Source organism: Sylvia atricapilla, chromosome 1, assembly GCF_009819655.1.
Source record: "Sylvia atricapilla isolate bSylAtr1 chromosome 1, bSylAtr1.pri, whole genome shotgun sequence".
Classification (NCBI taxonomy): Eukaryota; Metazoa; Chordata; class Aves; order Passeriformes; family Sylviidae; genus Sylvia; species Sylvia atricapilla.
Window position 1 is genome coordinate 113,076,653 of NC_089140.1, and position 72,089 is coordinate 113,148,741.

Here is a 72,089-nt window from a genome sequence, read left to right on the forward strand (position 1 = left end):
TATGAAGTTTTCCTGGGGTCAGTTTTGCAGCTGCTGCTGAAAGACTTCTGGTAACTTTGCATGACTCCATGGCATGCCATGATTCATTTGTTACCAGAGGGGCCAATACGTCTCATTGTGAATGTACATATGCTGCTGAACACCATTTCTTCATAGTGGGTCTTAAACCTGGAGGTCAAATGTCTAAAAAACAGATTATGACCATTGTCTTTAAAGAGAGAAGAAATACCTGTTTTCACACAAAATAGCACTGCCTTCCTACAGTTTTTCTTTGATAGTTTCTGATCATAGACCTCTAAGATGCACTTGGACTTCTTTTCACCCCGAAAGAAATAAAATCTTTTAAATGTTCAGTTAGGAAGAGCTGGTAAGAATAAAAGAATAGCAGCGTGACTATTATCAGTGATTAGGCAGCTCTTGTGGGAAAAGGCAAGCCACATTTTCTGTCCTTTCAAAGTCTGTTTCTGGCCTTGTGTCACTCCGTCATTAGCTCAGTCATTAGTCATTAACATGCAGTCCTTGGAGTAACAGCACACCTAAAGCATCTCCACTGAATAGTTTACTGCTTCTTGCCTTGAACTTGAGAGTTTCAGACTTCTCAGGCAATGACAAAACAAAAAATGGGGTACACCACATTATATGTAGAAGAGGGATAAAAGTATTTCAAGTCTTTTCTTAAAATCAATCGATGTGGACTTTTACCAAATGTTTACTGAAGGGGCCATATGACTCCATGGCACCAAGGTTCACCTACTTATTCCCAGCATCAAAGGATTGTCTCATGGCTGGTTTTCCCTACTCTGCTTTCCACACCCAGCATAATGTGCAAGTACTCACTATAGGATTTAGATTTTGTGAAAGGTCTGTGCTGCCTTTTCCTAAGAATGAACAAAGGTCTCATGCAGTGACTCTGACTAAAAGACCTTCTCCTAGAAAGACTCAGTATGTTCTAAATCTTTCCCAATGTCAGTTTTATGGCTGAGATCAAATTTAGGCTTGCTGAGGTAGACTTCCATGCTATTGCAAAGGTGCTGAATGACTTAAGTCCAGACCATAGCTTAATAAAAAGTCATAATGAGCACTGACCAGATGGTGTTTCATCTTATTATATCAAATCATGTGACATTTGATATCACAGAGAGCAGACAATGAATGTAAATGCACACAGAAATAGAAATATATCCTTCTTTGGGACCAACGTCTTAAATCTGCTCATATCAGCCCTCAAAGGTTTTTAATTCAATTTTTTCAATACACCGTAATTAAGCCTGGCTATGTATCATCTGAGAAAAAAAACATCATGGTCAATTGTTTAAGATCTCAGCTTCTGTTCCAATATTAAAGAAAGAACAGCATTTGTGAATGACAGCAAGCTTTTAACGCTGCTGAGAACACAGTGTACTAAACACTAGATGTAAAGAAGGGTTTTTTGTGGTTTTTTTAATAAGCAGAATTGTTCATAATGGGTTTTTATAACACTAATGCACTTACAGGTTTTCAGGCAGTGTGGGCGAAACCTGGATGCCCCCAGCTGACGGTCAGCAGCAGCCTCTCCAGCTCGGCACCCTGTCTGCCTCAGAACCAGTGCCGCAGGGCCAGTGCTGGGTTTTCACAACCAAAAGGAGCTCCCAAAAGTCCCTGAATCTGAGTTGCCCTGTTCAAAGCCCACAGAACCTAGTAACAATGCTCACAGAGCTTGGAGCAAAAAATACACTTTGCTTTTCCAAAAGATCTTCCAGAAAGGAAATGCAAAATGCTTTTTCACTTGGACTTTCAAGACATGTTTCCCTTAGAAAGAAAGGAGTGAAGAAATTCTTGTTTCTTATCACAGATCCAGTGTTCAACAAATCCTATAAAATTTACAACCTTCTGACAGCTTTAATAACTAAGCAAGAAGAAACCACACGCTACAGCAGACATCAAAGAGTACACAGAGTAGCTGGACGTCTCTAATGAAATGTTACAATCTTAGAAGAAAAAAAAAAAAAAAAAAGAAGAAGAACATAAGACATAAGTCTGTATACTGAGTCACAATAGTGTCCAATTGCCCACATCAAATTTTTTGACATGTTACTGCATATTTACTTCACTCCTGTCTATGGCAAGCCTTTTTACAATTTTCATGCATTACTCTATTATACCACTGCTTCATTTTGCATGTTTATTTTCATCCACAAGCCCTTCCACAAGCCGTCTTGTTCTCCCACCTCACCTCTGTACCTTTGTTTTACAGTTATTTTTATTGAGGGAATGATCAAGCCTAGTTTTGTATTATGATAAGAGAGCGTTTCAGATTGTAATGAAAAACTTCATATATGTCTGTAAATGCTGATAGTCAGGACTGAACAAACAGCTGCTATACTTAGATCTTTGTTCCAGAGATGCACTTGGAAAAATTGATATGTACTTGGATAAAGGATCAACAAGGAGTCTGATCTGAAAGCAACTGAACCTATGGGAAGACTTCTATTGATTTTAAAAGTTTTGAGATATAGTCCTTCATATGTTGTTCTGTCAGGTTTTAAAGCATATTCTGAGGAAATTGCCATTTTACTATTACAGAAACCTAAAATTTCTCCATCTAAAGTAAGCTACAATTCATAACTCATTTTAAAAACTTCAGAAACTTTATTCAGCAGGAGAAAAGCTAGGAAAAATGAAAAACAACAGATCTGTGCTTGGAAATTCATGCTTCTTTGAAGGCTGAGGACAAAAATTAAAACAAAGCAAATAACTTGTACAAAAGGAAGGTATAAAATTAATAAATTCTAATTAAATTTAATTAATGCAAGTATGATCCTAAAAATCACTAGAAGTAAATTTTTATGAGAAGAAGCCCACAGTCTCAAACTATAGTCATAACACAGCATGACAAATCAACAAATCAACTGAACATCATCCAGATCTTGGAGAACTTGATAGCCAAGAGACATGACAGATGGCTGGATAGCAAACACAGAGGCATCTTTCTACTTTTGTAAAGCAAAGTTTTTTCCAAAATTTTGCAAAGTGTAGGGGTTTAATTTACTGGATTAATTTACCTCCTACATTTCGAACATTCATTGCAAAGAAGAAAGGAAAGTTTGCCAATTTCAGAGCACTGAGATATTTTAAAACAAGACCCAGAATCTCAAAGAGGTTTTATTCCAGCTCTGCCAATGGAGAAGCTGAGGAACAGATGGATTGAGAGGGCTTCTTGTGCACTGAGAAACTCCCCTTGAAATCAGTAAGTGGTGAACACAGAGGTGGTGAAAACAAGATTTCACAGTGAAGCTGAATACTGGAATTAGAAATGAGATCTTGCAGTTCCTTAGCTCTCATGCTTCACAATCCAGATAAAACCAAATCTCTTTTCTCAAAATGAGAATCTGATATCTTTTCAGAGTCCATTCTCTTAATCATTACATGAAGTTTTCCATCCCAGATAAACACACACCAATCTGTTTCTTAAAACTTACAATTTTATCACTTGCCTTTGCCCTAGAAACTTGGGATGGACCCAATTTTGAAAAGGGAGGGCTAATGAATTGCACTTTAATGAGATTTATATGCAATAAGATGTCACGCTAACCTTTTTCAGCCTTCTGGTGTTTGCATTTTTGTGGTAGAGTTTCTCACAGATTTTCATGTAAACAAAATTATTGTTTTTCATACCTCTCTCAAGGAGGAAAAATTGATAGACTTCTAGTTTGACCAGTGGGATAGGAGAGGTCTCAACCTTCATCCTCCAATCCCTGGTCATTGTCCAAAATCTATATAAATTTAAGTAAGAAAATAAACCTCCCTCTTTTTGCCCTGACGACCTGAGGATGCGCATGTCGTTCCTTTCATGTCCTGTAGCAACAATAAGATGTGGTTTATTGGAGGACACCTGGTGGTTGCTGGCATCTTTGGAAGGATTTTTACAGACCTGGCACATCCCTTCTCAGCTGCTCAAATTTTTCGCATTTCCTGTGATTTTGTTCCTTTCAACAACAGTGTCAATAAAAAAGAAATCCATATATACCTGCAACCATAACTGCAGTGGTTAAGCTCCCCATGCAGCCAACACTGTGGGATGTCAAACACTTGAATCAAACATGCTATTTAGCTACTTTAATTGTATCCACTCAATTTCTATTTACATTTGAAATAATCTAAATAAAATATTTCCTGTTGCGTTTGGCTAAGGATTTTTTAGTAGGCGACTTTGGGATTTTTTTCTATAGGTTAGAAATAGCAACTAAGTCTTAGATCATTTATTTTAACCATGTAAAAGATAGACTGTTTTCAGAAATTCATGCTTGAGAAAGTGACTTATCCCACAGTTCTCAGATGCTGATTGCAAGCTAGAATAAATACCTACTTGAAGGTCTACTCCACTGTTTACTGAAGAATCTTAGAAGTAGATTTGAAAATTTGAATTTGAAAAGTAATATTTAAATAAATACAACCAGGAAAGATGAACCAAGGTGCATATTTTTGTAATAAAAAGCCATTTTATTCCCAAATATATTTAATTTTTAAAAATTTGAAATAAAATATGTAATAATTTTATTACTCAAAAAGAAAGAAGTGTAAATTCTTCAATTTACAAAAAAAATGTCCTTTTCTATAAACAGTTTTGAACTAAACTAACTGGCATTTTGGAACTAAATATTCATGCTTTAGTATATACATATCTTGGACTTCACTCTAACTTAATCAAGCAATTTATGGTCATGCCTGACCTAGCATCAACAAAAATGTCAATTATATGAGAAATTAATAATTCTGCTACAGAAGAAAACTTTTAACCCTTCTAGACTCCCACTTTGCACTATGATCTTTTTGTATACTCACAACAAATAATTTTTTCTACTCTGAAAAATGTATTTTTCTGAGTTAACATTATTATTTTTTAAATTATCTGTACTGAATAAGCTTATATGTGCATGTCACAAATAGTATAACACCTTTTTAGCTCTGTAGGGAGTGCTGAAGGAGTATCACTGAGCCTCTCTGTTCTGCTCTATTTGATGTGAAATGTATAGAGGGAGAGCATAAGTTCTGTTTCCTATAGCCACTTTCTTCACCTTGAAATGGTGAGTGCAAGCTCAAAGCAAACTTTTCTGTCCAGGGCAGGCAGGGAGACCTGAGTGACAAGGTTTACAGATGCCAAAACAATTTGAAAATACTGAAGACTTCTGGAGGATCATGGAGGAAAAGGAACTGGTGATATTTAGGACAAGCTCATGTGCAAGCCCTGAAGTTTATCTGTAATTTGAAAATGCAAACAAAGGTGAGCTCATGAACAAATAACAATTCTGTCAGAGCTGTTCCAATGAGAGTCTGTTCTCTTTAGATCCATACCAATGTAAATATGAATAAGTTAGGCTGGAAGTTACAGGCACTACTCTGATCTTAATCAGGCTATTCAGAGGGCATTTTGAAGTCATGAGGCCTGTTGATGGATCTGGAGTTTTGTGCCCAGTATAGGGCACAAAATAAAGGTGGAGATCTGAGTGTATGATATTCTGCTATGGGCAAGATGGAACAATGACAGTCAGGAAAAAAGTGTCTACAGGAACTAACAATTAAGGTAACTGAAATAAGTGTATAGAAGACTAACAGGCTCTAAATTAGATGGATGTTGATTTTGCTACAAGTCACTGACTCTACAAAGGAGGTTAAGGACTATGGAAAATGCTTTGTTACACCTTATAATAACATAGTACATTGGCAATAAAGTTCATAATTTACATTCATGTCAAGATTAATTATATTCGTAGTAGGGAAAAGGAACAAAGCTGACAAACTGCAGTTTGCAAATATCACAATATGTATCAGAAATTTAAAAAAAAAATCCAAAGTAATCCAAGAACTTATATGAATATGCATTTTATGTAGTAATTTAGGCAGAAAACACTGCTGACTTTCCACAATCAGCTTTAAAAAAAAAAAGAACTGGCCTACATATTCCTAGTAAGGAAATTTCGTTTGAATCAATTAGCTACAAATTTAAATACATTTATTAAACAGAATTAAGTCTCTAAGTGATCAGTTTCATTCAAAATTAAATAACATCAATATGATATGACATAATTTTCAAAGTGAATTAAGCAAATCAAAATTAAGGCTGTCTTAATACTAAGAAAAATTAATCCCTGTAGGTTCTCACTTTAATCTAAACAGTTATTTTCACAAGTCACTTTCAAAATGTTATGTAGTTTATTCTCTGGGCTTCTTTGAATTAATCCAGAAAGAATTTTAATAATATATGAAAGATCTCAAGTCAGATCTAATATTCTTTATACAGAGCAAACTCCCAGAAACTTAATAAATCACAAGGAATATTTAACTTATGACATTTGTTTTTCAGAGGAGAACAAATTAGCTACAACTACACTTCAGCTTAAGAAATAAAAGAAAGGTTAATAACAAAGAAATGTACTGGATTAAAAACAGAAGTTTAAGTTTATGCAGCAGTTCTAGCAAATATTTGTTTATACATTATCAGTTAAAATCATGTGGGATCAATTTTTTCTATTATGAGATATTTACACCGATCCTTCATCTGAATTTGCTCTATGGTATTATGCTTGGAGATTAATGTATCTGTTGCTTTAATATCAACTACACTTTTTTTTTTTGTGGCAATTCCTTGTAAAAACACAGATTAACTTCTTTCCCTAGAAAATTTTACCTTCCTTTTATTTACTCTTTTCTTTAGATTAGAGCATTTTAACAGTCTCATCTAATACACAAAACTATCCAAGTGGCCTCTTCAAGGAAGATTGTTTTTTATTTCTCTTAAATTACTGCAGAACTAAAATGGCCGGTTTACATCACTTTATGTGAGATCAGAATCAGAATGACTTGTAAATAAAGAAGCAGTGTTGTTGCAAGTCAAAAGGTTTGAATGAACAACATACTCACAAATGTGTCCCTAAAGTGAGACTTGAGAGAAAACTTTCAAACTTGACTTGTAAATAAATTTAACGGCAGTTACATTTCTTCTGTGTGTCATGAATAAGTAATGAACAGAGCCCAGGGCATCACTGCCAAACACTGCAAATTCATGATCTAGTCTAGTCTTGCACTGCTTAATCAACTTCCTATCATAAAATAGTTGAATTAAATATTAAGTCATATTTTTAAAGCAAAATTCCTTAGATAATGTCCTCATGGAATTCTTTACAACTCTGCTGTGCATCCATTTTTAAAAGCTACGGATATATGCAGCCTTTCAGTAAACTCAGAAAGGTAATTTAAAAACTCCACCATGTCTCCCTCAGGCATCCCATAGCAACTTCTAAACCCCCTTTACAGTTACAAAATTCATATACTATTTTTCATTTTCTCTTTGAAGTGCACTCACACAAATAATATCTTCTAAATTTCTCAATGTCTCTTCTCTAATGTGGGGAAACCAAATTAATTCAATAAATTTATTTTGCAGAACTTCTACTTATAAATATTCCCTGGGCTTTCTAACATAACTGAGTGAAATGCTGTTGAAATTTGTTGTAACTGTAGAATTTTTCTTTAGCTAAAATGCTTAGGGAGTTGTTTTCAGTCTACATTTAATTAATCATGTGTTCTATATAGAAAATGCTTCTGTATGTAAGTGTTTCATTTTGGTACACAAGTTCAAAAAGATTCCGTTTAAAGTATGTCCTTTTTTTCTTGTTTAAAGTGTCTTCATATTTTAATACTTTATGAATAACATTATAATGGTTCTGAAAATGTAACCCTTTTTTCAGGCAAAATATGAGCTTATTTGCATCCTCAGTGACACAGGATTTTTTTTTTTTCTAATACAACAGCAAAGATAGATATAGAGTCATAGAATCAACCATAGAATCATAGAATTATAGAATCATAGAATAGTTTTGGTTGGAAAGGATCTTCAAGACCATCTAGTCCTAACCTTCCCATCATAGGCAGGTGACTTTCCCTACAGGTTCTCAGAGCCCCATCCAGTCTGCTCTTGAGCACTTCCAGGAATGAGTCATCCACAACTTCTCTGGGCAAGCTGTTCCAGCGCCTCACCACCCCTACAGTACAGAATTTCTTCCTATTGTCTACTCTAAGCCTACTTTCTTTGAGTTTAAAGCCATTCCCTCCTGTTATATGGCATAATGCCATTACCTGCCCTCGTAAAAAGCCACTTCCCAGCTCTCCCCTAAGCCCCCCTTCTCCAAGCTGAACAACCCCAACTGTCTCAGCCTGTCTTCACAGGAGACAATTGTAAAATTGAAAAATCTAATGTCTCCTCCCAGCAAAACTCACTGCATTCATGTCTATTAGATTTCAGTAAACAAATTTCTAGTGTGAAAGTCAAATTTTCTAGACTCTATCGTGACCAGTGCAGCAGTACCTCAGCAATTCAGTCACAGCCGCATCGATATCACCACTGCTGGTATGAGAGGGATCAATAAATCATTAGCACTTCTATTAAAGGCCTTTTAATCAGAATCCTGTCTTGACATACCTGCAGGAGCATGTGTCAGCCCTAGAAGTTAAGCCATGGTATTTTAACAACCTAGCAGCTGGAAGTTTTCAGAGTTATCTGGTACTCAGATAAGGTCTGCCTTATCTTAAGAGAGGAAAGCTTTTTGGCTTGTTACACTCTCCTCCTCCAAGTTCTTCGTTGCCAAACCCACAAAAACATATTGTTAAGTCCTTTGGCTGAGAAAGGTATGCTCAGATTTTTCTCTCTCATGTATTTTTTTCATATCATATTTTTACTTAGATCTTCAAAAATGAATGTTTTCTCACCCATGATTTCATGGTATTAATAAAAAGAACCACACAATTTGAACCAGAACATTTTATTTCATTGAAGTGCCAGCTGTTCTTACATATTTAATAATTGCAAATTGCCTAGGCAACCTGCATAACTACACTAGACATGAGAAATCCTCTGCCTCTTACAGCTTGCATATAATCACTTTCCTCCTTAGGCGTGAGCAGCAGAGATTCTTGCGTCTGCATGGCACCCTGTCCTCACTTCAGCTTTGGTACACAAGGCTGATGCTGGCCTTGGGAGCTGTGCCTCTGCAGATTGCTCTTGCAGGCAAAGGGAGGATAGGCATGCCTCCCAGGGATAGGTGAGAGTGGCTCTGCCTCTGTTGCGCCCTGAGGAAACCTGACCCAGTGATCCCAAACAGACTGAGTCTGGCCCAGCTTCCACTCCAACAAATTACCGTGAGTCCATTACACGTGTCTCTTACTTCAGTGGCTTGTTCAGTATGGAGGAATTATTTTGAAGTTTTCCTTTCCAGATAAAGCCCTTCCCCAGGTCCATTCTGGGGGAAACTGCTGGTAAGAAAACCAACTGGCAAATTTGTTTGTATTACCTTAAATTGCATATTTCTTTCTGAAAACTGACAGTACTGTGTGGCAATATTTTTCATATTGATGAGATTAGTTGACAAGTAATATACCTCTGATTTTTAGCCCTATGTGTTAGCACCAACAAGTCAACTTGATTTGTTTTCTTCTCATTTTTAACAAAATTTTAAATTCTACCCAAAAGTAAATCCTCGCGATAGTCATGAGGGTGACAAAACCAAATAGTCACCCAAGCAAGCTGAATCAAGTTGAATTGAAGACAGCATATGTATGGTCAGCTGGAGGCAGATTTGAGCAGTGGTTGATTTGCCACACCCTCGTACCAATTTTAACTATAAAACATCTTGGTCTTCAGTGTGGCATTGACTTACAAAGTCTCTTACCTTTTTAGTTGTACAGTTATGACCATTTTTAAGCAGTAATATACATTTGTACATAAATGTACAAAAATACATTTATGTATTTAGAGTTTTTCTGGAAGAAAAAGTAGAATCCCAATATTTTCAGTGTTGTATTAAGAAAAGCAAGAGATAAGTATAGAAAACAAACTCCAGTATAAGTAGTTATGTTTGCCTTTAGCATTCATTGCCCAAAGCCAAGATAAATTCAACACAAATCAAAATTAGCAACTTAACAGTACTGAATTACAGGAATATAAAATGAACTTCCCAGTAGAAGAGAGATTAAATTTAACTATCCTTGAGAAATCATAAATTTATCTAGATTCCATATTTTATTGAGGGAAAAAAATTGGCAAAATTTTCAAATCCTGGATAAAAATTTTAGAGGTTGAATTATATTGGAAATATTCTGACAAGTCTGTGAATTGGTTTTCTTTTCAGCCCAGGACTTCAAATATGTTAATCATATTGCTCTCTGATATTCCACTCCATCTGCCTATTTGGAGGTCTCATTTTGGCTTTGGTGAGGTTTTACGTTTATTCTTGGTAGAGTAGGAAATTTATAATTGTAAAGCATGAAAGGGTTAAGAGAAACTTAACTATTGCCTCCCTCAAAGCAGTATCCCAAGAACACTGATGGTGTGAATCATGGATGAAAGTGCCCAAGGAACAAGGAAGAGGCAGAAAAGGCTGTAGGCAAAAGTGCCAAGCCTTAGCAGAAAAAAGTCCTACATATAAGTATAAATAAATGTTTGAGCAAGAAATACTTGTTAGGAGATAGAGATTATCATAATGGGTAAAAATGAAAAAAAAAAAAAAAACTTTCTGGCATAGAAGCTGAATAAAGGAATGAGTCAATGTCATTACAGTTATAATACCTACAATTCAGCACGAAATACCATTTGAAAGACATAAGCCTGGAAAAAAAAATTAACAGGATAATTTTTTTCTAGTGTTCTGGGTAAGTTGTAGGTAAATGTAAAATCTGGGTGGCAAACTTAAAACAATAAACAATCATTTTGTCACTAAATATCAGCTTCTGGAGGTCACTTTTGATGTGAACTTTGGTACATCTCAGCAATCCATAAAAAATCCAGCACAAAAAAAGTCAAGCAGGTTAAAAGTGGTTTTGAATTACTTTATTAACATATCATATACTACTTTAACATAGTTTCATGACTGGAGATTCATGATGGTTTAGATGGGTACAGAAGAAATTGAAGATCCTCGGTCTCAATATCTCTGTTCTGGTACTGAACTACGGATTTGTTTTTAAGGTGTTTCTTAGTAATTGTTTCTTACTAGCTCTTGTCTTTGCTACACTTAGCTCCTGAGAGTTTGCCACTCATAGTTTGATAATCCTTTGGTTCCCCAGTCAGGTAAATTTTTTAAGAGCAAATAATCATAGAATCATAGAATATGCTGAGTTGGAAAGCACCCAACAGGATCATTGAGTCCAACTCCCTGCCCTGCACAAGGCATCCCCAAGAGTCACACCATGTGCCTGAGAGCATTGTCCAAACTCTTCTTGAACCCTGTCAGGCGTGGGTCTGTGACCACTTCCCTGGGGAGCCTGTCCCAGTGCCCAAACACCCCCTGGGTGAAAATCCTTTCCCTGATATCCAGCCTAAACCTCCCCTGACTCAGCTTCAGACCATTTCCCTGAGTCCTGTCACTGCCCACAAGAGCAGAGATCAGCATAACAGATGGCAGAGTAGCTTCTGTATGAGGCAGCTTCTGTATAAGCTTCAAAGAAGTACTTGGAACTGCTCACTACAAACCTCAGTATTTTCAATATAGTCTCAGCATGCTGGTTCAAAAGCATCTCCCATTTTTAAAAAGCCTTCATCCATGTCTTCTTAGTGAAGTTTCAGTAGAGTCTACAGAACCTACAGAGACTATTCTTCTAAAAAATAAGACATTCAAATACAAGTGTTTCTGTGATTTTCAATTATCTCCAATAGATAAAAACCATTATTTCTAACAGCTTACCTATATCCTTGTCTCCACATTTGCATCTGCCCATCTGACAGTGAGGTAAGGAGTACAAGATATGTTTTAAATCCTGCATTCCTAAGGAAGTTTTCTCAAAAAACTGACCAATATCTAACATTCTAATTTTTAATACTTACCTCATAATTCTCATATACTGGATTAAGGGAAAGCCACATGTGAAATATGATATCAAACTAAACAATGAAGGTCCACGGCATATCAATGGAAGGTTTCAGGGTTATTCAATATATTTCTCCAGCCACTTCAATGCTCAAAGGTCAATGCTGACACATATGGCCCTTCTGAACTGTTGCATGCACCTACAACATACAGCAGAAATGCCTGCAGAGGAGCCAAATATTTCAAAAGAATTATGCAGTTTTGAAGTTCTTAAAAAAAAAAAATGGAGAATGGCAAAGTAAATAACTCATCAGCATTTGGAAGCATAAACACCAGAAGGAGCCCTGAAGGAGATGTGTCTTACTGCATTTTAAACAAATATCAAGGTAGGCAGTTTGCATGGTAAACACACAGCAATTTGATTTCAGTAATTTATTAAATTAACAAAGCCATATTTGTTTATCTCAATTACCAAAACAATAATTTGCCATGTTATTTTCTAGCACCATTTCAGTCTCAAACATGAATTATAGAGGTGAATTTCAGTTGTTTTTTCAAATGTTTTTGTACCAGACTCCAACACAGAGAATATATGCTCCAAAAGTTTTCTGAGCAGAATTAAGGTTATACAAACACATCATGCACCATATTTTCTGCCATCATATGATAGATATATCCTTACACTTCTAGTACTAACAAAAGTACTTACTTGGATTGCTTACAAAAAACCATCAGATTTTAAATCATCAGATCTGTGTTCTAGGAACCTCCTCATTGTAGTACCTAAATCACACACAATCTTCATGTGTAGAGAGGGGCTTTAACAACATGCTTTTTCTCTACATGTCTCTCATGTTAGGTCCTGGTTCACACTTCTGACCAGTAACCATATACCCCAGGCAGAGAGTTCCTGCTTCAACCTGCTCAGACCTATACTGAGGCATTTTCTTCAGCCACAATTACAGCTGTGAAATTACTTAAGTCCTATAGGCCATCTTTGTAAAGGCATCTGAAAAAACAGATATGCCTCCAGTTCTGCTTTTAAAACATACTGGCACCCAACTCCTTCAGGGGGTCAGCTTCCTTAGCATTTCCAAATTAATCTTGCTTGAAACTACCTTGCAAATTTTGCCAACCTGATCTCTTTGATCTCACAACAAATACCTGGGACGGTTTTGGGAGCAAGCTCCAGTTTCCCAAATGCTGGTTCAGGATACCTGCAGGACCATCTTTCACTCTTAGAGCTGTTAATTGAAGAGTTACACTGTAAGCTTTCCAAGGGAGAAAATATTACCAGCTTTTTATTCTTTTTTTTTTTTTCCCTTGTAAGTGCTACAAGTGTATTAATAGATTCTGCTAAAGGTAATTTGGAATTCACAGCCAGTTTCCACCAATGTAAGTTTCCCGTGGATACTATTTATCTTCACTTGTTCAAAGCAAATTAACAATATGGTGTGGAACACAGCTAGCATCTGCACATTCACTTATGCCAAACACCCTGAACTTTGACATATGATACGTTGAAACACGAATTCTTACACCAAGCCTCAGATCTATCAAAATATTGCCGACATGAACTCTTATTAACAAAGCAGAGAGTAAGGAAATGAAGAACTGTACAAAGAGGATAGCTCTTTTCAGCTGAAAGCAGCTGCTCAGGCTGCCTGAAACACAATAATTCAACTTGCAGCAACAAAAACGAGACCACTTGAAAATGTTCAGGGAGGTACAGAAAAATCTTCAAACACAAACCTGAAGAGCCTCCCATGCTTGGAGAGACACTCATCCAGCTGGTTCCCTACTTGAATTCCTTCTCCAGCAGAGCTGTAACCTGCTTTTTTGCAGTGCTGTCATGGCCTCTCTCCTGCTTCACATCATTCATGGCCTTGGTACTGGGTGTAACAGAGCAGGTCTGACACTGCCTGGGCAGGGCCCACATTCTGAGGAATCCAACTAAGAGGCTGTCCTGTCTTCACAGCCTCGTGCAATAATATATCTTGCCTCAAGCCCTCCATGCAGATCATCTCTACCAGGCAGGAGCCATTCCTGGGTCTCACATCTATCCAGAAGTGAGGTCTGTACAACTCAAAAGTGAGTTCCAAAATGTTTTGTTTCAACCAGAGATGAAGCCACTATCTAGAGAGATCCACATTACAGTCCATGAACACCTCTTTCCACCCATATTAAACTCTCCCTCCTCCTCCTCCTCTTACTCATCCCTGGTAAGCACCTAAACTGAAACCCTTCTGAAGGTTGCTGTGTTTGTTTTCACTAAAAGTTCACCTGAAGAAACATCCCCTGGAAAAAGTTTTATTGGAGAAAAGTCATCAAAAAAGAATTTCAGTTTTGACAAAACAATACTTCCCAGTCATGAGTGCAATTCTCACATCCTAGCATCCTAGGGCATCATTGTATGCTAATTACTGGGATGTGATGAGCTCTGTTTGCTGTTTACAAAAATAAAAAAGCATGGGCAGGAACTTTCTCTGTCAGCTGTCAAAATTAGCAATAAGCTAGTTTTCAGGGAAGAAAGTTTCTGGCAAGCTGTCAACCAGAAAATTGAAAATCAGAAAGAGAACATTTATCAGATGTGAAAAACAAGTGTAACATTTAGGTACATGCTTAATGGAAGGCTTGGTTTCACTGCATACAGCTCATCTGTGTAGAGTGGAAACAAACAGAAATGTGTATCTGCTTGGGAGAGAAGGAAGGGAAGAGATTAGCTGACAAGGGGGAAGGTGCTCAGGGAATTTGCAAGAAGGTCTAATGCATTCAGTTTAACTTGTTTATTAAACTGGGAAATTTTGGATATAGTTCCCAGTCAAAGCCCTTTTTTATCTGCCATTTTTTTGCATATCTTACAAGGAAATTCACCTTACACATGCTACACAAATGTATTTGATTCCACTGAGGACAATGAAGAATGTTGAACTGGAAAAGATTTCATCAAAACCCACAAATGTCTGTAGTATTCCATGTTGAATTGGAGTGTTGCTCTGGCAAAACCAATGTCTTTCTACCACAGAGGCAGTGACTCAGCAGATGGAAAATCATCACACTTATGAACCCATCATACCTATCAAACAGCCCATTTAACCTCCTAATTTCTCATTGACTTTCAACACCAGGTGCATTTTGAAGCACGACATCAGATAATAGTTTTTTAGAACTCATAACTAGCAAGAACATGTACTGAGGAAAACAGATATAAAGAGCCTTCACACTGAAAGCACAGAACCTGTTGGAAATATATGCAAGGTTTACAAATGACAGTGCAGATTAAAGTAATCTCAGACCACTTAAGGAAAAATTCCTTTATTGTCATATGAATCCTTCTTAATGCCATGGAAACACAGAATCTTAAAGTGGTCTGGGTTGGAAGATCATCTAGATCCAACCCTTCTGCCATGGGCACAGACACCTTCTACTACACCAGGTTGCTCATCCAACCTGGCCTTGAACACACCCAGGGATGGGGAATTCACAGTTTCTCTGGACAACCTGTTCCGAGGCCTCACCACCCCCACAGAGAACTTCTTCCCAATACCTAATATAAACCTACTCTCTTTCAGTAGCCATTCCCCATGTCCTTGTAAAACATCTCTCCTCAGCTCTCTGTAGGCTCACTTTAGGTACTGGAGGGCTGCCCCAGAGCCTTCTTTTCCCCAGGCTGAAAAGCCCCAGCTCTCTCAGTCTGTCCTCATAGGAGAGGTGCTCCAGCCTTCGGATCATAAGTCATAACCTTCCTCTGGAGTTGCTCCAGCAGGTCCACATCCTTCTCATGTTGGGGACTCCAGGTGGTGGGGAGGGGTTAGAATCACTCTCCAGAGGAGAAGAATCACCTCCCTCAATCTGCTGACCCCTCTCCTTCTGATGCAGCCCTGGACACAGTAGCTTTCTGGGCTGCAAGTGCAGCCAGAAGGTAAGGAGGGAGCCATCTGTCAAATTCATGCCAGACTAACACCATAAAGCAGAAATTTCCTGAGTAGTGCATTCAGTTTTCAGTTTGGGTGCTATTTGTGGAAAACACCAACAGGGAAAAGACTGGTTATCTCACCCTGCCAATACATGTGCTCTTCTCTGTGCTTGCAAATAATACTGTGATTCCTCAGAAGCTAGAGATTGAATGGTTTTCAGATATATCTTTTAAGAGACAGCTAATATTGGGGCTTCCAAAGGCACATCAAGGATGGATTCCTCCTCTCAGAGGCTGGGTGCCAGTATGTCAGGCCACCAGCAAGATGCCATTTTCCCCTAAAAAGTAAGAAAAAAAGACTGTGTTTTCCTATCCTCTTTTTTTCCACTCCATCCATCATAATGCTTTTCTGAAAGGAAATCCATATTCAGATCACCTCCGTTAATAAACAAGGCAACTTTCCCCAGCTCTCTACTCCTTCCCTGCTAATAGCAAATTTCCATTCCTTTCCTCCATTTATTAAAGCAATGATTCAGAGGGTTCTTGCAAGGCTGAAACACTCCGGATGTGTGAAATATTCATATCAAATCGAGACACAAGACAGCTCACTAATTCATAAAAAGCTGCTAATATCATAATAAACCATAAATATTTTTCTCTGACAGATTTTGACCCCTGTTTCTGTTTGTAGGGGAGAGGAAATTCATTCTGCAATGCTCATCTCATGGACACCTCCTTCCTCAAATAATCACTTTAAAAAAATTACTCTCCAGGCCCTGCATGAGTTTTTTCCAATTTAACAGCAATAGAAGTAGGTGGTAAAGCTAAAATAAAATGTATTTTGTGATTTATTCTTAAAAAAAAAAATCTAGTGAATAGTGGCTCTACATCAACAAAAGAGGTATGCAAAATCCATTGCCTGTTCCAAACTTTCCTATAGCATCTTCTGGTATGGCATATGCTCCCAAACAAGAGCAAACAGCCGAGTCTCCTCCTGTGGTGGGTTGACCCCAGCAGGACACCAGGTGCCCATCAAAGCTGCTCTATCATCCTCCTCCACTATTGAGCAGGGCAGATAAAATATTACAAAAAGCTTGTGGGCCAACATAGGGACAGAGAGAGATCACTCAGCAGTTACTGGCAAGGGCAAAACAGACTTGACTTGGGGGAATTACTTCTATTTCCATTCAATCAGAGCAAGATAATGAGAAATGCTTACCGAAGTAATGCTGGCTTGTGCAATTTTTTTAAGCCACATAAATGAGAAATATCACTCTATAAAACCTTTCTATCTTTTCCTATACAAATTAACACACCAACAAAAAAGTTGTAAATGTTGTACAGTGGTTTGATGAGGGAACCTACTCTGGTATATTACATATGTATCATATATATGTAGGATTCCAAACTTGTTTGCTTCTGTCCAGAACTGATAAGAGTTAAGCAGGTGAGTTCATAAAAAGAGCTCTATATTACTTGTCTGATCCTAATGGGATTTGGGTTGCAGCTGTGATCTTCATGGGGTTATCATTAAGTCTGTGTGACAAGTGTATTTTATTCTCTGCTTAAAATTCATCTACCAGACTAAAATCAGAAATGTGGTTTCTGTCACACATAGGGCAATTACTCTCAGTACGAACCTGTGGAGAGAAAGGTCGACTCTTCTTTGAAGAATGGGTAGAATTTAACAGAAGTTTTTACAGCAGTAGCATGTTTTCTGTGTTTTTCCCAGCTGCCATTTAGTACTACAGAAACCTATGGGTCTATACATGTCCAAATTTTGGGGTTTTTTTATGCCAAGCCTATGCCAAACCCAAACAACTCCTTGCTTAGCTCATCCTTTTGCCTGAGAGTTGTGGTCTGGAAACCTCTCCTACAAGCTTCTTGGGCTTCAACATCAAGTACAGTTGCAGCTGCTACCATTTGGTGTTCACATAGATGAAAATAACATTGTAGTGAAAGCGTTGATTTGGGGACACAGTACACATAGCGCATACTCAAACCCTGATCTGAGTCCTATCACAAAAGGTTCAAATTTGTATCAAATGCTCAGCTGAAAGCACTGTGAAAATGCACATGGAAAATCCTCTGTGTTGCAGAAGGTTTGTTGAATATGAAAATTGCAGTTTTTAAATGGAAAAGTTTTTGTTTTCCACTGTATAAAACCAAATAAAGCCCATGCCTGTAACTGAAGTGTTCTTCTGGGATGAGAAGGCTTCTGTTCTCCCGCTGATCCCAGACACAGTACCTGCTTTTGTTTTCATTAAGTGAATGAAATGACACTAAAACCTTGTTTTGTGAAGAAAAATATTATTTTCATAACATTCTATGTGATCCTATTATTATTATCATAATCACTTCTCATTTTTATGGCTTCCACTCTGAGGAATCAATTTGTATGTAGATCTGGGTTATGGCACTATCAGCAACAAAGCACTTTTAAAATGCACAAACACAATTAAGAACCAACTACAAAGTGTAGTAGAGTGACTAAATGTCACTTTGCCCTGCCAGACAAGAAAAGAGAAACTCAATACCAATGATCACTGTATGTGCATGCTTTCATAGAGGGCAGAACTGTAACTCAAGAGGGAGTTGAAAGAAGAGGGGGAAGGACACACTAAGTAAGCCTGATTTCTATGTAGGAGCTGTCCACTCCAGACATTTCAAGCACCATGACATAAAATAGAGGTAAGAAATATCAGACTGAGGAAAAAAGTGCTCCAAGAGCACAAAATACCATGTTACCTGCTACAAATGGCAGCATATTAATGCTAGTTTTCAGCTGAATAAAGGCATTTTTCAATTAGGGCAATTTTGGCCGTGAAAAACTCTTCTTCAGGGAAAGTAGAAGCAGGTACATAACCCTAAAATGCACCCTGCCATTCCCAAGGCTAGCTAACAGTGGTTTTGCCAAGGACATTACAACTTCACAGTACAAGGGTGTTTTCACTGATCAATCAAGTATTTGTTCAACAGATGAAGACTTTGAAAGCTGTGTTTCAGATATCTGGAAATAGAAGATAAATATAGCCAACAGATTTTTTTTTTTCCCCCCCATACTAAGCACTTAGTGAAGAGCAAGATTTAGTTGCAAGTCTACCATTAGACTACCTTCATGACTCCTTTCTGGTCTTGCTTTCTGAAAAGCTTCTTTTACAGGAAAGTATTTTTAAAATGATAAAATTATTTAAAAATGTGGCTGTTTTGGAGACAGACAGCTAAGTATTTACTTTAATGAGAGACAGTTTGAGTGGAAACACATCAGCAGTAATAAGTACTTTTCTTCCAGGACATGATGGCCCCTATCAAGAAAGTCTGCAGTATTTCACTGTAATTTCCAAACTCTCCTTTTACCTTCCACTGTTCTCCCACTCTGCCAAATATTTTGTACTTCAGTACTGGTGTTGTTTACTTTATCTCCATACATTGAGGCCCTCTGAATTGTGTTTTCAAAACTTTTAGAACCCATTTCAGCTAATTTGAAGAGAAATTTTAATATGTACTTATAATATATATAAGTATAAATATATAAAATCAGAGTTTATAAATAAAAAGCAAAAAGAAATCTTGTACATCCATATATAGATACACATGTGCTCACAAACTCTTTTTTATGTCTCCTAGCTTCTATACACTCTTCTTATGCAACTGATGTCACTGTCAATAAAATTTTCTCATGCTGTGTACCCACTATCAAGTCTTCACACCATTAAATCACAAATAGACAATAACACCTCCAGGAGGTTTACTACAAGGTTTGCTGCAACTTTGCACAAAAAAGTACAAAGCTGTAGGCATTTATCTGATATTCCTTTTAGCAGGGAAGTAGCAACCTAGATTCCCACAGCCATCAGTCTGCCCCAGGGCTTGTTTATTTATGAAGTAGATGGATATTTTCCTTCTGTAGATCCCTAAGCCCATCTGAGATGTTGCCATTGGTATTTACCAGAATTGGAAACTGAATAAGGAAAATTTTATTTGCTGCCAAACAAAAATCAACATTGGACAGAAAGCAGACTGAACAAGCTGGTAACTTCCATGATTATTTTCCAGAAATCGCTGTCCTGATTTCAACTGGGTTATCATTAATTTTCTTCCAAGCAGCAGGTGCAGTGCTGTGTTTTGGATTTTGTAAGATAGTATGTTGATAACACACAGATGTTTTAGTTGTAGTTAAGCAGGGCTTACCCTGAGTCAAGGATTTTCCAGTTTCCCATGCTTTGCCAGCAGGCAGGTCCATAAGAAGACAGGAGTGAGCACAGCCAGACCAACTGACCCCATGTTGACAAAAGAAATATTCCACATCGCAGGATTTCATGCTCAGTGTATAAACTGAGAAGAGTTGCCCAAGAGGAGCCAGGCACTGTGTGGGATGGGATGAGCATCGGCCAGCGGGTGGTGAACAATTGTATTGGGCATCAGGTGTCTGTCTTGGGTTTTATTTTTCTGTCTCCTTTTTATTACTAATAGTATTAGCATTAGTATGAATATTAGTATATTTTACTTTGTTTCCATTATTAAACAGTTTTTACCCCAACCCACAAATTTTTTGCAGGGGTAGGAATGAACGCCCAGTGAGAAAGCAACTCTGTTGTTCTTTGTTGCCAGCTGGGGCTAAGCCACAGTGGTGAAGCCTAAATTTGAGCAGTCCTTGCACACTGTGTGTAACAGGTTTTACCCAACGCAGCAGGAGAAGCAGCTCCTGCTCCCAGCTGCTTCCCTCCAGCAAGCAGCTCCCAGTGCTTGCAACTCTCTTGCATCAGCCACACAGTTGGACATCAAAACACTTTTGACTAAGTGATCAAAATCTGCAGTCTGAGATCATTCCACCTTGCATGGCAGGGCTTTATACAGTAATAGTTCCCAAGCCATATGCAGTCCAACAAAAAAAAAAAAAAACCCAAGGCAAATTACTTTGATTCAGTCAGTTGAAATATCTTTCAGTCTATCACTCTGGAATTGAGTAGATGTACTCACTATATTGTATTGCACACCTGTAAGACGAGGTTAAAAATTGTCCAGGCACAATTAAATTTTTTATTTGACATTTTAGATTACATAAGTTATCACAAATACAATCAATTTTCCTCAATCCACATTTTTTTCTGAAGAAAAAACTTAAATGGGAAGAAAACAGCCATGATTGTACATTACACATTACAATGAATATGTTTGATTAAGAATTGATAAGCAATTAAGAAAAAAATAATCCCAGCACAATCTCCCTGTCTCCTTTGTATTAATTTACCCGAACCAAGGGATATTCTGGCTCAAATCAATGTGTTTTCCCTTTGTCTTTCACAGGACAAAAATTGCATTTTCAGTTTTCCTCTGAATTTCTTGTCATGTTGAGATATTGCTCATTAACTAAACTTGGGGTTTCTCAGCACCTGAGCATCATTTCTGTGCCATCTATTGGTCTGTCCTGAACCAGAACACCAAGTATATTTTCCAAATAAAAGATTTCTCAGCTAAAAGAAGCAGAAAACACAGAAAGTGACATATTAACTATCCACATTAGTAGAGTGATTGGAATTTAGCCCCACAAGCAGGCCCATGGCTATGCTTTTGCAGTATTGAATTCTTGGAACCTCCAAAAAGAAAGGGAGGTACGAGTGGTTACAGTAAGTACAACTAATTCCCAGGCTGCCTGCGGGTGTCTGCCCACATTGGCTTCCTCCAGGGCTCATGGGACAGCACAGCCTGTCCCTGCTGCCCCATTCTCCACCCAGACCTTCTCCTGAGCCAGGCAGCTCCTACCCTGCCTTCACCTCTTGCTGCCTCCTGGAGCCAGCACAAGAGAGAAGGTGAGTCATTGGCCTGCAGTTGCAATGGAAGTGAAGTGCTTTGCAATGGGAATTTAATCATCTAGAGGCAGATCCTGTGAGCAAAACCATAGTATCATTTTTTAATGTGCTTTCTCGTGTGATAAAGATATCTTGGCCAGTTTTCTGCTGTTGTTCAGCGAGGTGTAGTAAGCTGTTCAATTTGACAAGAAAACTTCCGAGGCACATTTCTACTGCATTCAGACTAATTTGGCTGTAAATATTCCATTATAGAAATAAACCTTTAGGACACAATCCTATAACATTTTGCAAGTTTAATTGTTAGGAAGTTATACTTCCCTTTCACTGTGATAGAAATTATGATCTCCTTAAAAACAAAAACCTCAAAAAGTATTATTAGAAGCCTCCTTTTTGCAAATTAAGAACATTGATTTTTCATTACAATGAAGAGCATTTCACATAATGTGTAGAACAAAAACTCTATTCAAGCACAGACATACATATGCAAATGGTAAGTCATGAACAAGAACGCAGGTTATTTTGAATGAAAATTGTTCATTAGATTCTAGTTCTTTCCCATTTTTCTTGCTCCTAACTTGATAAATACCTTGGATTTTCAGCTTTTACTCTAAACACTCTCTTTTTGTGGCCGTTTAAAGGTCAGGAGTGAATTTTGAAAGGAGGATGCATGTTAAAAAAAAAAAAAGAATTAATGACAGAATAGGAGGTGAGACTCATTCAGCAGTTGTATGAGCATCAGCCATTTCCCCAGGCAATGCAAGCACCCTGAGGTCATTTCATTCTTCATGTAGAAACAGTCAGAAAGTGCTAGGCCTTCCAGAGAAAGTCCAGAAAGTGTTATCTTGAAAATTTCAATGGCAACAGTGTTTATCAACCTCACATCAAAAATATTTGACATCCATAATTGTATTAACAATAAAGTACATGGAAGTCTTACAGAAGGCTGAATTTCTACCACACTTCCATAGGAACTGGACTGCCAGCTATTCCAAGAAAAAACTCATTACTTATACTGCTGTGCGTAAAGCATTTTTGGTCTGATAGGACCAAATCAGATTGTGTTTCTGAGAAAATTTGCCATGAAATGAAGGCACCCACCTTATTTTTAGTTTTGTATAAAGAACAAAATTAACAAGAAGATGCATGGTGTATCTGTTCAGGGGGAAGATAATGAGAGTATTCCTCTAAATTTCAACAACAGAAGTAGTGGGAATCGTAATATATAATGTCAGGAAGACAAAAGTCTACAGACTGGAAGTTAGGCTCAGTCTTACCATAAACCTACCTTCATCATGCTAGTAACTTATTTATCTGTGCCTTGAACACCTCCGCCTTCACAGGAAGTAAGAGAAAATTACTGAATTTATCGGACTGTATCAAAGAAAATATATCAGCATCAATAAATCAGGAACTTTTTGTCAAATGCCATTAAAGCATCCAGTAATATTTAATTTTCTTTCTATCAATCCAGTTAGTTTGTGTGCTACTTTACTTGTTTCTAATTTTTCCAATATTTATTTCAGTCTGCTTACATATTATCCAGGAAAACAAGTTACACATGAGAGTGTTTCCTCCATGTAATGAAAAATAACACAGCTTTTCATGAATTCTGTAACCAGTGAAGCATTTGACGTTTTCTAGCCTCTTGTTCAATATACACTCTGAAAATGCATATTATATTATTCAGAATCAATAAAGAAACATCCACCTTGAAAAATCACACGTACAAAACATTACACACAGGTGATTAAACATGTGATAACAATTATCATTAAATTCCAATATTTTTGAATGCCAAAAGGCTTCACCAACACAGACACAATAAAATCACTTTGGTGTGTAGGTAGATCATGCTTAAATTGGATTTTCACAGCACAAACAAAGGTTACAGATATATTAATTGAGGACAATATTGATTATAGCTCTGTCATTGTTCACAGAAACCTAACACTTTTCACTGTTAAAGAGGATCAAGTTGTCAAACTCCAGACTTTAGAAGCAATCACTGTTGGGGCAAATGCTTCTGTTATAGCTCAGTTTTATGAGCAAATGTTGGTTATTATAATGTTACATACTGTAAAGAGAAGAACCAGAATTATTCTTATCCAGAATCACCTGATGCAATGCTATCTTTTCACTCTGCAAAAGTGTGTTTTAGTGCTGGCTCAAGTACAACAGACACGGAACCAAAACCTGACCATCATCCAGGTCCTTTTCATTTGAGCTTATTTTCTGGAGGTTCTTGCTTATCAATAATAAACTTACATTAGTTCAAACTGCTGGGATTTCTGAAATATTCTAGAAATGTCTGTCTGGGTGAGTCGATTTCAAACTGCAGTGGTAATCTGCGTCAGTCCTAGGTCATTGGACTCCTCCCTCTCCTGAGGACAGTAAGATGACATTTCCACGACTAGTCATACAGGTTTGTTCGCCCCATCTGCTTCCCTCATGTAAGCTGGGTCTTGCACAGTGTTTCTGACTCTGCTGGTGGTCTGCCTGTCCATCCTCATCTTGAAGGGGAAGCAGAAGTCCTTGAAGCACCTCTTAAAGTTTTCATCCAAAAACGCATAAAGGATTGGATTGAGGCTGCTGTTGGTGTAACCCAAAGCAATGCAGAAGTAATAGCTGGATATGGCAGCAGTACTGTGGGACACGTCCCCTAAGGCCTCCACCAGCACGAAGATGTGAATGGGAGTCCAGCAGATAATGAAAACTGCCACGACCACAAGAACCAACCTGGTGATGCGACGCAGGTTTCGGTCTTTTTCTCGAGACCCGGAGAGAAGCCGTACGCTTTTCAGGCGCAGGATCATCAGAGTATAGCAAACAATTATAATGAGAACTGGAATAACGAACGCAAAGACAAAGACACAGATTTTCATGAAGATGTCCCACCACACATAGTCTCTGTCTGGAAACTGCAGGGAGCATTCAGTGCTAGCAGTATCTAAAAATGAAGGAAGCAAGAAAATCATTTTGTTATTAGATATTCTAAACAATGTCATTATCATAGCATAACCTAGGAAAAGTGATTAGCATGTACTGGGATATTAATAAATGGAGTTATCACTAAATCACTCCAAGGAAGCTTTCAGTTATCATTGAAACTGGTTTTATGCAGCTGTCTCTAGAAATTACTGAGTTTTGAGCTTTTTTAAATGCAAAATATTGTATGAAACTTCTTTCCCATGGGAGGATCTAAAAAAGCAGAGCACAAAAACAAAATCTGTAAAGTTGTTTCTATTTGAATCTCACTGAGATTTAAAACCAGACTGAGTACCATGTTCAGTGAAGTAGAAATCTCATCATTATTATCAAACTGCATATCTTTTTGTCTGTGGGTGGAGAAAGATTTTTGATAGCATGAATGGTAGAAGCTGAAGGAGGTTTTGATAGTAAGAAAATTTTGCCAATATATGATAATTGTGTAATAATCTTTTCCCATGTGCTTTTTACAGCATAAATAGGGTACACACAAATGCTTACATTCAGAAAAACTCCTGGAAACATCTTTTTTTCTGTCAAGTAGAAGCAAATAAAATACATGTCTGCATGCAGTCAAATGGGAGCTACTCTTTTTTTAGATCATGCCATTGAAAATGCAGCCTGTGCAGAGACTGCAGGATCTGGGCCACAGAGATCAGCCCACTCCCTCTCCCACTGCCCCTGCCAGGATTCAGAGTCACAGGCTGCCACTTGAATGTATTTAACATTCAATATTTTAGAAATATTTCATCTGACAGTAGGCAGCTAAGGAATGAAATATTTGAGGTTTCATTTTCTGACCTCATCAGAGCCTTCCAGCCTATAAAACACATGGAAAAATAAGTAGTAAGATAAATGAAAAGGCAAGAGAGGGGGTAAATTTACAACTGCTATGAGTAGTTCAATTCTACTGAAGAAAATTCAGGGTAACACAGGGATTTTTCACTCTGGATTGTAGCTTAGATTTTATCCTGTGAAGTTCTTTGGATTTTTTATCATTATCCCTACTGAGTTTGTCATTCCTCTACAAATCATTATGTATTGTTTTTCATTGATTCAGATCTAAGAGTGGAATGATTCAGTGTACTCCTTCACATCACTTTGTCATATCTGTCTCCATCAGGACACGTCAGAAAAAAAAAAAATCAAGCCATATTTCCCTGCTATGAAAATGCTTCCCAAACCAAAAAAATATTGCCGAGAATTTGTTTTGAAAAACAATTAGGGGAGGAAGTTATCATTACAGTGCCATACACACATTTCCACAGTTAGATATCAGAAAGGTGCTACTGGACAATATTGAATACAGAAACATTTTAATAGAAAACATTTACAGCTAAAAAAAGTTAAATTTTTTGAGGTTTAATTTCAATAATATGTATGAATCTGCAAGCTGAAAATGGAAAAGATATATTTTTCAAGGCTGATGCAGCATACTCAGATGACTGCACAAATAGGACTTGACAATCAGTGAACTTATCTAAATCCTTTCTGATGTAGGTTTTCATAAGCCTAGTTGCTTTTACTTAATTTCATTCTAGAAATGCCAACAATCATCTTCAAAGTAGTTTCCCTGTCAATTATTATTGTTATTTGTAGTAGATCATGGCTTAGCAGCAGACGTAAAATCAGGGTGCAACCGTATTATCTGAATTAGTGAAGCTGCCTCCAGATGTGGAGGATGAAAATGGAGTGAGATCAGAGATGGCTGCTGGGAACCACATCCAGCTACTCACTGAAGCTCAGTCCCAGAACAAATGGCCTCTTCAGATCTGCTGACATAATTTCACACATTGATCAAAATTATGAGGTCATCCTCACTATATTTTGCTATAATTTGTGGTTGACAATGTTATTTTAGAATTCCAAATTATCAAATGCAAACTTAATTATTATCTTGCATCTCGTTGCAGTTTAATTTCTATGGAAAATCTTATTTTAAATTCATTAATATTTATGTATTGCACTTGATATATGTAATGCCATAACAAAGTACTTTATGGAATCCATTTACATTTTCCTAGTTTAGAACTTGGAAACAGTCAATAGAAATTCTGGTCATAATGCACAATACCATATCAATTTTCTGAAACTTTGGAAGTGGAACATAATAAAATCCAATTTATATTTTATTTTTACTGCCTGAAAAGTTGCAGAACTATGAATAGTGTCATAAACTTCAGATTTTATACTGACATTTTCCACTTTGAAAGCCAAATGTTCCAAATATATTGATTTATTTAAGGAAAAACACTGAATTCTATATGATATTTGGTGTAAATATATTTTATAATGTGCTTGATAAACTACCATTTAAGATTAATCTTAATCTTGACCTAGGAAATGTACATATTTGATACATATTATTGATTGTGTCACTTTCATACCCTTCATAGCCTTACTGGCAATATGAATAATTAATTTTATACCTTTATTTTTTTTTTGATGGCTGAACAATTCTTCAGCAAGAAAAGCTTCATTAAGGCCAGAGCAGGAAAAGTTACACAGATGCAAAATTTATTTTGCAGGAAAAATGTATTTTGCAGGAAAAAGGACACACGTGGGAACAATTCTGAGCTGTGAGAACGAAATGGATTAACTGAGTGAGCACAGTGAGGAAACCTCAAGTATAATCACTTTCCATTTGCTGTTCAGTTGTTGCTTAAATGTGAATCCAACAGAGGCCCTGAAGCATATAAACAACTGTTTTAACCAACATAACATAAAGTTTCAGGCCTGAGCTCCAGCTGTCAGGCACAGGCAGCGTCCTCGCCTTTCCACTTCAGCATTTATCAGCACAATTCACGGGCACACCAGACAAAGTAATTGACACTAAATGCTCAAGAGAGACCTTAGATCAGACAAGCAGGGAGGAATAGTAGCAGCTGACAAGCAGCTGCCAGTATTTCCAACCTCATTTAGCCCAGCTGCGGTCTGTATCACCAGCCTCTGTTCCATAAGTTAAAAAGAAGGGCTGACTTCTACGTGGCGTGGAAAAGGCATTTAATCATTGCTGGCCTCAGAGGACCCCCTTGATCTAAACGAGCTGCTGACATTGAATGACAGGAATATTCTTAGTTGAGCATGCTCCAACAAATCACCTGTCTGAGCCAATGTCCCATGGCCTTCAAGATCTCGTATGTAGCAAGACATTCTTCCCAATTATACCTGAGGTTAATATTTACCCAGCTCAACCTTGTTTTATACAGCCTGTCAAAACTTTACTGGGGAGAAGAGTTACAGAACTGCAGACTAGGACACGTGATTCCCCAAAGCACTGAAAGAAGAACTTCCAGAGGACTTTTCTTCCACCTATGTAACAGAAGACTAACAGCAGGAACAAAATCTATATATCTTCAGCCAAATCCATTGGCCCTTGAGTAGGTGTTACTGAAATGACTTTTCACACTGGTCTATGTCAAACAGCTTAACATATGACATTTATTGTCTCTGCCAGATGAAACAGTGTCCTTAGGTAAACATTTGTCTCAAGAGGAGTGAAACCATTCTAAATAGAAAAAACTGATACTGCAGAAAATTATGAATAACTTTTCAAAAGATTTTTTACATCTCAAACAAGACTCCTACCAAATAAATGCCTAGTATTTTATCCAGACATCCAGTAATGGAGTGACCCTAACCCAAGGATACCATTAGAAGTGTCCAGCCTTTGAAGACACTGAGATGCCCCTGCACTGCAATTATACCTGTGGGTATGGAGCTCATGTGTGTGAAAATGCTTGTCCCCCTTCCTTCTCAAGGCAGATGTCAAAATCAGATTAACCCCACAGAAGGGTAATGAGTCAGGGGCTAGAGGGGTTAAATCCAAACCTACACATGGTCTGCATACATAGACTGTCTTTCATAGACGTTGTGTTCTTGTAGCTGTTTCCCTGCCATAGCCTGAATTTCCATTTCCTATGACAATCCTTATTCTCAGCCTCTCCAGGTTTCTGTATAAATTCCCATCCTTTTTGAAATATGATCTTGAGGTAATATATAATTTATCTTAATTTTCTCTCTCCAGCTACTGACTTTTCCTTTCTTCACCACGCCTTCAAGTTCTGTGAAATGGCTAGTCATAATAAACCCCCAAACATTCTAGTTTCTGCTTCTGGGACTTCATTGGAACTACATCCTACAACAAGAACATTAAGCCCACATTTCAAGTTTCAACATAAACTGGTCCTGTATTTGCCCATTGTAATTAAACTCCTGATAATTTTCCCCTGCTGTCTGCTTGTAGTTTTTGTTGGTCTCATCATAACACAGGCAGTGCTCCAAAGTGCATTTTGTTATTTTATTTGGCATGGACATCTGAGCTTAAACGAGTTATATGTTGCACTGTGATGTGCCACTATATGTTTCAAAATGTCAGAATTTATATGTACTTTTGAAGAAGGATTAAATAAGGTTTGATCAATATTTGAACCTACAATTTATTGAGAAATAAAAAGACTGAATTTTGAATGCTCACACTCACCTTCCCTGACTTTGGTGCCTCCAAGAACTATTGCTGATATACCAACAGATGAGGACAGCAGCCAGATACAGATGTTGATTATCTTTGCTTTGAGAGGTGTACGGAAGTCCAAAGCCTTCACGGGATGACATACAGCAATGTATCGATCAACACTCATCATGGTGAGTGTGAAAATGCTGGTAAACATGTTATAATAGTCGATAGAAATCACTATTTTGCACAACACATCACCAAAAGGCCAGGAGTTCATCAGGTACTCAGTGCTTTGGAAGGGCATGGTGGTGGTAACCAGGGCATCTGCCATAGCCAGGTTGAAGATGTAGATGTTGGTCGCTGTCTTCATCTTTGTGTACCTGCAGAACCAAAAAGTAAAGTTTTATTACTACAAGATATGATAATGTCCATTCAGATATGTAAAATTTTTCATCAGGCTTTGCCATAGCTGGGGTTTTTATGTCTTTTCTCATGTGTGATAGAAATGTGCACAAATGCCAGACGTTTGGGATAAAAGTGAACACATTTTATTCAATCTCTCAACATGTGTATTATCAGCTAGAGTTATTTGCCACAGGAAGACCAAGTAATCTAATTAATCCACTTAATCTAATTAGACAAATTTCGATTCTCTTTTCTCAAATCCCGCTACAAGAAAATATCACCGTTAAATTTGGAAGTGATCAAAATGGTTTTTGTTTCCTTTTCTTACAGCTATCTGTCAGTGATTGTGAGATTTCTGGGTTTGGTTTGTGGAAGAAACTGTTATCCCATTTTCCAGTAAGAAAACAAGTTAATTGCTATGTCTTCTGGGCCAGATTGCTTCTTATATTTGTCTTGCTTGAATTCACTACAGTGCCAGCTGATACACATTTTAGTCATTTACCATCCTTTTTCCCTCCTTGCCAATATTTTCTCCTTTCTTATCATCGGCTTTTCCCAGTCCTTTCTTTTATGACTGTTAAGGTAAAAGATCACTATTGTTCAAATAGGATACTACAGTTGGGAGAAAACTGTCATAGCAGTATTTTTTTCTGCATTCTTTAATTTCATCAAAAGTAAACTCTTGTTTTGTCCAGTTGGCAGGAACTTCAGCCTACACAGAAAAATAGGATCTGTTTTTTGAGATGACACCCTGCTTTGTTTGGCCCCAATGACAGTTTTGGGAGACAGCTTGTGGAGAACTGCTTCCCTCTCTGTGATAGACACAAAGGGTGATGGAGAGCCTGCTAACATGGTAACTCACCTATCACTCTTTTCTGAAGGGCTTCTCCTTGTGTTTGCTCATTGCTCTTAATTTATCATTGGATTTAATGAGATTTTCTTTCTCAAAACTGCTTCAGTCCCATATTTTGAGTGTGTGTCCAAACTAGAACATGCACACGTAACATACGTGCATAAACACACTTTCTGTAAGATTCAGTCACTTTAGTCAATCAATACATAGGACAATGTGTCTCTTTGCCTTTAAAACCTTGACTTGTAGAATAAAAAATTGGTTAAAAAAGAAATTGAGCAGTGCTGTCAAACTGTGCCCAATATGTAACTTAGCTATCAAATAAAATGTGGGAAGGAATTTCATTTTATGACCAATTTGAAATGTTAAAAAATAGCATTGTTTTTTTCTAAAATATTCTAATTAAGACTTATCAAGGAAATAAAGCCAAATGGTGGTTTGAAGCAAATGGAAAAAAATCTGCAAGGGAAGAGAAAATACATCCTTCTCACCCATGTACCAACCCATCAGTCAGACATGGGCTTCTGTCCCCCACTAGATCAATCTCCTCAACAGACCCTTCAGGAGAGGAGGCATTCTGTCCTGCAGGTCACATTATAACCCTTAAGGGACTGTTCAAACACAAATATGAGTCCTCATGTCTAGAAAAAAGCAAATATAAGACATGTTAATGGACAAAAAACTTCCCTCCTGGAGGAGAGGAGAGGAGAGGAGAGGAGAGGAGAGGAGAGGAGAGGAGAGGAGAGGAGAGGAGAGGAGAGGAGAGGAGAGGAGAGGAGAGGAGAGGAGAGGAGAGGAGAGGAGAGGAGAGGAGAGGAGAGGAGAGGAGAGGAGAGGAGAGGAGAGGAGAGGAGAGGAGAGGAGAGGAGAGGAGAGGAGAGGAGAGGAGAGGAGAGGAGAGGAGAGGAGAGGAGAGGAGAGGAGAGGAGAGGAGAGGAGAGGAGAGGAGAGGAGAGGAGAGGAGAGGAGAGGAGAGGAGAGGAGAGGAGAGGAGAGGAGAGGAGAGGAGAAGAGAGGAGAAGAGAGGAGAAGAGAGGAGAAGAGAGGAGAAGAGAGGAGAAGAGAGGAGAAGAGAGAAGAAGAGAGGAGAAGAGAGGAGAAGAGAGAAGAAGCACTATCTTCAAGTGTATCTCAGCTTTAAGACTAAACAAAAGTTCACTAAAAACTCAAAATTCGCTGCTAAAATGCACTAATTTCCATTAAATAAATAGAATAGTAGAAGGACACTTTATTTCTGCAGACATCACTGATGATATTTGGAATTGCTATCTTGTTCATATTGCAAAAAAAAACTGTGGAAAGCTGGAATGATTGCATAAAAAGAGCTAAAAATAAGAGAATGGACTGAAGAATATTCTTTGACTAACTTTAAGAGCTGAGCACATTTAGTTTATCAAAAAGAGGACCAAGAGGTGACTTGATTACAGTGTCTGAAGATCTTCACAGGGAGAAAATAGCAGGTACTGAAGAGTTCTTTCAGACTACACAGAAAAGCATAAGAAGAACAAATACATAAACCCCTTGAGACAAATTCAGCTTAGAAATGACGACAGCTGTTTCCTAACAGCTAAAGTGATTATAATGGGGAAAGAGAAAGGGACAATTTTTCCATCCACTGATGCCTGCAAATCAAGGTCTGCTGCTTTACAAAGGGTTTGCTTCAGTCAAATATGAGTTACATTCAGAAGAAATGAAATGACCTTTGATATGCAGAGGTGACACAAGTAATCATTCCCCTGAATCATTATTTCTGTAGATCTTTAAAAACTTCTCCAAGGGTTTGGATAGGGAAAGTTTGCTTTCAAAGTATAGAAGAATTAGCTTGACCTTTTTTCCTTCAAGAAAATCAGAAAACTGGGGAAAAATATCTAAGACTATTTTATTAGCCTTGAAAAAGCAAATATCAGAAAGTCTTTATATCTCATATTTTCCATTCCTTGCAACCTTAATTCAATTCTTTTATGTGTGTGCTATTACAGCTCTATACACCATATTCTTCAAGCACCCCTTTCCTTTCTTCTCCTCCCTGGTCTTTCAGTGGAAGAATAGCAAAGAAGTGCTGTAGAATAGGATTAGTAAAGATCTTGCTTGCTTTTGCCTAGAAATATTGGCCTGTTTATAAATGAGGTATTGACCTTTAAAGTTATTAGGCAGTATAGATAAAGTCATACATTCATTTAGAGGTTTATAAAATTCAAAAATGTCTTTGAGAATCTATATCAAATCATCCAAACTCCTTTGTATGTTTTTAAACGCCTAAAAATTATTAAATTCCTACACGCCTTTGAAGGTATGTGCTTGCAGGTTTAATCAGAAGTCCAGATAAAGTAATGGAGTGACTGCTGTTGCTGTCAGATCCTTTCAAGCAGACCCTGATAAAGTCAGCAAGAAGAGGGATTTCCCTGCTTGCCTGCAACTCATTGCACCAAAACACAGAAGGATTTTTTTTTTTTTTTTTTTTTTTTTTAGCCTGGGGTTTTCTCACTCCATTCACTTGAACAAGATCAAAACACTGAATGTATAAGGGAATCTTGTCTTCCTTTGCAAAATTATTATTCTTGATCAAATATCTAAATTCATTTAAGTTAAAAATATTTCTATCTGCTTTAATTAGTTTAGTAGGACAGACAGGGTAAACCTGGATATAATTGCAGCATAGGTGGCACAGTAGCAATTATTGACATTTTCTTAGTGCCTGAGGTGCAAGTTTTAAAGACTATTATCATTTTATCAACCATGGCTGCATAAGCTGCTCATGGGAAATCCTATGTCTAAAAAATGGTTTCTTAAATACTGGGACTTCTTAAGAGATAATGGCAACATTTCTAATACCACATAGGAATAGAAGGTCCCTCTTTTAAACCAGGTGCTAGAATCTAATTTCAAGCAGCAGAAAAAACTCTGATCACTTAAGCTGGTGAATCCCAAGACTGCTTGTAAAGCTACAAGCAGGCCTCAAGCCTCTGTAGACTAAAAACTGGAAGATGCAACAAAATCGCAGAAAAATAGTCAAGATGAAACACAACACTTTCATATGGATTTTTTTAATGGGTATATTATGAAAGTTTTTAAGGAACAAGTTTTAAATTATGTCTACTTATGTGTCAAAAGTAAAATTCTCAAAACTATTAGGCACTGTTCACCTCCCAAAAATGGAAAGTTCTTTGAGACTGACCCTTAGAAATTTTCCCCCATTTCTCAGTTGACTCATCGTTACTGTTCTTTTCCCTCTGGAGCAGAACATGCTTTTAAGACAAGCTTTTAAGACAGTAAATATGAAGAAATCATACCTCCAATCTACACTATCACTGAAATTGAGGTAACAGAGGAGGGAAGCATGCTACTAAGGATGTGGTGTGCTTTCAGAAAAAAAAATCTGCTAGTAGAGCCCCTTAAAGTTATTATCTGAAACAGGAAAGCAGTGTGATTCTAAAGTAGGCTGTAACATTAGAAAAGCTGATAAAAGGCGAGAAATAGGCTCTGGTCAAACTTTTCCATGTAACTGTAATAGGATGAAGTAATAAAATGTTCCCTGCAGTGCAAAATGAGGGATGGGGAAGGGAGCAAAACTAACAAATACACAACATTCTCCAGTTGCAGAGGGAAAGCACAAAAGCATAAAATACAATTAGAAGCAGCAAACACAGATTTTTCACAGATATCTGGGTAAGTGAGTGAAAATTAAAGCGAAAGCACGTCTAGAGCGAATTGCAAAAACATCTATCAGCAGGATGCAGGCTCTGTTCCACTAGGTTCCTCTGAATGAAGTATATGGAGATCAAGCAGCTGAAAAGCTTAGTCAGGAAAGCTCTAAATCTCAAGGCTATATTCCGAGTACGCTCACTATAATACTGCGTCAGAATACGAAGAAAAACCAAAAAAACAATCCAAGGATATCTATTCCAAACACATACCATGTTGAAAGAGTGGCTCAGCTCTCTCTTGGATATTTGTAATACAATATAAAAGCTCATGCCAATATGAAATGAAGTCTAAGGTTATTTAAAGAATATAAAAATTAATATGTTGTAATTTTCATGTTTGTGTTGGGTTACATGATATTATCACATTTTGAATTTCCACATTTTAGCAGTAGAGGACCTCAGATGACACTTTAAATAAAGGAAAACATTGCTACTGCACATATTTATTGGTTGTCTTTCCTAATCTTTTAGGACACGACAAAAAAATGTTGTCTACAAAATTATATCATAAAGTGGAATTCTCTTTACTAATAAGAATCTAAAGGTACCAATTTTAAAGCTGCTCAAAATAGAAAAGCATAATTTTGTCCTTTATTTTCTCCCCAGAGAGCATAATCTATGTGAATGCCAAAATGTATAGTTAAAGTTCTTACAATTTTCCACTATCGTTTCTTCCCTGAACCAGCCGTAAACTGAGCCTGAACAAGATCTTGTGGATTGAGACTGGATGTGGAAGGTTTTTTCCTGAGCTAAAGATCCAGGCTCTGAATTAGTTCAAGCCTACCTATATCATGGTCAATGTGGAAGAAAATCCACACTACTTAACAAAAATGATCTAATTTTTCTCCTTCTATGGCAAAGACTTGTAATATTTCTGTGTGAGCTCCAGAGCCTCTCTTTGAAAAAACTATAAAATGGTAGGAAAGAAATACTGTGAAATTTTTGCTTCCATGACTTTGATAGGAGAGGTCAGAGATCAAGGAGTTGTGATTCATTGTGGCTTAAAATCAATCAGTGAGAATGCAGAATTTTACTAAATTGGGACTTTATCTAAAACCATTATGTCTAATAATACTATGAAAGAGCCTGGACAATTAGCTTAGACTATGCACCAGATTTTTTTGCTCTCTCGTGGTAAGTAGAGATGAATACTGACCTTGTCAGGCAACTTATCCTATCTCTTGAAAAACTTCATGCTGCTGCAGATGTTTCCAGCGACCAGTAATGCCATGGGGAGTTCCCAAGTGTTATACAGACCATTCTAATCCTTTTTACTTGTCACAAGTATATTGCCCTAGTGACCATTGAATCTCTGTCTCTGGTAACATCCACTTTTCCTGTTACTCTTGTGTTCTTGGTAGTTTTTTGGGGGTTTTTTGTTTTGTTTTGTTTTGGGGTTTGTTGTTGTTTTGGTTTTTTTTTTTTGGTGGGTTTTTTGTTGTTTGTTTGTTTGGTTTTGGTTTTTGTTTTTTGTGGGGTTTTTGTAGGTTTTTTTGTTTGGTTGGTTGTTGTTGTTGTTGTTGTTGTTGTAATAAAAAAAGGACATCAGCTCCCTTGGCAAAAAGCATCCCATGGGTTTGGGGGAGATGGAATTGAGTAGAACAGAGATTGCCTGGCAAGGAGAACAAATCTCATTGCTCAAGGAAACAGGGATAAATAGCTTCAGGAAAAGATTTCTCAGAATCTTTCTTTCCTTGTTGGAAGCAGACAACGGTCACTGAATGTTTGCTCCCCCTGGATGTTTCTGCAGGACAGAAAAAAGGAAAGAACTGAGAAACCAGTCTCTTGGGGTCTTGGGGTATGGGTATCACTCTTCTTCCCAAAACAATGCATCTGGTCTCCATTTTGCCACAGGGATGAATAACAACTGACACAGCTGGGAGTGTTTTATAGGCCAACTACACACTTGTAAATGTGGAGACCCAAATCTCTGGTCAACACTCCTGTAATAAAGTTTAATGGGAGACGAGGGACTTCTCTCTATAGCGAGTATAGGATTGTGTGGTAAGACAGCAAATGCACATATCAGCAGTGAGCCAGCTGAGGGAGAGGTCATCTGTCCCTCTTGGGAGGCAGCTTGGAGGCTTTCTCTGGACTCCTCCCATTTATCTGTTTTCCTCTCCTCCCTCAGGAAGCCCACAGCACGGACCAGCTGAACACATTCCCAAAGGTGATGATTCAAGTGAAATGTAGAAAACTTTAAGTCACAGTCAACAGAAGAGCACAGCTTGTAGCTTCCATGGTGAAAATGTTCTTCTCCTGCACATTTAAACAAACCAGGCATTCTGAAAGGTGAGTCTAACAGTAAGTCCTGATGCAGTCCATCACCCAGCAGCATGTTAAATAAAACTTTTCTGAGTGTGAACACTAAATGGACATTGAATAGATTGTTGAACTAATCCTACCATGCAGCTTCTCATCTGTGTCTGCTCAAGGAGGCTTTTGCCAATTGCCCAACAGTAGTCACACTGGCTGGGCTACCAACCCTGCAGTGGGAAGTGCATTTAACAAATATAAAATCCTTTGTGTTCCATATACAGTATAGCTGAATTTGGGACCTCTAGACATTCACTCTTAATGCATTTAGGAGCAGAGATGAGCAGCTGCATGTTACAAAAGTGGATTGATATAAGAAATGGAGAAAACATGAAGCTGCTGCCCATTTTCTTAGCATGAATTTGCAGAAATTCAAACACTGAAGAAAATTGTCTTCTCATACTCATGCAGAGAACACAGAAATTTTATTGAAAATAATGTCTCAAAACTGAAAACAGCAAACTGCCCAAAATTAATTTTAACTTTCATGGGGGTTAGAAAGTGAATCTAATGAGAGCTGAACCCTCTGGCTTTGGGAGAAATAAATATTCCAAAGGTAATTCACAGCCTGGCATGACAACTTCCCAATAGAACCATGTCAATTTAAAGCAAATTAACAAGTAATATTTTGATGTTATCAAAATCTAGTATTAATTTCAACTAATATCTTAAATCAATTTCATTTTTGTGTACTTTTTATAAAAAGTGCAGTGCACCTTTACATATCCTTTATTTATATCGTTTTTACATTCTGTGGAATGCCAGCATGGTCAGACATCCTTCTTCCAGTATCCTTGTTGCATCTGTGCACACACTTTCCCCACAACTAATCCAGTTTGTGTACTCATGCTTGTCTGTAGACAAAATGATATTCCAACTGCCTTTTCCTCACATCTCTCTAAATTCATGAAAGAAGATAGCAATAATCAAAGCACAAAGTCTTCATTAAGGAGAAGAGCACAGTTCCTCCCTCCCTTTGTGAGAATTATCTGATATTCAGAGATGGGAGGACCAAAGTGGAGATCTGAAGTATAGCTCTTGGAAAGTAAGTGGAGCTGGATGCTTTTTCTTCAGAAAGAAATATGTAACTGGAACCAAAACTCTTCTTGGAAACGCATTTGTTTCAGAGAATTTAACTTAAAGGGACAAATAAATCACAGTTTAGACAGCGAGAGTGGGCAAGACAGGAAGATTATCTTCCCTTGTCCTTAATGTGTCCCAGAAACCCAAATCATCCAGTTAAGAATTTCATTTTATAACACCCTTTCAGCAAATTCAAAATCCTCTCTCAGAAAAAAAAACCTAAATGAAAGGTCTCTACTCTTCCCTTATTTTGTCCTCTTCCCCAGAAGGGCTTAGTCTGCCCTCCCCAACATCATCTCCTCACCATGCACCTTCCCTATGCTTCATCCAAGATCACAATCATACCCACCACTCTCCCATCTGACAACAGCAAAGTTATCTCAAGCTTTCTGCCTTGCAAGCAGCCAAACTGAAAAGTTCTCGTAAGTTTTCACTTTCTTCCAATTCAAAAAGATTTTCTGTAATTCATCTTGCTTCCAGACACTGATTCCAGTCATGCTTTTCTCTGAACTAAATGATTACCTGGCTGTTAGCCCAGCGGAAATGTCTGGATGGGTACCAAATTACTTTTCAGAAGCCAAACACATTGCTCACTGTAAGCTATAGCCTCTCCTTAATACTGTCTGTAGTAAATATTCCTTTCAAGCCTTTCCTCTGCTCTCCCTGCCTATTTTCAGTATCAGCTCTTCTTATCACAGCATGACCATGAGTTGGGTTTCTTGTCAGCTTATAAATCACAGGTGTCACTTAGTCATTGTCTAACTGGGTTTTAAAAGTATTAGAAATAGTAGCATTTTGTTTAAATGGTCTATCGATACTCTTTTATATGCCTGTCCTCTTTCATGTTTCCTGTTGCCTTGTCCTTTGTGCCGTCTGTAAAAGCTTTAAGTAATGATCAGTCTTCAAAGTCGTGATGGAAATTATGTCACGTTTGAACTAATGCTGGAGAACTGATCAAAATTACCTCCATTCAGTGAGGTAAGGCTCTTTGAAATCTTTGATGAATTGCTATCAATCCATTTGATGCCCCTCTGCTGACAGTAGTAAGCTGTCAGATTTTTGATTAGCAAAGGAAAGGTTAAAAGTCATAAACTTCACAAAGTATAGTATAGTTCACCCTTTGCCTTTTGCAGCCAAACACTTGATTTCATAAAAGAATGAAATCATACAAACTGCCTGCAATAGGGAACAGGTAATTCAGTTAGGTCGACTCTTCTGGAGATTAAATTTTCAGTTCAGGACAATATTCTTTCCAAATACAGTTTAATAAAATTAGGAAAATAATTTAAACCAATCTAACAAGTGATCTTTTGATGGTATCAAAATCTTATATTAATTTAAACTGATGCATTGAATCAATTAATTTTTTTTTTAGAAAATATTTTCATTCTTGTTTGGAATGAATGATGAAGAAATTTTAAAAACAGTCTAGAAAGGAGTCAGTTTTATATGACATTCCTTAATATACTCAGTCTGTTATGTAAGATGCTGTTCAGTTCAATGAATATAAGAAAAAAATGTATTAGTGGTGAAATGTTTTCTTCAACATTAGACTAAGCAGAAGATCATAAGGTTTCTCTTTTCCCTTAGGAATCAATCTACATATCTGTAACATAACCTCTTCTTAAAAATTCTTAAATATAGAAAATTATTCAGTTCACTGGAAGCTTGAAACATAATTTTAAAAGGAATACAAGATTGGCTCTTTGGGACCCTGTTGATATCAGTTGGCCTCCTAAATTACTTCAGGAACACTGAGAGTAAAATAAACACATAGAAAAAGCCCATCTGGAGAGGGTAAGAGGGAGCATCTCCCAGAGTTTTATCAGAGTATTTTTATGGTTTTGACAAGTGCAAATCCATGTAACTTTAGTCAGGGTATTTTCTTCCCTGCAGCAGTCACAAGGAACTACCATTTTGCTTACAGCCAGAACTAAATTTTAAAGAAAAAAAGTCATGAGGGAAGAGCAATGGAGAAAAAAAAGCCTTTTTGCTTCCAGGGAAAAACAGGGGTTTTATCCCTTTCAGCCAACTATTTTACCTCCAGAAATATCTTCTGAGACCTCAGAGGAAAAGCTAATCTCAAAAGAAAAGGTTTGGGGTTGAGGTAGATTCTGGTAATGCCAAGAACCACACAGCTGTAGGACTTTTCCCAGGCGAGGTCAGATAACTTTACCTGGTAACTGCAAACCCATTTCATGCTTCCCCTCCTCCACCATAGGGGATGACTGTGCTTCCCACACAGTGCCTGTATTTCCCACCAGTACAAGAGGCAATGTGATGCCCTCCTTCTCTCTTATTCTCTCCCCAGGAAAAACAGCAGCCACAGGACAGCATCACATCCATGTGCCATGGCTCAGTATGGACTGTCCATCCACCCAGCTGACAGCAGAGCCCTTTGGGATGGTGCACATGCTGCACAGATGAGCCAAACACAGGGACAGCTCCTGCGAACCACCCACACTGGGAGAGCCAAGTGCCATGGGCAGGAACAGAGTGCCAGCCCCCTGTATACTCAACACAGAGCTTTTCCTGCACATTGAAAATGACCACTCTACACGTCTCTGAGGAGCCCAGGTGTTTACAATAGACCTGGTATCACTCTGTTATAAGCTTTCCAGGTTAGACATTGGCTTTTAAATTTAACTGTTGCTGTGTGTTTAAAGACAGTGAAAGCCAGCATCTCCATTTTAACAGGTGAGGAAACCATGAAGTCACCTCATCAGCACAGGGAAAAGTGTTGAAGCCCGATAGTAAAACCAAGAGAAGAATCCAGGTCTCCTGATAAATAGTTTAAGAGATCGTGCTGTCGACACTGTGCTAAATCCCAATCAGACTTCAACACAAATCTCTCCTGTATCAAACTCAGCTACTTTTCTGTCAAGAGTCTCTACATGTGATTGAAGTGGCATTCTCCTGTTATTTTGTCCTCTGAGGAAACTCTGAGTTTTCCCTCTCAGCAGAAAAGCACTCCACCAGACCTGTAAGAGATTTAATTCACCCAGCACTCTATGTACAAGCTGCTGAGATGCTGACTCACTGGTGTCCATGAGCTTCTTTAGTAGCCCATATGCAGTACTAACAAAAGCAGTCCTGTAGTGGTCTTAAAGCAGGAAATTGGCCAAGACCTGCCTATACCACAGGCTGTGGCTGAATTTGAGCCTCCTTCTGGGGCATCTCAAGATTCTGGAATCTCCTAAATCTACCACAGCACTGACACTTCAACACTTTGACTGAAAGTCTCAGAACACAAGGGGCCTTTTTTTCTTTTTTTTTTGACACCCAAAAAGTGACCTGGTGTCAGGCCTGGAGTGTCAGGCAGTTTAGACAGATGATTATTGTAATAATTCCAATTGAACTATTCTAACAATATTAGATGTGTAAATAACCAAAGGGAGAAGGAGCTGTGCCTGCCTAGCCTGCCTGCCCAGAGGGGGTCAGGAGGAGGAGAGCAGATCTGGAATTCAGAGTTGAGAAATGGCAGCAAAGGGCCTCAGACAAAGCCTGTACTCATATGGAAGGTAAAAAAACCCCACAGTATATCCCCATCCCACTTTAGAGTTGTGGCAGCTGGAAGGGGGGATATTGTGGGATCGTTGGGGGCCAGGATCTGTCTCCCCCTTTTCATCTTCTCTCACAAACTTCCCATAGACTTTGTCTTTCCTCACAAAAGGACATCACTGCAGGGTACATTGTTCATATGTCATTAAAATCCATCCCAAGACACAATCAGGCAGAGAGTATATGTGAGGAAAAAAATGGAAGGAGATGAGAGGTTTGCACAAAATGAAGAAAATTAACCTCTCACATGAACATTTGAAATATTTCAAGACCATAAGAAAAGTTTAAAACTGTAGGCTAATATATGCCTGCACTTTAGCTAATGATTCTATCAGTATTTAAGGCATTTGCCACATAGAAAACCTAGGAGAGAAGGATAATGAAAGAAAAAAAAAAAAAAAAAAAAAAAAGAAGAAGAAGAAAAAACACCAATGGGTACTTTGTGATATTTATTTATTTTGTACTATGTAATCGAGATATGGGCCAAGAGAAAATTAATGGAATGATTAATGCAAGAACTAAAAGGAAAGTGAGCAATAGCTATCTAGATCCTTAAAAAAAAAGTCTTAGCAGGGTAGCAGAAGAAGATAAAAAAGCAAATATATATGCACCAGTATAATCCATACATGCTAACTTCTAGGGCTAAGTTTGGATTTATTTCTGCTGCCCAGGCCAGTTAATCAGCTTTCTTTGTTACTGACTGATGGGTTAGAAAATCTCTGCCTTTGCAGCTGTGTGACTGTTAAGTATGGAGTCTCTTTTCCTGAAGGAGAAATACAAAAATAAATTAAATCTCTACCCTGAATGGAGGGCAAAAGGGCGTGCAGGGGTATAAAAATCACAACATCACAAAACCGCAGCCAACCACATTTTCTAAACTGACCACAGGCGTCTTTCTTTATTGCACTGACTAGTAAATGGAATTTTATTTTCATTATTCAAGAGTATTCACCTGATTATAACTCAGCTTCTTGGAATACCTTATCAACAACTTTAGTGGTTCTCATAACTTCTCCTTACATCAAGTCTGACAGTTACTTCATCATTCTGCAGTTGCTTGGCCCTTATCATGCATGATTTACAAAAGAGAATCCCTTCCAATACCCCCATTTTTTCCATGTACAAGCAAATTCATTGGGGCAATGAATACTACAGAGTTCTGGGATTTTTATTTTTTTTTCACAGAAACTTTATCAGAATTCAAATGGGCTGTGGAGAAAGGGTCTGAAAAGTTGCAGGATTTCGGTGCCCTGGAATGCTAACTATCACCCTGCTGAACAGCACTGTCTAATCGTGCCTACAGATTGCCAAAGAAAAGGACAAAAAGAAAGAGGAAGCACAGTGCAAGCTAAAATATGCACCAATTCACAAGTGTAAGTGCAAGCATAAGTATCCGTGCATTTCACTAAGTGCTTTAATTTGAAACCTTCGCTAACACAGACACAGAGCTTTCTCCTCTTTCCTGAAATACAATGGAAAAGGTATTTCAGCACCTTCTCTGCTTTCTTCAATCCAACACCAACAACTGGAGTTAAACATTGCTAAACAAAGATAAAACATCCCTTGTTTTACATTAAGCCATTCCTCCTCTCTTTATCATTTCCTGGCTTTCCCTCCTTGTTAAACAAATCATTAGGTGCCAAGGCAGCGATGTATCAGTGTCCACATGACTGGACACATAAGCTGTCCCTCGGGGTCTCCTCACAGTGGAAATAAAAGCTGCCTTGTAGAAGTTTCCTTCTTTCACTGGAGCGTTTTTCCTCGGATGCCAGCAGCGTCCCATCCCTAGAGGGCAGCCAATGAACACAGCTCCAGGCACAAGGAGCTTTCCCTCAGACTGCAGGATTTATCACATTTAACCAGCTTGTCCCTTCCAACACAAGTCCAGGTAAAACACTGTGACTGACAAGGTTTGGGTCATTTCAGTTGCTTTTCTCCAGTTCCTCAGGGTAGAACTTCCACAATCCACCCGCTCTGCCCACCTTGGAGACAGCCTTTTGCACCTCCTCCAACCCCAAAACCCGAACCCTCTTACCTTACGATGACAAACATGACCAGGGAGTTCCCCACCAAGCCGACAACGAAGACCACGGAGTAGACAGCGGTGATGATGATGGGAATGGCGGGGGAGATGCTGGTGTGGTTGTGCTGGCCGTCCCCAAAGACCCCGGTGGCATTGCTGTCATAGTCTGCCCAGCCTGGGAACCAGCTGCTGCTGGTGCTGGGGGGCCGGCAGGGCCCCGGGGAGCAGCTGGAGTCCGGCTCCTCACGGAAAATCTGTATGGGGGCATCCATAGGGGTGCAGTCCCCACAGGCAGGAGGGAGACCAGGAGGAGAGTGCACACAGCAGGAGGCAGGGATGCTAGAAAGAGGGGAGAGAGAGAAACAGAAGTATTTTCACAGCCAGGGAACATCAAGACCTCTGAAACTTGTATGTGTTAAGGGGAGCTCTGCTGTCATGAGAACTGTAATTTGCCAGGCAGAAATCTAAGCAAATCACATTCATATTAAATGATTGCAAGTTTTACATCTTACTGTGTAATGCCGTTTCTCCGAGTGCACAAGGAAAGTTTTCCTCCACTTTCAAAGGCTGCACGGTAAAGGAAGCCAGATGGGAACAGCTCAGATCCACCCCCACACTTTAACCCTGTCTTTCCCATCTTTCATATTTTAAGTCAAACTCTATCCCAACAGGGGCTCCTCATTGCCTAAGCTCTGCTATAAAGGGGAAGGAGACAGAGAAACCCACCACCTCTCTGCACATCTGCTTTAACATCCTGCCCCGAGTTATTTTTTTCCTGATCCCATACCTGCTTTCATAGAAAAGACACATTAATGACAAAAAATACCTTTCAGTCGCGGAAAAGAAGCGGAGTCCTCGAACAGATGCTTTTGCAGGTAAAGAAAAGAATAAAGCAGCTGTGCCTGGCCCCTGGAAGTGCCACTGACCACTAGGACTTTTGAATGTGAGGCATCTGCGCCCTCAGAGAGGCGTGCTGGCAGCAGAGCCGGCTCCCAGGCATGAGCTGCACCGTGCAGCAGCAGCTGCTGCTGTTCCAGCTCCCACCACTTCGCCTTTTCTCTCTCCGGCTCCCTCTGCCTCCCTCTCGCTCTGCCAGGGCTCCAGCAGCACTCTGCACTGATGCACACGTTCTCCACTGTCTCTGTCCCCGCAGCTCAGGAGCTCACATGACTTCTTTCTGAGCACTGAGATGCAGATAAACTAAAAAGGAAAGCAAGAAATAAGTTCTGTTATGAATGAATGCTTATTTTAATACACTTTTCCAAGTTGTCTTGCCTCAATTTCCCTGCACTCCCAGGCCTCAACAAATAATCCTCTTTGCCTCGTTGAATCCCACAGGATTTCAGACAAGTAGACACTGAACCAAAGTGGAATTTTAAGTTCAGATGCCTTGCCTGGTCCATGAGCTCTTAAATGCCTGAACTCCACTACTGTGTCCAAAATATTTCTCACTGTTGTCCCCCTGTTTCTTTTCACCTGCAACTCCAAAGTCATAAGCTGGCTACTAAAAAAAAAAAAAAAAAAAAGAGGGGCACCCTAATTTCCATACAGATTTTTCAAGCTGTCCCACAGCATTTGAGAAGCCCAGAATTCCCCGTAGCACTCCATTCTCCCAGCTGCAGCCAGAAACAGGGAGGTGGTGTGTATAGAAATCACATCCCTCAGAGTTTATCCCTAATATTGTCCCTCAAGCAGGAGCTGGCCAAGGCACCACTATGTGTGTTCAAGTGTCCTTTAACTTGCACACAGACCTTGAAATCCCCACCAGAACTCTCTCTAAATGGCAGACTGGGAGAGAAAAGGCAAACCCCTGAGTTATTCCTAGTCCTTCAGAAGAGGGTGGGAACAGCCAGACTGGCTGCATCTCAAAGTGTGCAGCAGGAAAATCAGTCTCTGGAGAAAGAGAGAGGCTGTGAGTTTCCTTCAAGCTTTTCCAATCTCAAAACTTTACTTCATGCTCCTCTTTTTGAGTGTCTGTGATACTACTGGGTTTTCTATCCTAAACCAATTTTTTCTAAACCTATAATCAAGAGACTAAATCGTATCAGCTCTGAGTGAGAAGTCCTTTAGGAGGCTTAAAAGTTACAGAACCCCCTCTCTTAGAGGAAAAGGTTTGTTCAAATTTGATAGTGGCTTTGACTCTGGTCACTGTTTTTCTCCAGAACCTCAGTAACTGCTCATGATTATGTGAATAGAGCTGTCTAAAAGTTTCACATTTCATGACAATGAATAAAAACAAAATAACAAATGTGTGACAGAAATGTCCTTGACACAGGGACACAAACCTGAGAAGTAATAATTTCTTTGAAGATGAAGTATATCCTAATATAAAATGTACTCCAATTCTGCTTTTATCCTCTGCAATCCATGGTCTTCTGTCCATGGACTAAAGGGAACTACTGTTGCTGTATCTTCCCATAAATAATTTTACTGGAGATTTTCAGCTTCTTATTAGCATCTTCCTCAGAATTTTCAACACTCTGCAATTAAAATATACAGGACAGACTTAAGATAGTAATGTTTCAGCACTCATTGATAAATTAGCTCTTATGAGCAATCATTTTGTCACTCTGCAATTGCTACAGGTGGATCCAAAACTTCTATATGGGGAAGAAAACCTATTATTGCTCTGAATAAATCTACAGCACAGATGATACAAAAAAGTAAGATAAACAGCAGATGCCCAGCTTTTTCAAGCACCAATGGTTGGACAGTAAACTGCTCATCCTCTAGCTGTGCTGAAACTGTCCACGGACCTTAGAGTTAGCACAAAACAAAGATGTGCTCACAGTTGTAGTCACTGGCCCTTCATGGAGTTTGCACTGTAACTACATGGGACTGGAATGAGGTGGAGTTTGACCACAACACTACAAATTACAGGTTGAGACAGAAGCAATATTTAAGTTGCCTGGTGCTTTTTTTTTTTTTTTTATGTTGGAGGCCCAGATTTGGCTCTTGGCTCCTGTAGGACTTCGTGATACAGTAGAAAGAAAGCACTTGGCTAAGGGAAATGGGTTGTCTTCTGAAAGTCAAATCAGGATAATATACACTGTTAAAAAATAATCATATTTTCCTTTCTTGCAGTGGCCTTGCTAATGAAAACCTGAATATCAGGATTATCAGCAGCAATTGGTCTCACTGCAGATACCAGAAATCACCATGATATTGAAAAAAGAACTAAAGGCAGAGGGAGAACCAGTGTGCATCACCATCTTCCTCTCCTTTGACACCTATCTGCACACTGCCTCTGCGCCCTTCCCAAGAGTCCTGTGGAAAAGGAGGGAGTCTCCTGGAGTCATGAGGGCAGAGAAAGATAGGATTTGCAGGTGACCTAACCCAGACTGCCCACACACCAAAGCCATAAACCTCTGTTCCCTCTAAGGATTTACATCAGACAGAAGGCCTGCTTTCAAAGGAAATATTTAGAGAGGAAAGACAGCATAAGAAACCCATCATCTCACCACTCAGCTGCAATTTTCCTCCAGGAATGTTCTTACAAATATGTGGCTTGCATGCTCCCCAACTTTTTGATGTAATGCTTTAGATCAAATAGTGTTCACCTCACTGGACTTTGGGAAACACAACAGAAACCATTTGGACTTTTTAAATTAAGAGTACAAAACTATGTATCAAATTCTATAATTACACAAAATTGTTTAAGTTGTAAATTCCCACCCTCAAAAGTGAAAAAATACCACATTCAACTGCCTGATACCTAGGAACTACAAAATCAGCTACACAATATTGCTAAATATAAGTGGAAGGGCAATCATAAACTGGGAATTTTGTATCTGTAAAGTGTTTTCTTTTGCAACCCTAGTGATATTCTTTGAATTAATAAGACACATGACGAGAGGCAAATATATTATATTTAACAATAGCAGGCAGGAAGGGCTTTAGCACTGTCTTTTTTCTTACCAAAAGCTAAAGAGCTGCCCACATGAGCACAGTGTTTTAAAACCTTAAAGATGTGGTGGGACATTAATTCAGCCCTGACTCAGAGGTAAGAATGAAGTCCTTTGAATCACTGACATGACTCTGTGCAGCACCGTGCCATCTGCTCACCGCACTGCTGCACAGACCCACCTCCATCACCTCAGCACACTCAGGCTTTGAGTGAAAGCTGTTTAGTTGCTGACATTGTTTTCTAGAAAAACATGGCACTTTATGGGTTTCACTCATATGTGCATGATAGGGCAGACCTTGAGGTTCAGCCATGAACTGTAGCACTGGACACCTTGGCACAGGATCATTTCCAGAGATCACCTTCTATTCTAGAAGCTGGAAAGGAGATCACATGAGTTAAGCAGAGCACACCATCAAGATGCTTTTTCAGCTAATATTTGTTCTTACTACATGATTGACCAAAGGCTATGATGATAGTGAGCCTGTGTAAAGGTAGGAGATGCTGGAAAGACTTTCTGGTGACTCCAGTTGCCAAGGAAACAAAGTTCTCTTGTCTCTCTGCATCCAGAATTGTTAGCTCTCTGTGTGAACATAGCTCTCAAATGATGTGTTTTATACTCTTCAAAAGACCTGCAAGGGAGAGGAGGGGGGAAAGGTAAATGAGAAAGTATATGCAATGCTACTCAAGCAGCTTTTGTACGCATATTTTGCTCACAGCAGACTAAATATTCAGTGTGAGATTTGTGCTTTGCTTTTACTTGTCAACAACAGAAGTTCATGTTACATACTGAAAAAAAATTACTGATACAGACCTCCACTGTGACCTTCAGAAACCAACCCAATAAAATGCTGAGCACTGGGATAGCTTCTGTCCCAAGACATGTTGTCCTTCCACAGAAAAATCCCTGGGTAGTTATGAAGAGACCAGCCACCCTCAAACTGCCAGCTGCTGGAAGAGACTGGGGCAGGCGTTGAAAGGTTTCTAACCCTAGGACTTCAAAAATGAGAGGAGTTATACAGAGAAGGGCTAATTGGCAGTGAGGAGGTCAGTGGCTGGGATTAAGGAGTTCAGAGGATCCAAGCAGGAGGCCATCTGCATTGCTCTGTTGTCAGCTTGCCTCCCCCCAGCAGCATTTCTGTCCACAGCTGGTCATGGTACACATGCCAGGACCCTGCAGCAGAGGCAGAGCTGTCAAAACAGGTCACCACTTTGCATCTTCCCTTGATGCCTAGAGAGGCTGAACTGGAGCAGAGGCTAGACAGAGTTAAAGGAATAAAGCAGGTATTTATTAAAAGGCCTTCGAAGGATTCACCTTGGGCAGTACAAGAGCCCAGCCATGGCTCTACCAAAATGGACCCAAAATGGACCCAAGATGGACTCAAGATGGATGACCGGTCATGAGTTTTCACACTTTTGTAAGTTTTGGTCCATTTACATATTGGGGCCAATTGTCCAATTACAGCTCCAGGTTATGAAGTCCCATCCTCCCAGTTTGCTCTCCTCAATCCACTGTGGTTTATACTTTTTGGGCCCTGAAGATGCAATGGTGTCCTTGGTTCTCAGACTGGAAAAGGATTGTTTTGTTGAACAAATTGTGAAGAGAACTTTGCAATACTTTATATGAAGTTCAGATTCACACACCAAGGCAATACAGAATCTAAAATACACTAAAGCTAAAACTTAAGGCATCACCCTGCATTCCATTTCATCAAGATCCTTAGACAGAAGTTTTATAATTTCTCATTTTTTTGGGGCAGGCTAGAGCTGTGACTCCAGAAGAAACAAAAGAATGCTTAAACCAGATAAATGTGAGCTACACAGCAACTTTTAAGACTTCTCTTTAGAAGATAAAATTGTAGTATTCTTCAGATATCTGTATAAGGATACAGATATCTGATCTACAGACCAACTTGTCTGATACAATCTTTTTAAAACAAAAAATATTCAACTAAGCAAACAAAAAAAATCACACAAACCAACCAAAAAAAAGAAGCAATGACAGAACAAAACAATTGCATCTCTCTAATTATTATTTCCAAATACTTCTCCTGTGGTCATTATCAGTTAATCATCTTTCACAGCAAGTTGGCTTCCCAGTACGTGGAAGCACAGTTCTGCTGGGAAGTGGTTACACTGTTCCAGGGAGGGAATCAGGAACTTCCACTCAACTTTGGTTCTGAGGCAGGAGATGATGATCATGCCATTCAAAAGTTTTACGGGAATAAATAAAAGCCACTTTAAGATTAGCCTGGTCGTTTCTTTTTAGGATGATCCCAGTGGATTGTGTGGGATAAGTACTGATTTTCCCCAAAGAGCTCAAGATCCTGCAGAGTCTTCTCTTTTCCTTTTTAACAAGAAAAGAAGGATGATTCATTTCCAAGAAAGGTAAGAATTCAGTTGATTATATGCCAATGATACCTAAATATTAATCTTCTTTACTTCATACTTAAGATTGTGTGTTGACTTGTTCTAGTGCCTGGCAGAAGTAAGAGTGAAAAATGATGTATCTGAAACTAGAAAAAAGTGATTTTTTCATACAGCCCCTAAACCTTGCCGGTCCCACCTCCTCTGTCTTCTGTTTGTGGCACCTTCATTCATAGGTAATTAATGGCTTAAAGACAAGTGCTGTGATGAAAGAGGGGTGCATTTAGCTCTCTGAATAAGGGTTGTGCCTGGACCAGCTGACAAAACCATTCTCTGCTGACTCCGGGACAGAGTGGCTGCTGACTCCAAGATGGAGTGGAAAAGGCTAAACCCACTTCGTGTTCCCCCTTCCCTGTTCATAGCTAATCAAGTCCTATTAGTCACTCACTGAACACTACAGAGAACCTGGAGCTACAGAACAGTGCAGTAACAGTGATGCTAAGAGTGGGGAGTATCAAGTAAAACAAGGTGTGGATTGCCAGAGTTTTCCTCAGCGCAGGAGGGATGACCTTACTTAAACGTGTACCAGTAAAGCTCATGAAACAAACCCTCAATTACTTGAAGTTATTTGAGTTTATTTAAGTCTCACTAACAAAGGGCTAAAAACTGGAAAGCTCAAATTCTAACTCAAGGGTCAGGGTGAAGTCCAAAATTGTCAAACTGCCCAGAAAGCCTGTTTAGCCAGAGCACACCTGGAAAGAACACATGTGGCCTGTATGTGAGGGGTGGATGAGCCCCAGTGGGGGTTCTGGCAGTGGGGTTCGGGGTTGAGGTGAACCTTCACAGCCATCTCTCCCCCTACTCTGCCTGGTTATATTTCATAGAATCACAAAAGGCTTCATTAAGGTTGGGAAAGACCTGTAAGATCATGTATTCCTACAGTTAACCCAGCTTTGCAAAGTCTACCATTAAAATGTGTCCCCAGGTTCCACAGCTATACAGTCTTATAAAAAAATTCCAGGGATAGTGACCCCTCCACTTCTCTGTGCAGTCTGTTCCAGTGTTTGATAACCCTTTAGAAATTTTTCCTAATATCTAATCTCAGCCTCCCCTTGTGCAGCTTGAGGACATTCCCTTAGGTTCTGCACTTGTTACCTGGGAGAAGATACTGACTCCCACATGGCTACAATCTCATTTTGGGTAGTAGTAGAGAGTGATAAGATCTACTGTGAGCCTTCTTTTCTCCAGGCTTAATAACCCCAGCTCCCTCAGGCTCTTCACCACCTCCACTGCCCTTCTCTGGACATTCTCTAGCAGCTCAATGTCTTTATTGTAGTAAGGAGCCCAAAACTGGACACAGGATTCCAGGTGTCGCCTCACCATCACTGAGTGGGACAATCACTTCCCTGGTCCTGCTGGGCACACCAGTGCTGATCCAAGCCAGGATGCCATTGGCCTTCTTGGCCACCTGGGCACACGTGGGCTCATGTTCAGCTGGCTGTCAACCAGCATCCCCAGGTCATTTTCTGCTGGGCAGCTTCACAGGCACTTGTCCCCAAGCCTTTAGCTTTGAGATTGTTCTGACCCAAGTGCAGAATCCAGCACTTCACTTTCTTGAACCTCAGGCAATTGGCCTCAGCTCATGGATCCAGCCTGTTCAGATCCCTCTGCAGAGCCTTCCTGCCCTCCAGCAGATCAACACTCCTGTCTACTTCGGTCTCAGCTGAAAACTGACAGAGGGTGGGCTTAATGTATTAAACATTTATTTTAGTTAATATATGTTATATAACTAATATAATATATTATATAACTAATATTATATATTAGTTCCCAAAACTAAGCCCTGGGAAAGATCACTTGTGACCAGCCACCAACTTGATGCAACTCCATTCACCACCACCCTCTGGGCCTGGCCATCCAGCCAGGTTTTACTCAGAAAAGAGTAGATTCATCCAAGCTGTGAGCAGCCATACTCACAAGTACTTAGCAGTGTCAAGCAACAGCAGGGTAGATATTTTAAGTCTTTTGCAGTCATTTGTTTCAGCATGTTTGATAAAGTGAAAAATAACACTTAAGCTTATGTATAAATGTAAAAAAGGGGACAAATGGCCATTTTATGCTGCCTTGTTTGATGTCAACTAAACCATAGATTATAACGTGTGAAAATGAATCTTAAAACTCTTGCCAATGTTTGGCAGTATATGGAAGTGATTCTTTTGAGCCATTTGTTTTAAATAAGCAATGCAAGAATAAAATTAGCCTGGGATCAATTTGTCAATTGCTTAAAGCCAAGCTGAGTATAAAGCTGGAAAACTCAGGCTCCACTTAGCATAAAATACTAAGTCAAATTTTATTGTCATTACTTGCTGTGTGTAGCATGATTAAATTCAGTGATGCTGCTCATGGAATAAAAAATATCAGGCTAAAAATTTAATTTCTAAAAGATGAGGAGGAGGAGAAGGAAAAGAAAATAAATAGAAGTATAAGAGAAAATTACAAGAGCAACCCAAGCTGAACAAAACCTGCAGAAGGAGAAAGTGTTGACTAGGCATCAGTGTAACCAAGTGGCATCAAGAAGAAATATAAGTGAGAAATAACAGTTTGGAAGTAGAACAAAGAAAATCATCAAAGACTTAATCATTACACTGAAGTATGCTCCATGGCTGGTTTGTTTTGACCTTTTTTCTAATTTCACCTCTTTTACTGATAGTATAACTGCCTATCATTACAAATTGTTAGCATATTCATAAAGTAAATAGCACCAAGGCAGTCCCGTTTTTTTAATTAAACTAGAATCTCATACCAGTTAATTTTCCAAAGTATTTTCAATTGCGGTGAAAGAAGTTTACTAAATGCTTTAGGTTGGTAATTGCTCTACATACCAAAGGAATTTTTAAGTAGATGCAAAATCCTTTAAAATATCAAGAAAATATTTTATTGCCCAATGGATTTATTTTCACTGTTTTAATAGTATGATTTAAGTGAAGACACAAGTGTGTTGTTACTGCGTGAGAGTTCATAAATGCTCTGTGGCACAGTGACAGAAACTGCTGCTTTCTACCAGTGGGGAGAATTGGCCAGTCAGGCATCTTAACAGATGGCTGTTAAAGAAAGTGAAATAATCTGGGGCTCATCCATGAAGACTATCAAGGAACAATGCATTAAACATGCTTAATAAAAATATTTTGTTCCTATTTAAAAGAAAAATAACTGGTCAGTTTTAGAAAATACAAGACATATGCTATAAGTACTGGGGAATTAATTCGTGTTTTATAGAAATACACTGTATCAAATACTTCTACTTCCACAAAACAAAAGTGATGGTGCAATTACAAGCCACTCCCAGGAATAGGGAGAGCCACCCATCTGCAACACAAAGGAGGGTGTCCCCACCAGGAGATGGGTGCTCTCTGGAGATGAGATTGTCAAGACCCGGTGATCAATCTTATCTGCATTGGACTGGGTGGGCATGCCAATGCTGGGTTCCTGTAAATGTAATCAGAAGCCTCAGCCCTGCCCAGAAAGCCATTCATCAGACGGCAAATGAAGAGAAAAGAAATATGAATATGGAACACCACCAGAGTGGACAATGAAATGAGGCAATCTCCCCTCTGGCAAGAAAAACTGTATAAAAGTTGACCCTGCAAAGGCAGACTTTGTGAATGGGGAGGGATACGGCACGCTGCTGGATCTGAGGTTCACCCAGTATTGATCCCGGGCTCAATGCTGTCCATTTGATTGTGGCTTTTTCCAAAATTCCTATTTCACAATATTTTCCAATAAAATGGCGTATTGATGAAATTCGGCTGATCATTTGTTGCAACATGCATATAGCTGGTAATGTTCCTGACATGTAATCCATGGTTTTGTTTTCATTCCACAGACAGAAACTCTCCTAGAAAATACTCAGCTTAGAAGAACTAAACCCAGCTGCCAGTTTCTTATGCAGATTTACAGTTTCTAAGAAAATCTGCTTCATAATTTAAACCATATTAAGCCTAAAGTTTATCAGAATGTAAACACTTTTTATAAGGTGTGCCACTAAACAATCTTACAAAAAAAACCAAAGAAATTCCCTGAGACTGTGCTGTGATCAGCTGAAAAAACTCTGTCTTGTATAGCAGGTTTTCATCAAGTCAGGAAAAAATCAGGTTGCTTTGAGACTTGATAAATTCCCCATCCTTGAAAACGTTGATAGTCAGGTTGGACTAGGCTCCGAGCACTCTGATCTAGTTCAGAATGCCCCTGCTCATCACAGGGGGTTGGACTAGATGGCCTTTAAAACTCTCTTGAAATCAAAGTTTTCTATGGTTCTAAGATCTGCAAATAACTCATTCCTGAACCAAATAGCCGTTTATTTCCATGGCACATTTTTACTACCAAAGATGGAAAGTGGATGCAAACACATTTACAGGAGATTAAGAGAGAGAGAGTTCCAGCAGTTGAGGCTGGCAATGGCACTTTTAGGCTTTAGTCTTTTCTCTTGGAGCCAGTCATTGTAGATAAACAAGTATTCAGAGAGAGAGAGATTGCTTCCCTAGTCTATCAACCAAAACTCTTGTTAGACATGTGGAATGCCCAGACTCACCTCCTTGCTCCAAACCAGATGCTATAACTGCCTTGATCTCTCACATGGTGACCAAATGAGCCTGTTACACCAGTAATGTCTTTCATTTCATACAGAATATTCATATTTAAATTTCCAGTAGCAATTTAACCTGCAAATTCTAATAATAAAAGTTACAGATTTCAATGTAAATGATAAAATCTTCTCACTTTGTTTTTGGGTGTAAATCTGGGTGTCTTACTTTGCTCGTTTAAACCCAAACCTTCAACAGTTGATTTTTATTTATTTTCGCCTTGATTTTCCCAAGTGTTTATAGGATGTTGTATACTTTAAAGTCACGTGACACTTGTAGAATGTTTGATACACCTCTAAAATTAATGAAGAGTTAGGAAAATGTCAAAAATTATTCAGATAAGATTAAGTTTTTCAGCTAGTCAGCAATAAATTCAGACAAAATTATAGGTCCTCTAGCAAGATAAGTTTAATAATTATGATGTTAAAATGGCTGCATAGAGGCTGAAAGTATTAAAGAAAAACTTATTTAAGGAAAAAATACATCCTACTGTTCTGGAATAGTCATGTGAGTGTAACAGGAGAAAAATATTTATTTCAGAATTGAAAATGCTGGATCCTTCTCATGCTGCCTCTCAGTGACCCATGCAGTATTGTTTCAGAAACCACAGAAGAGAGTTTCAGAGATCACCCTAGACATTTTGAGGGATGAATCCTCATTCCAAGAACATGAGGCTCTGGCTTATAAAGACAGGTCCACTGAGTGCAAAGAATCATGATGAGGTGCTCTTTATATTTTTCATTACAATGAAGGATACCTCTGGCAATTAACTTCCCCTCCATTATGAGGAATACTGAAAAATCGGACCAGCTTCTAGGAACTGAAGAGGCTAAAAGAGACAAGAGCTATTCTACAGGAGAAGTAACACTAAATTTTATATGTAACCCAGACAATAGAAGAATGAACCATTTGATATCCCTGCTCTTATACCTTTGTTGCCTTTAAAAAAAAAATTGAATGATCCTAAGGCTTCTGCAAAGAGTTACATTCCTGGCTTTCTATGGGTGTCATGGAGGGGGAAAAGCACATAAGCTCTTCCTATAATTAGATCTCTTATTTTGAATGTCTGTGGCAACAAAGTAATGAGGTCTCTTCAGAATTCATGGGTATCCCTGCTGTTGAGCCAAACCCCAGGAAAAAAATCAGTCCCATTGCTCCTGGAAGTGCTTCATGCAGGCACACGAGGTTTTAGGTGAAGGTCTCCTTTCAGACATGTTGCCATGGAGCCTTCTTAGTAACAGCTCTGATAAGCCTTTGCTGTGCAATTACCAGCGGGTGGTTTGGCTCAGAGAGCCTCCAGTCCTGTGGCGCTGTGATTAATCTGAGACCCGTGGTGTGTTTGAGCTGACACTGGTATTGTGCTCCTGGGGTTTGCCTTGACTTGTTAGCCCTCCATTCAAACTGCTGCTTTTCCAGGTCACCCATTCTCCCTGCAAGTCCTGTTCCAGAGCTGCCAGCATACCCCATGACATAGTCTATTTTACCAGGCAAATATATATTGCGGAAAAAATTGTAAAGAAACAGAGTAAATTATTAACTTTTGCAAACCAACTATTTCTGCATATCTAAGGCAATAAAAGTGGATAATCAGGTGAAATCGTAGCCTAAATAGTAGTCTAAATCCTATGAGCTTTCTACAGCCATAATTTCTGCAGCAACTTATTTCAACAAATTGAACACCAGTTTTATTATTTTGTAGACTATGTTCATGAATATTGTTTTTTTAAAGATTCTGTCACTTGAAAGGGTAAGTAAGACTTCACCATTTCCAGATTAATAATTCCTCCTGGAGACAAGGTGCTTCTGAGAAAGGATCTAGGTTCAACATTTTTGAACCTATGTACCATATATACTCACAGCTACTGCTTTCTCTCTGTGATTACTCCATGTTGCTTTTGGATTGAAAAATGGATTTTTGGGGCACACTACACTTAAAAAATTTGAATTGTAATTATTTATTCAGAAGGTAAATGTTATCTTATCATTTTGGTAAGCTTTGGTACATCTCTGAGGTTTGAAAAAGATCTCTTAAGAAGTACAAATTGATATATGGATCTTCAGAGTAGTGTAACATTATAATCTTTTCAATTCAACCAAGAAATAAGGAAAAGGAAAAATAAGAGAGGATGGAAAGTCATAGAACATAGTAACATTAAGGCTGGAAAGGACCTCTGAGATTTTTAAATCCATTAACCTAACACTACCAGATCAATCATTAAATCATGTCCCTAAGAACTTGGTCTACATAGTTTTTAAACACTTTCCAGACTGGTGATTTTACCACTTCCTTGGCAGATTTTTCCAATGATTCATTTAATTCTGCCACAGATTTATCTATAGATGCAACCACCATAGATATGACTTTAGAAACATATATGAGATACATCTGCCAAGTTGTAATTTTCTCTTCTTGGGAAGGATTCAATTCTGGAGGCTTTAAAATTCTATTCAATATTAAAACAGATTTCAGAAATGGCTCCAAAGTATTTTTTCCACTAAATACTTGACTCTACACTATTCTTCTACCATAGAAGATGCATGTATTTTTTCTTCTAAAATACTATACATGAATATCCCCCTAGAAAAATAATGAAGGTATTAAACTTTTCCCATGGTTGTTTTTAACAATATTTTTAATTCTGTCTTTCAGAATTTTTCCCTCGACAGGAAAGACATATTTCCTTTACAATAAAATATGCCACAACTACATTCTGAACACATAACTACTGATCTCTTCACTGTGACATCCAAACAATTTCTACTACATATGTATTTGCATTTTGAGATACAGACATACATGTTTAGAAAATGCAGTGTAAGATAAAATTGGACCCTTTCCCTGGTTCAAATTTAGACTTTTTTATCTTCTGAGGTCCAAACTGATTCTATCCTGATAAGCTTAGTGACTTCCTCAATAAAACAAACAAAAAAAAAAACCAAACAACAACAACAACAACAAAATATCTGCACCCATCAGGATTTTAATTTAAGCAGCATAAAGACAGTTATGTGAAAAGAAAGAAAATGACAGATGTTATTGAACACCTTCTGAGAGTTTTACCAGTACTATCATTCCTCTTTTCACGTAAAGTCAGTAGTAAAAAATCATAAAACTCAAAAAAGACAGGTTATGCCTGACTAACAAGGAAAACCCTTCCAGAATAAATAATATTTGAAAAGGTTGCTTAACCTACACTGTCCTAAATACGCTTCCACTGAAAACTGGAAAACCAGAATAAACATTAAGAAAATATACTTCCTTTGAAAAATGTTCCCAATGGCTTAGATGGCTACAAGTAGTTGCTGGAATTGCCAAAACTTAAGGCATCAAAGCCACTTTGTCAAATCACCAAGTCCAATAAAAAAAGCACAATATTGTGGCCCCAGCTCCCTTGCCCCACAGCAGCCAACAGAAAAACATCATCATCAATCCCTGGAGGAAAATGAGTGACCTCCATCTACAATAAGCAAAGGAAATCTCCCCCTGCCCTTTCTCATATTCCCCAGTGGAGGACTATTCCCAGAGGGCTTGAAATTAGCCTTTAAGTAACTGCTGCAGCAGGAGGAATTGTTCAAATGTTCTCCTCTCTGAGACACTGGTTTTCAGTTTTTAGGCAAACTTTTAATACTGGATGTGCTTGTATTTTTTTTTCTTTCATGCTAATTTTCAACCTTTAGTTTATTGATTTTGAGACAAATTGGTAAAGAAGAAAAGAAAAAATACACAGAGGGAAAGGACAAAGGAATATTATAAGGCTGGGGAGACAGGACAAATAAAGAGGCAGAAAAACACAAAAGCTGTTTGCCTTCTGCCTTTGGACTAAGACATAATAGCTGTAGAAACTACATGGAAAAATTATTTTTTAATAAGGTCTGTAGAGAGAGTCCAGTCTAAGAAAATAGTCTGTGATTAGTTTTTAGCTTCTGAAGAGAGACAGTAAACATAATTCTGAACACCTGAATAGTTTTTTCTACCTATTCCATTTTAACATTTTTTTCCGTAACATTTCCCATTTCCCATTTTCCATAACATTTCATTTGACACACAAATCATTGAATGACATAAAATAAAAGCAGCTGGAAATGCAAGGATCTGAGTGATATCTCCCCATATTTTTCCAAAACAGAGCCACAGAACAGTAACATTAAGAAGCTTTGATTTTTCTGGTCTGCAGAAAATACAAGATTCAAGGCTCTCCAAGTCAGACTATGGGAAATTACTAGTGCAAGGAATTACTACTACTGCCATTTTATGGTTTATTTTACTGCTTATTCTTTTCTTCTACAAGCCACATTCAGCAGGGCGTCTTCCAAGCTTCCAACATTCAATCACTATGTTCATGCTTTCCTCCATGTTGCCTTTTTACTTCAGAAGTCTGTAGAAAATACCATTAAATTACTTTTTTCCTGGCTCATTACAAGGTGGATGTGAAAATTAATCCCCTTTACAATGGCATTTATTAAGTTCGACTTGGAAAAAAAAACCCAGATCCTCTGAAGTTCTGCAATTTCACTGCTTGATTTCACTGCAGACTCAGGTACTCAGCACTGCAGCTGGTGAGGTCATATTTTGTCTCTTTGTTAGACTGTTTTATGACCTGCTGTTCTGTAGTCTGATATTTAGAAACTTTTAGAGCCACAAAAGCAGACTCAGGCAGGCCCATCAGTTGATAAACACTTGTTGCCTTCACCTCCACCACTGTGAAATTAACTTCTCTTTTGGAATCAGAAAAACAAAAGATGTGTTCAAAACAGCAGAAAATCTACCCTGGGTTGAAGGCTTATTCACCATTTTGCTTCTTTTGCCTTCTAATCTTCTCCCTTCAAAACCCTGTAGTCTTTGATCCAAGAATATATTTGTAGGAAAAAAAAGAGACACTATTTCACAAACCACTCTGATACTTCCAGTAGGAGTAGCTGTAAATCTGAGGGAATAAAAGCTAAACTAAATATAGAGGGAAAATCCTGAGCATTTTCCAGGATAATTACAGAATAACAATCATTGATTTCTTCACCATTATGATTGTATCTGACATTTACAGTTATGGGTTTTAGAAAACATAGTAAAGGAAATTTTGAGTACATAAAAGATGGAATTTTTCTACACTGAATTCCTCTTAACTGCATATCCTGCCTTCTTTAAAAATCTTTTAACAGATTTTTATCTAGTTCTTATGTGGAAAACCTTGCATATGCTTTTGTAAGAAGAATTTGTTGAACTGCCTCTTTGCTGTTAAATAATAAAAAATACCCCTACTTGAAAGGACAGATACGCTGTCATGTGAGTGCTTCTAATTAAACTTACATAAAACTACCGTGACTAAGTGTCTAAGAAAAATAACAGCAATTTAGTATGAAAGCAATATTTCAAGCTTGTTTTGATTATGAACATAATTAAGTAAGTATTTAATATGTGAAAGGGGGTCCACGGATGAATATCAAATGGCATTTTTTATTTTAAAAAAATATACAAGTAACAAATACTGCTTTTGCTATGTTACCAACACAATCTTCATGGCTACCCTAGAATGCAAAGCTATAAAGCAACAAAATATTCTACCTAGTTTATATACAATCCATCTAGTTTATATACATTCTATCTAGTTTATATATGTTTTGCAGAAATTACATTTTTCCAGTCTAGAGAAAAATGTGGAAGGACATGTTGTTTCTGGAGTTAATCAGCACACTATTCCCAGAGAACCACTCAATCCAGACTTAGAGACACTAAGAGATTGTCAAAAATGCACTGTTTCTAGTGGACAAGTGGTGCTCAAACTGGCATTTGGAAAACACAAATTTATAAAACCCTTCATCATATAATACATTTTTAAGTGTACTTCGTTTGGAAGGAATTATGTGTACATCAATTGTGTTGGTTTCTACTTTCCTGATATAAATAATAAAATAGTCCACTGTGCCCCAGACAGCTAATCTAAAGCAAGCCAGGTCAGTGATCACCATGGAGACCTTTAAGAACTCATAAATGCTTAAAAAAAAAAAAAGTCAGCTGTCCTAGAGGTAGTGGAATAATTCCTGTCCTTTTTTAAACCTTGTTCTTTAGCCGCTGCCTCATATGGGGCACCTCATGTGCCCTCTCTTTGCCATCCAACCACACAACTCTTCACTAAACACATCTCATGAATTAAGTATTGATTGATCAATTGATTGATCCTTTCACAAACTGGGTTAAAATTGGCCAATAACTTTAAAAGCCATTAAAAGAAACAGAAAGAAAGATGCAGGTGACATTTCGTTTTCTTAATTTTGCCTAAAAACAAGTGATGCAATTTGATACCTACTGAAGTGTAGGCACTCTGTATTTAGCACAAGATCACCATGTCAGTTATGACATACCTTCAAAACTGACCAGGTTCCTAAGGCTGGAGATTAAAAGAATATAGGATTCTGAAAACACTGCTATCTCATCCTCCGGTCCAATGAAGCTGAGGTTTTTATAAGTAGGGGCCAGCCTCAGAGAAGTTGAAGATGCATAGAAATTTCTCCTCTTTCAGGACAAATGTGAGGCATAAAAATGAGTCCCTGTAGTGGAATGCATTGGAGATCTGGGTTGTAACAACAGCAGAAGGAAGGAATGATCTTCCATGAATGATTGTCTAATCTATTTTTTATATATAAGGAAAAAATGAACAGAATAAAAACTTTGAAGATTAACTCCTTACAAGGAAAAATGCTGACAAAATAATAACCCTATGTGACAAGTACATAAAGAAATTTTTTACAAGATGTGTAACTGTTAGGACAGGTTTGAAGAAGGGTTAAGAAAATTATCGGAGGACCAGAAGAAAGGAAGAAAAAACACTGGTATTATTCATAAAAATTGAAGTATTTATAAGGAAGAGAGGAATTTCTGTACCCAAGCCACATTTGTGATTAATGAAGAAAGAATTCCTCAGCTATTGTAGCTACATTGAAATAAGGCAAGGGAATTGAAGATCAACCAATGCACATTTCATGAAGAAACAAAGATGTCAACTCAGGTCAAAATTCGGCAGAAAATAAGCATTAAGGAAGGAAAGTACTAGGGGTTTAGAAAATAAATGCATTACTTTCTTCTGGAAGAAGATTGCTTAACAGAAGCAAGAAGTAAAGTGATTAAAATACTTTTCATCTCTGTGGTGGGGAAATATATGATGTAGCTGAGGGATTTCAAATAGATGGCAAAGCTGAATGAGGAGTCTTTCCTCTGTTTTAAAGACAGAAAATTACCACACAGATATTTCTGTGGATGAAATTTTCATTTAAGTAAAAGCAAGCTACTGGGGTGAAATACATTCATTTTCCTTTCAGTTTCTTATTTGGACTAACATTTAAGCTACCAATGGAAGAAGTTTAATTCACAAAATCTATAGTACTTTGTTGTATTGCTAGTTATCTACTGGCTGGGTTAACACTTAACAAAGTTGGCTGTTTGCTTAAAAGCTGGATGTGGAACTCAAGGAGGTCAGTTAAATTTTTTTATTTTGGCTACAGATTAAAATGGCTCACATGGACAAAGCCTGGAGAAATTAGTCAAAGGTGCCACTGCACACACACAAGGATGCATTCACCATTTGTGACACCCAACAGTTCACGGAGAGCCAAAATATGAAATGCTGCTATTGATGGAGCAGAAAATGTGACTTTTGACTGACAGAGCAACAAGGCCTAGTTTGATGGAAATATCTCCTGTTCTTTACCTGAACTTACTGCTTTGGGAAGTGCAAATTTTCTGCAATTCAGTCATACACATACCCAGACCAAAAAAACTCAAAAGACTCCTGAACCTTCATTACCTTATTTTTCCCTCTCTGAATCAACTGGTATGACAGTGCCTTGGGATAAGGATGAGAAGACATGACTGAGAGAAGTGTGAATTAATTTTTTCAAGGAGCTTTTTTGCCACCAGTGTTGGAGGGCTGTGCTGTTGCACTGGGACCCCAGAGGGTGCAAAGCTGTTTAATCCTAAGTAAAGGCTGACAAGGAAGAGCTAAAGGTGGTGGCCATTCTTCTGTCTTGAAAGGAGAGGAACATCATAAGCAAAGTTCACTGTGTCCTTGTCACCCCCTTACCATACATTACCGTTTGCATTTGCACCCATCTTATGAGTAGCTCAGTCACAGCCCATTTAAAATGCCAATTTTGACTATGTTAAAAACTATGCAAATATCAGACCATTGGTTTTACCTCAATTTGAAGCTAAAATTGAAAAAGAGGCACAAACTATTAGAAACATTTTCTTCCCTAAGGAAAGGCCATGCCTTTTTCATATTTTCATAAACCAGCATGTTGTTCATGGCTTTCAATTAAACAATTATTTTATATTTGCCTCCTCTTTTAAACTCTAAGTAATCAACATCATGGGTTTGTTTTTTTAAATAGAAGTTGAAGGTTTTTTTCTTCCTACTAAATTAGTTTCGCATCTTAGTATTTCTACAATTGATAGGATTGGCAGTACTTGGACTAAGCTTATATCCTACTTTTTACATTAGTGTATTTATCACATATTGTATTTACTAGATCTCTGAAAGTCTTCCAGAAGATTATTGATAAAAAATAATAAATACTTACTTTGTTTTTAAAATTAATGTTTGTTTCAAGATCAGTGGGAAACAGGAAGCGAGGATTAGAAACAGAGAAATAATTTTGGCAAGAGCAGATCACTGTTTTTTCCTTGCCCAGCACTGATAAAAATGTAATTATTAACATAATAGATTAGCTTGAAAATTTTCCTAGTTATGGAAATGAGTATAGATCGGAGGTTTTTTATAAAACTCATTTCAAAAGCAGGCAGAAGTCTTCGGTTATTCTTAAATCACAGGGGGAGGGAATAATCCTCAGAAATGATGACTGACTTGCACTGAAATTTTTCTTTGTAAAGGGTAATGCATGCAAAAGAAAACAGAGGAAATAAAACTTATAAAGTATTCTGAAAAGTGAATTAACAGACATATCCGATCCTGAGGAAACAAATCTGCTTGGTTCCAAGCTGCTGAATTGAAATATCCAAGTAGCTGGAATGGAGAATCTGGAAATTTCTCACAGCTCTACTAGATGTGATCTCCTGAGGCTTCCAGGAAACTGGGACCCCAGAGAGAGCCCTTTGCTGTGATCAGCACTGGTCAGGATCCTGATGACTTGCCCACATGTGGAGCAGCAGTACAGTTCAGAAGACTCAAAACAGGGATTTTCATGAGATGTCCATGAGTTGCACAGCAGGAAAGTTCTGTCCAGTCTAGCAGCCTAAAGATAGTTCTGGCATGGGGAGTAATGCTGACTTAGAGTAGAACAAAACTGGTAGTGAGATGTGCAGATGGGGCCTTTTGGCATCTGGTACATCATGGCCCTAATTACTGGATCGGAAACAGGAAAACGAAGAATATCCATCTCTACCCACAAACTCCTTTTGCTGCTCTTAATGGTAAGAGACACATTTGAGCTGACCAGATAAATGACAGGATTCACCTTCTGTCTAATCCACCTCTCCACTATATAATTTCCAGCTAGTATCAATTCATCCTAACACTTTTTAAAAATTTTTAATCAAGAGGTCTCTGATATTTGAGATCTTTTCTCTGACATTTATGTGACAGAAACATCCAAAATTACTTTGTGCTAACCTGTCTTCTGTATTGTAAATTTTCTTTTAAAAGAGAAATGCAAAAAGCATTTAATATTCACAACAGTCCACATTGCTGTCCTTACATGAACAGCAAGAAAATTCATTATGTTGTCTTAGCATACCCTGTACAGCACAGAGACACAAAGTCACTGAGACAGTGCTTCCCTGACATAGGGGAATTAAATAATTCCTAAATTTTAGCTCCAAATGAGTTATAGATGCTGTTGCCTGTCTCCAAAAAGGTAGGAGTGCCATAGGAGTCTCAGGACAGGAAGCAGCTCATGGTCATTCCTGTTTTCAGCACCCATAGCCATGGCAGCCACTGCAGTGAGTGCTTGACCAGTTGCATTCATGGGAGCATTCTGAACATCACCATGTTCCTATTCCATATCCATTACATCCATCAGTGCTTGCTAGCAGCATGCTTAGAACAACCCAAAATTAAGATCCTTTAGAATGACCTTCCTATGCACAATGGTAGGCCACATCTACTGCAAATTTCTTTTTTCCAAAAGAGAGAATAAGAGAATTCCATATTCTCCAAAGGCAGCCCATCTGCAGGGCTGGGACTCTTCCAGGTCACTGGGTACTTACTGTCTACTCAAAGTTAGTTCTCCAAGTTCCCCCTATAGCCTGTGAGAGAAACCCACCACATCAGGTGTGGGCACCAAGAGGGCTAGACTGGCCTCTTGCGAGAGTGGCCACTAGACCAGGGGGCCATTTGGGTTAAATCTGAAACAGCAAACTATGAGTATCTCCAATCATGCAGTTCACATTGAAGATGCCCTTCAGAGATTAATTCAGTCAAAGCTCTAAATCTCTTTGAAGAAAAGCACAAATCTCACTCATGGCTATAAAAAGAGTAAATGACATTAACTCGTCTAAAAGAACATATTGTTGCTACACCCAAATGTCCAGTAAAGTGTTCTCTGAAGAATATTTGACTTACCCACACTTCAGCACTGGGACGTCAATATAACACCCCATAACTTTGGGGAATGCTATTAGGTCTTGATAAACAAATTTGCCTATAGCCATGTAAGCAAGCTTTATTGCTTGTTTCCTTTAAAATTTTAATGGCAAATTTTAACAACCACATGGTTCAAGTGGTTTGTGCCATCGAATTAGACAAGTGCTTCATGTCTGCAGACTCTCTTAATGCCATTCTTTAGAATGATATTCAAGTTATTCTTAAATACAGAGGGAAAAATTATTGAAACCTGAAATCCTCCCCACTGAGAAATCCATCATTGATTCAGTACATGTTAGACTCTAGTACAACATACAAAAGGTTCAGAACATTTTCACTGCTCTAAGGAGATTATAGTTCTACAGGGATATAAAAAATTTATTGGAGATTCACAGACAGCTATTTTTTATCCTGTTCTAGTTGGATTATATTCTGTCCAGAGAGAATGAAGAAAGGTCTCCTGACCTTCTAAAAATGACTGGGATTACTGGGTTAAATTCCATTCTTACTCTTATTGAACAGTGTGGAGTTTACTTTCTTGTTTCTGCTTACTTTCTCTAAAATTTCATCTTTATATCTAAAATTTACTTTAAAATTGTTGCAACACTTTACTTGTCCATTGTGTCAGTACATAGCTACGCTTCAGTGTAGAAAAATAGAATTTTAAATGAAATTATTTTTGTCACTAGGAGATAAAGAACATAAAATATCTCCATAGTTGTTTACTTTCATTGTATTTGGAATATTCCTGCAATTCACAGGGTACTGCAAGGGTAGCATAATTGATTTTCATGTTTGCTGTGTATACATCAATTTAGAAATAAAAAGGCAGTTTTCTAACTACTGCACCTTGAAGACTCAACACCACCTATAAGACCAGGAGGATTTTATGCCTTTTTTTATTATTATTCCATTCTGATCAGAAATAAACATATTTTTTAGATCAAATCTTAGCCCTGTCTGTATTTCAGTAATTCTGAAGTCTTTACCTCCTGCTTTTGGAGACAGCTGTAGCACTATCACACTTTGTACATTGAGATTCATCAGCCTGTAATCTCCTTCAGCAGTGGGTACATATAATTTCTTCAGTTTAGCTAGTATTTCTTTGACATGACAGTAACCATGGCTTTGTTGAATTAGAACAGTCGCACTTTCAAACATCATCAAAAGGTTATTTCATCAATCAAGGTTTACCCTAAGAGTCCTAGGTTTTCTAGCACAGTGAATTTCTGAGGAAAATAAAACAGATAATATAAACATTTCATTTGTTTCCTTACCACTGCCATTATCTAGGGCAAAAGCAAGGCACCTCTTAATATGCTTTAATAAAATGTTTTATATAAGTGACGTTGTCTTCCTTGTAAGAAGGTCTCAGGTTGAGATCCTGGCCTCACTAAATCCAGCCTGATTGTGTCCAAAATTGTCTGTCATAGCCTGTCACTTTTGCCCCTCCCTTAGCCTATTAAGAATGAAAGAGTGTGAGGAAACAAGGCTATGGTTTCTCAAGCAGCCAAAAGAGCTTCAGAAAAGTGCTCTTTAGAGAGACTGAATAAATGTTTTCCCTTTAATATTCCCCAGCTATGCTTTTTAACCTTGTAAACAACATGTCTGCAGCACCAACAAGCCTCACGCTGTTTTTGAACTGATTGTACCCCCGGACTCAAAATAAAAATGTTTTGCACTTGCATTGAAAAAATAATGGATAGATGTATTCAGACACACAAGGGCTGTAAAATCTTGACCACTTCACTGTGTAATGCCAGCAAGAGCTTTCATTCCCCTGCAGTTAGTGTGCTGAAACTTTCATGTGCTGTAGCATGTTTTCCCTTATTATGGTCAGCAAGACCCCAGCCAGCACTGCCCAGGACTGAGCACTGCCTCAGCCCTGTGCTACTTCAAGGGAACACAATTTAATAAAGGGTGACTTTTACTTTCATGTGCCACAAAGACCAAGCTACAGAAGCCACCAGGGTTACAAAGCTTGACAGATATCGGAAAAGAAAATCCACAAAGTGAGAACAAGAAATTTAAGAGGGTTTGGATATTTTTTCAATGCTTTTACTCCTTACCACCAGTGATGCCAGTTATGATCTCCCAGTTTACAATGAAAACCAGAACTCTATCAACTACAACTTCTTCACATAAAACAGGTAGGACATTGGTCCAGTGCTGGTCCAGGACAACGTGTATTCATTATACAGATGTTTCCAAAGCTAGCCAAGCTATTTTCAAACATTTTGTTTATTCTTGAAATTTCAAAAATCAAGCCCAGATTGAAGATTAACTTGTCCTTTAAAATGTACAACACTTTCCAGTTTGTATAGTATTTATATACCTTACAAATCAATTTCAGTTTGAACAAATGCCTGATGTCACATTTGTGACAGAACCTTACCACAGGATTCATCCAATCCAAACAGTAGAAAAAAAAATCATAGAGCATGAAGGACATCATACATCTTGTAAAATCCACCCATATTTGTAATGAACACCAAAAAAATGTTTCATCTCAGAGATCCTTAATTCTCATCTAATTATAATAAAATTTTTGTAGCATTTTTAATCTCAATTCTGTTATCAAAATGCTTTCAGCAAACAGACACTATTTTACATTCTATTTTTAGAATGTATTTATTGGACAAACATTTGATAAAGTATTTTTTATTTTAGATAATCTCACATAACTTCTGAAAACACCTAATATTGCCCATGAATATACACGTGCATGTCTGTGTGTATGTATTTGTAAACATAAACACAAATATGCAAATGTAAAACTGTAACAATTGATTGAACTTTTTAAGCAATTTTTAAAAGCTATTTTGTGCTGTGTTTAATTCCAGCAGCATTTTTCAGATTACTGAGGAACTATTATTCATCTTTAATTACCATGTGTTCTGGGTTGAGCTGCCTCCTATCCCATATATCCATCCCATATCTTGGATATGTTGTTATGTCTCGCAGCTGAATCCCGCCCTCTTGGGCAGGAGCCTGCAGTTCCTGCCTCCTTTTGGCTTCTTGGCTGCTTTTCGGCTCTTGCTTCAGCTGGCTCAGCTGCTTTTGCCTTCTTCGCTTCGCTTTGCCTCGCTCTGCTCTCCGGCTGCCCCTGCCGCCGTTTTTCTTCCCCCCGCTGCTTCTGTTTGTTTTTTTCTCCTCCTTTCTTTCTCTCCCCCACCCCCCCAAGGTTTGAACCGGCTCCGGACCTGACCTGACCTGACAAGTTGGAGAAGACCCGGGCCAGACAGAGACGCGTCAGCACCCTCCCCATCGACACAGTAACCCGTCCTTTCCCACTATTCGGTGTTGGGGAGTGTATTTTTGTCAATAAACCGGTTTTTCCACTTTCCTCCGAGGTATTTTCCTTCCCGAACCCAGGGCTGGGGGGCGGAAGGGGTGGTGGAGGTTTGGTTTAGGGGACTCCTTTTGGAGGTTCTTCCCTAATTTACTCCAAACCAGGACATTTCTTGGTGCGTTGGCCGGGAAAGGGCCAGAGAAAGTGGAAAAACCTTAATAATAATATTGGTGGTTCTAGTTGTTTTGTGGGTGTAGTGGGATGTTTTTTTCTGGATTCATAATGTCATTCGTGGTGAAAGCCTGCCAATATTTCTGGTCCCCAGGGATTTTTGAGGTTTTAATACCTCTGTGGTATCTAGGGTTATTCCCTTATATAGAAAAAGCTCTGGTATTGCTACTAATACGTAGCTTTTGGGGCCGTGGGGTACTAACCAGAATATTTATTGGACTAGGCTTGCTTGTGATGCTTTATAGAAGGGCTGTTAAGATGTTTAAATCTGTTCCGGAAGTGTATAGTTCATTGTTATGGTGGTGCATTCAGTTTGTTAGGGGAGAAGCAGGGGAAGAGTTTTTTCAGCCTCTGTCTTCCCTCTTCTCCTTTGAATTTTTTACATCTCTATTAGAAAATGTTCAGTTTCCCCTGAGTGTTAAAGAGACCATCTTTCTGGCATTTAATCTAGTAAGTCTTTTCTATACTGTCTGCAGTTTATATAAAATGAAAGCTGAGATTTCTAAAAGAGCTAATGAGACTCCTGATTTAGGGGTAAAACCAACAAAGAGAAATCTTGAGTGGAGTGGGAAATGGGAAGATATGGGCCAAATTTTAAAGGAATTTTCTGACCCTATAGTCTGGGACTTCCCATCTGAACAAATTCAGAACCCAGCTGAGGTGGCGAAGTATTTGAAAGAGAAGTGCTGTGGTAATACGAAGGAGAAAAGGATTGTTGCAGTGAGCTGGGCCCTGGCATATGTTTACCGAACTCTGCTAGATACTGAAGGACAGCAGATAGAAGAAAGGGAACAGGGAGATAAGCTAGTTACCACCCCAGTCACTCAGGCTGCAGCTAATATCCTGGGCTCCGAGCCAACAGCTAAACCAGACAGGGAGTCTAAGACACTGGCAGTTGCAGGGGCAAAGAGAGCACGAAAGACTGATCGACCAGTAGAGGATGATGATGATGAAGGTGAAGGGCCCTCAAGGCCTCCCGAGGACACCCAATCAGAAGCTGGACAAACTGACGTAAAATCAGAAGCCGAACTAACTGACACTCAATTGGGAGCCAGATCAACTGGCCTAAGATCAAATGTCCAACCAGCTGGCACAAGATCAGGACCCACTATTGATGCTTTTTCCCTGAAGGACCTCCGAGGTTTGAGAAAGGATTACACCCGACGACCAGATGAGTCTATAATTAGTTGGTTAGTCCGTCTCTGGGATGCTGCAGGCGAAGCTACAATTCTGGATGGCACTGAGGCAAGGCATTTGGGCTCCCTGTCACATGATCCAGTTATTGACCAAGGAATGATGAGGGTAGCTACCCCTTGCAGTCTCTGGGAACGAGTCCTGGGAAGTGTGGCACAAAGATACCTGTGCGCAGACGATCTCTACATGCAGCAGACCCAGTGGAAGACCATAGAACAAGGGATTCAACGCTTGAGAGAAATGGCAGTGGCAGAGATTATCTTCTCAGATGACCTAAACACTAAGAACCCAGATTTGGTACCATGTACACCCGTGATGTGGCGAAAACTTGTACGACTTGGACCATCTGAATACGCTTCTGCTCTAGCAATAATGAAGCGGGAGGAGACACACGAAATCGTGCTCGATATGGCAAGGAAGCTTCGAGCATATGCTGATTCAGTACATGGCCCAACTCACGCCAGGATTGCAGCTGTGGAAACACGACTGCAGAAATTGGAAGATAAATTAGAGGAAAATCACAAAAAACTCAGGGAAGAGATTAGGGAGGACTTCCTCCAAATTTCGGCCATTCAAATTAGAGACCCTGGTGTTCAACGCGGGCGTACCTCTGTTGGGGAGAGAAGGCGCACTCCGAGAACCGAGTTGTGGGTCTTCTTGCATGAAGCTGGGGAGGACATGAGGAGGTGGGACGGAAAACCCACTGCTGCTCTGGCACAACGGGTGCGTAAATTGAAAGAAGGTAGGATTCAAAGAGGGAGTCCTACTAAACAGAGAGCAGCACCAGTTGTCTGCAGCCGGGACGATGATGATATGTCTGATCCCCTGGAGGGAACCTCTAGGACATATGTCCAAAGAAAGAAAGATAATCAGGCTTAGAGGGGCCCTGCCTCTAGCCAGGTAGAGGTTGGGGAGAATCGTGTGTTTTGGACTGTGTGGATTCGATGGCCTGGCACATCGGCGCCACAGAGACATGAGGCTTTGGTGGACACTGGATCGCAATGTACTTTGGTGCCATCAGAACATGTGGGGGCAGAACCAATTTCCATTGCCGGGGTGACAGGGGGAGTACAGGAGTTGACTTTGTTGGAGGCTGAGGTGAGCCTGACTGGAAAGGACTGGCAGAGACACCTGATTGTGACCGGCCCAGAGGCCCCGTGTATTCTGGGCATAGATTTTCTTCGGAATGGGTATTTCAAAGACCCAAAGGGATTCAGATGGGCATTTGGAATAGCATCTGTAGAAACAGAGGGTGTTAAGCAACTGAACACCCTGTCTGGACTATCGGATGACCCATCTGCTGTGGGATTGTTGAAGGTGGAAGATCAGCAGGTGCCAGTCGCCACTTCTATAGTGCATCGGCGGCAGTATAGAACAGTTCGAGATGCAGTGATTCCCATCCACAAAATGATTCGTGAGTTGGAGAGCCAAGGGGTGGTCTGTAAAACCCACTCACCCTTTAACAGCCCCATCTGGCCTGTGCGCAAGTCGAATGGAGAATGGAGGTTGACTGTGGACTACAGGGCATTGAATGAAGTGACTCCACCGCTGAGTGCTGCCGTGCCGGACATGCTGGAACTCCAGTATGAGCTGGAGTCCAAGGCAGCAAGGTGGTATGCCACTATTGACATCGCCAATGCCTTTTTCTCCATTCCTCTGGTTGCAGAATGCAGGCCTCAGTTTGCTTTCACCTGGAGGGGTGTGCAGTATACTTGGAATCGACTACCCCAGGGGTGGAAGCACAGTCCTACCATTTGTCATGGATTGATCCAAACTGTATTGGAAGAGGGTGAGGCTCCAGAACATCTGCAATACATCGATGACATCATTGTGTGGGGGAACACTGCAGCTGAAGTGTTTGAAAAAGGAGAGAAGATTATCCAGATTCTCCTGAAAGCTGGTTTTGCCATCAAGAAGAGTAAAGTTAAAGGACCTGCTAGAGAAATTCAGTTCCTGGGAATTAAGTGGGAAGATGGACAGCGTCAGATTCCCACTGATGTCATCAATAAGATCACAGCGATGTCTCCACCAACTAACAAGAAGGAGACACAAGCTTTCCTAGGTGTCATAGGTTTTTGGAGGATGCATATTCCAGAATATAGTCAGATTGTGAGCCCTCTCCACCTGGTAACTCGCAAGAAGAACACTTTCCAGTGGGGCCCTGAGCAGCAACACGCTTTTACTCAGATTAAACAGGAGATTGCTCACGCAGTAGCCCTTGGCCCAGTCAGGACGGGACCGGACGTGAAGAACGTGCTCTATTCTGCAGCTGGGAGCCATGGTCTGTCCTGGAGCCTTTGGCAGAAGGTGCCTGGGGAGACTCGAGGCCGACCACTGGGATTTTGGAGTCGAAGTTACCGAGGGTTGGAAGCCAGCTATACTCCAACAGAAAAGGAAATTCTAGCAGCCTATGAAGGGGTTCGGGCCGCCTCAGAGGTTATAGGTATGGAAGCACAACTCCTCCTGGTACCCCGACTACCAGTGCTAGGGTGGATGTTTAGAGGAAAGGTTCCCTCCACCCACCACGCCACCAGTGCTACCTGGAGCAAGTGGATTGCCCTCATTGTACAACGTGCTCAAGTTGGGAAATTAAATCGCCCTGGAATTTTGGAAGTAATTACAAACTGGCCCGAAGGTGAAAGTTTCAGTGTTGCAGATGAAGAACAAGAACCAGTGACCCGGGTTGAGGAAGCTCCGCCATACGACCAGTTGCCAGCAGAGGAAATATGTTACGCTTTATTCACCGACGGTTCCTGCCGTGTCGTAGGGATGGGTCGGAGGTGGAAGGCAGCTGTATGGAGCCCCACACGACAGGTCGTAGGGGTCGTTGAGGGAGAGGGTGGATCCAGTCAATTTGCTGAACTTAAAGCAATTCAACTGGCCCTAGATATTGCAAAGAGAGAGAAGTGGCCAAAGCTCTATC

At 38.9% G+C, this 72,089-nt stretch overlaps 1 protein-coding gene across 1 annotated transcript; it reads right to left on the reverse strand.

Moving 5' to 3' along the window:
• Positions 1 to 21,449: 21,449 nt before the first annotated feature.
• OPRK1 (opioid receptor kappa 1) lies at positions 21,450 to 43,281 on the reverse strand. Its single transcript, XM_066331012.1, has 3 exons — positions 42,959 to 43,281; positions 29,029 to 29,381; positions 21,450 to 24,507 (listed from the first exon to the last, which is right to left on the reverse strand). Exons 1-3 carry the CDS (start codon positions 43,216 to 43,218, stop codon positions 23,975 to 23,977), a joined length of 1,146 nt encoding a protein of 381 aa, XP_066187109.1. The 5' UTR covers positions 43,219 to 43,281; the 3' UTR covers positions 21,450 to 23,974.
• Between the last annotated feature and the right edge of the window lie 28,808 nt (positions 43,282 to 72,089).

What these genes read in the sequence shown, in the direction of transcription:
- OPRK1 (XM_066331012.1), bottom strand. Translation starts at nt 43,218, where the DNA reads ATGGATGCCCCCATACAGATTTTCCGTGAGGAGCCGGACTCCAGCTGC. An exon ending in GTCATGTTTGTCATCGTAAG is followed by an intron (nt 29,382 to 42,958) that starts GTAAGAGGGTTC and finishes TTGGTTCTGCAG; the next exon opens with GTACACAAAGATGAAGACAG. An exon ending in AGGCACCAAAGTCAGGGAAG is followed by an intron (nt 24,508 to 29,028) that starts GTGAGTGTGAGC and finishes CTTCATTTTTAG; the next exon opens with ATACTGCTAGCACTGAATGC.